Below are 72089 nucleotides of genomic sequence, written 5' to 3'. Positions count from 1 at the left end.
TTAAGTTTCAACTCGATCAAAAATTTCAAATGACTAATTTAAGAATTTTACATTACTTCTTAGGAATGCAAATATGGAAAACTCCTAAGGGTATTCTTCTTTCTCAAAGCAAGTATGCTTAAGATCTTTTGGATAGGTCTTAAATGAATGATTCTAACCATTTTTCTATTCCATGTGAATTAGAAACTAAGTTAATGGTTGACGCAAAGACTCCTTTGTTTGGTGCTACTTATTATAGACAACTTGTAGGAAGTTTAAATTATCTCACTCTTACTAGACCTGATATTGCATATAGTGTCAGTTTAGTTTCAAGATTATGTCCAGACCTCAACAAACACACTTTAAAGTAGCTAGAAGAATATTAAGATATATCAAAGGAACTCTTTATCTAGGTTTATTTTATGATGCAAGTTCTAATTTTACTTTACAAGGGTTTACTAATTTTGATTTAGGTGGAGATCCCAACGATGGGAAATCTACTTGTGGTTATTGTTTCTTTGTTGGTTCAAGTGCTATATCTTGGAAAAGTAAGAAATGCACCTTTATTTCTCTATGTTCTACTGAAGCTAACTATAAAAGTTGTACTAATGCATCTAAAGAAGCTTTATAGCTTAGAAGAATTCTTGAATATTTGAGTCTACCTCAACAAGAACCTGCACCTTTGTATTGTGACAATCAAAGTGCAATAGCCTTGGCGAAGAATCATATCTACCCTGCAAAGTCAAAGCATATTTCTTTGCACCACCACTTCATTAGAGAACACAATGAAGAAAAGAAAGTGTCCCTCATCTATTGCAAGGGTGAAGATCAAGTTGCTGATATTTTGACAAAGCCTCTTTCTAGAGAGAAATTTGAATTTCATTGTAAGAACTTGGGTTTGATAGTCTTTGATATAATATCCCCAAGTAAAGATTAAAGGGGGATGTTAGAAGTAGTAATCTTTCATTGGTTGTATTTATTTATTAAATGGAATAAACCAAGGTATCCCTTATGTATTTTATCCTTAAGTACACATGTGAAGGACATGTCATTTACTTGTTCTCTAGTCCACATGTGAGGACAACTCATTTTTTTTAATTCTTTTTATAAAGGAAATTAGTTTTTCATCCTTAAGAAGATATTGACACTTTACACACACTTATCATGAATGTTGGCATTCGTAGAAATGGGAGTTACACATGCAACTCCTTTCTCATCTCTATAAAAGAGATGCCTCTCTCATTCTTCCATACTTCTTCACATCTTCTTGATGTTATTGTAATGAGCTAATTTGCTCCACAATCTTAATATTACACAAGGGGTTTTCTTTTCTTTCCCCTTTTAAAATCTTTTGTCTCCATTCTTGTCGATCCATTAGAAAGCTCATTTGGTTTATGGTAGTATTCTTCAGATTAAGCTCTCTTGGATTGTTTTATTAGTTTTAATTTTGCTCGATTTCTTATAGTAATTAGTCTATGACATGGTTGGAAGGTTTAGTGCTTTTTAGAATCAACATAATATGGAGATTTAAAATTGAAAATTCACAAATTTGGAACTTCTTGAAGGACCCTTACTAAAAGGTGAATAGTAATGACAAAGAAATAAGTTTAAGAAGAGGGGACATAATCCAAGTAAACTTTGTTATTTCATTGATATCATCAATGATTTTTTAGAAAAGGTTTCATCAAAAGATTAGAGCTTATGGGAAGGAGCTCGAATGATATAGAATTAAGGGAGGTTGGATTGTGTGATGTTAATATAGAAACAAATAGTTTTGAAATGTTAGTTTGTGGTGACTGATCAGGTAAGTATTGTACATACTCCATAAATTCTTTGGGGTTTGGGGCATCACTCCGAAAAAAATGGGTTGTGACCAATGTATGGCCAACATATGGCCAACATGTTGTAACCCTAAAGCGGCATAAAATTACTTGTATAAAAGGGCTTAGGGTTAGGGATTGTTTTATTGTTATGATGCAAAATTGGTTCTTGTGGCGGTATTGAGCTGTAAGGGATTACAAATTGTAATCAGGTTGTAATCACTGGATCATAATAATATCAAACTTGTTGTTTAGTAGACATAGCCTAGGAATTAGGTGAACCACATTAAATCTCGGTGTCTTGTGTTCTTTTTTGTGTGATCTATTATTTTTTAATATTGTTTAGATTTGAATGTAATTGTTATTTATGTCCATGGTTTAATCCTAACAAGTGGTATTAGAGCCTAGTTGTTTTTCAGTTATCCTCTATAGGAAAGTCTCACGATTGAGTGGTAGTCTCACGATTGAGTGGGAGTCTCACGATTGAGTGGGAGTCTCATGGTTGAGTGGGAGAGATGGAAAACAAGGGTAAGCTAAGGGTTGACAGGTTTAATGGGTGGAACTTTCAATTATGGAAGATGCAAATGGAAGACTATCTTTATTAGAAGGATTTATGGAAGCTATTGGAAGGCAAAACCAAGAATCAGGGATCTATGTCAAATAACGACTAGGATCTTTTGGACAGAAAGGCACTTAGAAGCATTTGATTATGCATGGCACTATCAGTGGCATTTAATATTACAAAAGCAAAGACAAGAGAAGAGTTGATGCAAACCCTAGCGAAACTGTATGAAAAGCACTTCGCTTCAAACAAAGTATTTCTCATGAAGCATTTATTTAATATGAAAATGGTAATAGGTGGATCTATTTCAAATCACTTAAATGAGTTTAATACTATTACTAGTCAGTTATCTTCTGTGGGTATCAATTTTGATGAAAAAATTAGGGCTCTCTTGATTTTGTGTTCTTTGCCTGAAAGTTGGAATGGCTTGGTAATGGCTGTGAGTAATTTCGTTCCTGAATCTAGTACCCTAAAATATGATGATGTGACTGGTGTTACATTGAGTGAGGAAACTCGTAGGAAATCTTCAGGTGGATCTACATCTGGAAGTGCTTTGAATGCACAAAGTTGAGGCAGAACAACTGAGAGAGGAAGTAATTCCAGAAATCATGGGAAATCAAGAGGAAATTCAAAGGGGAGGAGGTCTCAATCAAGAGGATTGAACGACTACTAGTATCATAGGAAACCAGGGCATAAAAAGAAAGATTGTTGGACTCGAAAGAAAAATGAAGGAGATAAACCAAATGGAGACAAGGAGGTAAATGTGGTAAGTAACAAATCCAAAGAGGATGCTTTGTTTCTATCTTTAGAAAGTTTTGATGATTCATGGGTTTTCGATTTTGGTGCTTCATTTCATGCTACACCTCATAGAGGTTATTTCATTGATTACGTCCAAGGGGATTTTGGGCTTGTTTATTTGGGGGTTAATGAACCATGTCAGATTGTTGGAAAGGGAAAAGTTAAGTTGCAAAATGGGAATCATTGGCTACTACATGAGGTAAGACATGTTCCAAGGCTAAGTAGGAATTTAATTTTAGTAGGGCAACTCAATGATGACGGTTGTGTAGTTACTTTTAATGATGAAAATTGGAAGGTTTCAAAAGGTTCCCTTGTAGTAGCAAGAGGTGTGAAAGTAGGCACCTTATATCTTTGTATAGGTCATATTGTTCCTTCTACTTTAATTTTTTTAGAGAAAAATGAATGTTTAGGAATAGTTGCTACAGTTGAACAGGGAGAACAAATAGTTGTTGTAGATTCTACTACAGTGTTGTGGCACAACAGACTTGGGCACATGAGTGAGAAAGATATTAGAGTACTTCATTCAAAGAAAGTTTTACCGAGTCTAAAATGTGTTAATATGGATTTCTATGAAAGTTGTGTGTATGGAAAACAAAAGAGAGTGAGTTTTGTGAAGACTGGGAAGGAAAATAAAAAGGAGGAATTAGAACTTGTGCACACCAATGTATGGGGACCGGCTTAGGTATCTTCCCTTAGTGGTTCTCATTATTATGTATATTTATTGATGATGCAACTAGAAAAGTATGGGTTTATTTCCTTAGACAGAAATTTGATGTATTTCAAACTTTTAAGAAATGGAAATGCTTGGTTGAAAATGAGACTGGTAAGAAATTAAAATGTCTTAGATCTAATAGTGGTGGTGAGTATTGCAATCATGAATTTGAAGATTATTGCTCCACTAATGGTATTTTTACACAGAAAACTGTTCCAAGGACTCCACAAGAAAATGGAGTGGCTGAACGCATCAACAGGACTATAATGGAGCGTGCAAGGAGCACAAGGTTGCATGTTGGGTTGCCCTTACACATATGGGCGAAGACTATCAATACTACTATATATTTGATTAATAGAGATCCCTCTACTCCTTTGGGTTGTGGTATTCTAGAGGAAGCATGGACTGGTAAGAAGGTGAGTTATTGTTTTTTCAAAACCTTCAGTTGTGAAGCATTTGCTCACATACATTCTGAAAATAGAACCAAGTTGAAAGCTAAGTCAAAGAAATGTGTATTTGTTGGATATGGCATTAATGAATTTGGTTATAGGCTTTGGGATTTTGAAAATCATAAAATTGTAAAAAGCAGGGATGTCATATTCAATGAGAAAGTGTTGCACAAAGATCTGTTGCAGCAACATGAGAAGAAAGAAGATGATTATGTAGTGTTGGATGATATTCCAACTATTCCTCATGATGTGCAACAAATACCACACACACCAGTGAATGTTAGATGGTCAACAAGGCAAATTAGACCTCCAGAAAGATTTTCTCCCTCTTTTATTCTATTTTGTTAACAGATGGTGGTAAACCTGAATGTTATGATGAAGTTGTGCAGGTGGATACTACGATTCAGTGGGAGTCTGCAACGAAAGACGAAATGGACTCTTTGTTGAAGAATAAGACATGGGATTTATGCAAGTTGCCTATAGGTAAAAAAGCTTTATAGAATAAGTGGGTTTACAAGTTAAAAGAAGAGGATGGAGGTAAGAAAAGATTTAAAGCTAGGTTAGTTGTGAAAGGATTTGCACAGAAATAGGGCATTGATTTTGATGAGATATTCTCTCTTGTTGTTAAAATGACTTCTAACCATACTGTTTAAAGTATTGTGGCTACTGAAGATTTGCATTTAGAGTAGCTTGATTTTAAAACAACCTTCATTCATGGTGATTTGGATGAAGAGATATATATGGCTCAGCCACAGGGATTTTATGTCAAAGGTGAGGAGAACTTAGTGTGCAAATTGAAGAAAAGTTTATATGGCTTGAAGCAAGCACCTCGTCAATGATATCTAAAATTTGACAGTTTTATGCATGAGCATGGATATAGTAGATGTCATTCATATCATTGTGTTCATTTTAAGAGGTTGGATGGTGACAACTACATTATTTTATGTTTATATGTTGATGATATGCTTGTTGGATGATGACAACTACATTATTTTATGTTTATATGTTGATGATATGCTTGTAGTTGGGTCTAACATGTATCACATTAAGGGGCTGAAATGTCAGTTATCACATGCATTTTCTATAAAGGATTTGGGGGCAGAAAAACAAATTATTGGTATGAAGATTTGCAGAGATAGGAAGAACAGGAAATTGACGCTATCTCAGGCTGAATATGTTAAGAAGGTGTTGCAATGTTTCTCTATGGAGAATGTTAAAGCTGTCAGCACACCTTTACCTGGTCATTTGAAGTTGACTAAGGAAATGTGTCCCAAGACACGAGGAGGAGAAGATGTCCAAGGTACCCTATGCCTCAGTTGTAGGAAGTTTGATTTATGCTATGGTATGTACCAGGGCAAATATTGCACATGCAGTGGGAGTCATTAGCAGGTATATGAGTCATGTAGGAATTGAGCTTTGGAATGCAATTAAATGGATTCTCAGATATTTGAGAGGAACATCCAATAAGTATTTACACTTTGGGGGCTTTATTACTGATTTACAGGGCTATGTTGACTCAGATTTGGTAGGGGATATTGATATCAGGCGGAGTACTATAGGTTATGTCTTTATTGTTGGTGGGGTAGCCATGAGTTGGGTTTCTCGGTTATAGAAGGATAATGCTTTATCCACTATAGAGTTACGGTACCATTTCATTTGGTCAGTTTTGGAGGATGGACAATTAAAGCTAGACAAGATACATACAGATGACAATTTGGCATAGTGTTCTACCTCCCAATCATGTAGAAGACACATCACTTCTTCCACTACCTTGTACACTACCTAAAAATAGAACCTCTACCCTACTTCAATGCAATATCTCCAAGCACAAGTCAACTTATCCGATCATTAATTTCTAAGATAAAGAAAATGTGTTACAAATAGATAGGTCAAGACCCAAATCATAAGAATAATCCTAAATGAATAGATCATTTTGTGTGAACATACAAGAGGGTTGATGAAACATATTACAACATAGAAAAAAGTGTCATATTGCATTACATGTCGTGAATCTCCATCACAAGACAAAACTCTCCACTAGGAGTATTAGAATAGGAAAGCCACCATGGATTAGACCAATCTTAAGATAACCTCATCTAGAAACATTTAAACACCACAATAAACTATGCATAGGATCTTCTAAGATTCCTATACCATGCTATAAGGATCACATAAGAAATGAATCTGTTGGATTGATCAAAAACTATAACAATAGGAAAACTTCTCAAATGAACACTAAATAGATAAACAAGAAGGAACTATTTTTAAGTGATGCAAGATTGCCAATGAATCAAGGATGCTCTTGCATCATACATCCCAGGTGAATAGAAATGTTCCATAAAAGGAATTTTTGAAACATTTAACAAGATTCATAATGTAGATGTGATGCACATTCTTCACTTGATCGTTCTCTCCATCTGAGGAACAAATAATGATATGGTTCCACCCTCAATTGCTCCTACTATTGTTTTAAATTAAGGTAGAAATAGGTTTTGAAGGGACCTGAAACCTTTTAACAAAAGCAAAAGATCAGCATTAAGAACCAACCAGGTTTTATAAAGAACTGAAACTTAAGAGTAAAGCAAAAACACAAAAAACCAGGTTTTACAAGGACCCAGAACTACAAGTTTAAACCAAATAGCCCCAAGTTTTACAAGGACCTAGAACCTGAGAGTTTTTAAACAAAAAGCTGGATAAAATAAAAAACATAACCAACAACAACACCCAGACCAACAACCAACACACCAATAACCACAACCTACTATTGTTGATGCAAGTGTTCTCTTAATATACAGTAAAATGACCTCCTTCGTTAGGTATCCACCACTACTACCATTGCTATAAATTTTGCTCTAATCAAACTTATTGATCCATTTATCTCTGCATGTTCCATCACTACAACTCTTATTCAATATTTGCCTCATCTTCTACTATTTGATTCCTCCTTTGAAGTTATTGAACATATCATCTTTTAATCCAATCTCAGGATTTTGATGCTTTTTTGATACCACAATCACTTCTATAGTAACTTGCTATCAATTGTCACTAGTCTTCAAGTTCACCGGTGTATTTTTATCCATAAAATCCTTCAACAACTACTCAACCTTAGAAACAACATTCATTCAAAAATCATGAATAGCACCAACATCATATTTCCAAGGTCTACCCAGTAAAACATGGAAGAACTCATATTAACCACATCAAAAAGTAACTCATCCCAGTAAGGTCCAATGTTGAAATCAACCCAATGTTTTTCTTTCACATGTACCATGTTATCATCTTGAATCCCTCTTATCGCATATGGACAAGGATGATTGAGTCTTCTCAATCCCAACTTGTGTACCATTTCCTCATATACAAGGTTATCTATACTTCACCATCCATTATCACTTTGCAACATTTTCCATCAAACTTACATATAGTTTAGAACAATTCCCTTCTCTACAAAGGCTCTACTTCCTTCGTACTTAACATGAATCTTCTGAACATCATAGATTCTCTCCTCTCAGGTGCAACTTCTCTTTGAAAAGGTTCATCCTTCTCTACTTGTTCCTGATGTGCTACTAGGTAATGTTTTCCTTGCTAGAACCAACTGAACATTGGAATTGAATGCACCTATTTTTGTGTGATTTTGTCAATTGGAATGATATTGTGAATAATTGGTCATAAGTTTTATATTGTAATAGTGATTCATGTAAAATCAGTTTGAATGACCATGTGATAAATGTGGTGACATAGGAAATCTATAATGGATCCAATGTGAATATGATCTCTTGGCATGATGCTAATGGATTGCATGTCATGAACATTATCGAAAAGGGCAAGGTTTGAAAAATGGGATCAACATAGTATGAGAACTACATTCCAATGTCACTATACTTGTACACTTGCATCATGGACTAGGGTCAAGTGAAGATTTACATTGGCGAGAATCTCATTGGGATGTCATAGTGGTGATGGAGTTGGCAAGAAAGCCAATTAAGATGACTAATGTCTCGACTGGGATGTTGTAGTGCAAAAAGAGTTGTTGGGAAAGCCAATTGAGGAGTTGCCTAATGTCTCTATTGGGATGCCACAACATCAAGGTGTTGTTGGGAAAGCCAATTGCAAAGTTCCCTAATGCCTCAATTGGAATGCCACAACACAAATGGGTTGTCAAGAAAACCAATTGAGGATATGCTTAATATAAGTGATAATATACAAATTAATAAATGGATGAGGCTAAACACAATTAAGCATAAGATGCCACTTTTTGATTCTTCACTCATACCCTATTAGGTTTGAGCGATGACCCTATGGAATGCTAAAATTTGGTTATCCCTTGCAAGTGTTATGAGTTTAGTCGCAATGATGGCCATCCATTGTGAGTGGTTGCTTGGATGTTCCTTTAGTATTTAAGATGCTTTGTTGCATAGTAATTGCATTGTGTTTGGGTCATATTATTATCTCTATTTGCACAGTGAGGTGGGCCTAAGGGTACACCATGTAGTCAGGCGGTGTGACCAACCACCACTGGGAACTAGTGTGCAAGTATCGAGTAGTCCAAGGGTGTACATCATCTTCTTCATGCACTTATGTCTTTGTGTTGATTATTTATATACTATTGTAAGGAACATGTGTTGCAATGTATCGAGATGGATAATGTAGTTGTGTATATTGAGGTGATATAATGTGGATAGAGCCTTTTAGAAGAGTAATTTGAGGCGGTTTTAGTAGATTAGCATGTAGTCAAATTAAGCAAGTCATCAAAATTAGCAAGCCAATGTACCTTATATAGGCTAGATTCACAAATTGGCATATGTGACTACCCTTTGGCATCTATACTGATCATTTCCACACCTTTGGATTGAGATACTTTTATCTCAAGGCAAGACCATAGAACTTCTTCTACAATTAGGAACTAGCATTTGTGCCTAGATCGACGTCTTGTTTTGTCTTTCAATATCTCCACCTTGTTTAGTGGAAACATGGATTTAAGTTCACAAACAAATGCAGGGTTAAATTAAAATGTAGTGTTAGTCCTTTTAAGGGAGTTCTTGGTTGTATTCTTGATTGGAATTTGTAGATTTCATGATTGACCCTCTTAGGAGCCTTATTCTCTAGTGGTTTAAGTCTATCTATTGAGGAATGCCATGTAACTCTTGGAAGCAATTGACAACCTTTCACCTATGATCAATGCATAATGGCATATTGTTCTTTATCTTGTGTTGTCTTAATGTAATTTGTTTGTCTGTGTAGTTATGTGTTTAACAAAAAAAAATGATTGACAATGTTAGTATTTGTTTTCTAGTTTGTTCCATATTGCTTGGTAGGGTGTTACAAGTAGTACAACAAAAAGAGAATTTATAAGAATTTGTACAAGAAATTGTAGATGACGATAAATTAGATTGGCTTGCAGATTTGACTATTAGCAAAACTATGAATGTAATTGACCAAATTAATGCAACTATTCCTTAAGTCTTTCCACTTACTATTTCTTTATCCTAAATTGTATTAGCCTTAAAACTATGGACACAACTCAAATAGTTGCAGTTGCAAGAAGCCAATCGGACTGAAGATAATAAAACATGCAACTTCATTTTGACGAGGAACTCCAAGAGGAGTCTAAGACAAAGATTACAATGGACACAACTCAAATAGTTGCAGTTGCAAGAAGCCAATTGAACTAAGAAAATATAAAACATGCAACTTCATTTTGATGAAGAACTCCAAGAGGAGTCTAAGATAAAGAGGTTACAAGGAAAACGTAGATCAAATGACTAACCTAATTCCTCTTACTATGAATAATAGATCACCTAAATCGTCTTACTATGAATAATAGATCACCTGCTCAAGAGTACACCTTCTACCTTAGGGAACAACTTGAGTTTTTTATCTAAGCAAATGTACATCATCTTCCTTACTTTGTGGTTACACCTAGAGAGTACTTTGATATTTTCCGTCAGTCTACAACTACAATGCAAAATGCAAAATGGCTTGTGTGTATTCTATGTGCATGATTTAGTTGTAGCTTATAATGCAAAGTAAAACCCTTTGTTGTAAGTTGGGGGCCTCAAGGTACGATAATTATGTTCTCATGTATAAAATGAAGATAACTGAGGGATATAAATGCTGAAATATAAAGAGATGGAGAAGAGTCTGAGGATCTTGACTGGATCCTGAATAACTGGGTTATATTAATGAACACACCTAAAGTACAAATATATTAGTGTCCCATGCTCAGACTTTACTTGATCTACCCTAAAATTCCCTAGGGTTTGGATTACATTTGGAAATAGTAATTTATAACATTCCCCACTGAGAATGGTAATTCTCAATGATTAACACACATCACTTTTAAATTAACAATTAATCACCAATTCATAATGCATATGTAAGCCCCAATATCTTTCTTCTCTTCTACTCAAATATCTCGGAGGAAGATGATAGAATTACCATGCTAGAGCATAGAATTGGTCTGCAAGAGGCCTCCCTCAATGTTCTTGCCCATCTTGGGACCCTCCCATCATGTGACTGAGTTCTTTTGCCTCTTCCTCCACAAACTAACAGTAATTAGCAAATGAACAAGGAATAGAATAAATATTTCTCATCATCTAATACATTATAAATATATATACTAGTTTTGAAAAGATATATAGGACTATTAAAAAGTAAAATAGCAAGGCTGCAAATGCCCAATACTAAATAGTAAATACTTGAATATTGAAGTTCTGAATTTCAGAAATTAAAAACTCAATACTAAATAAAATTTTTAATTGTCAATACTAAATAGTAAATACTTGAACATTGAAGTTTTGAATTTCAGAAATTAAAAACTCAATACAAAATATGATTTTAATTTGTCATGCATTAGTAAATGGAAGATTTCTATTATATCAAAAGTATCATAAAGATTATTACAATGAATGGCGTGATATGAAAAGCATAAAATGTCAAAGTGAATGGAGGCCTCTAATCATCCCTGGGAAGTCAGGCCTTAGATCCCAGTTCAGTGGCACACCTGGGGACTGGGGAACGACTAACCCAACTCCTAGGGAGGTCCCTATTCCAGGAATGCTGATTTGTTTTCCCAGGGGGTCTGTAACACTATAAAAAATATGATTTCCCTTCTCATTATTGTCAATATTCACATGGTTCCTATGGTGTAATATGTGGTAATAACTGGTGCAATGATGGAGCAGACAGCTGCACAAACAAAATGCATTTTCTTGTAGGTTGGACATTCAACAATAAGCAAGCTGAATATATAAATAGTCATGGCATATAATTATATTCTTCTCTGCAAACTGTTATAAATAAATTATGCACAATAGATGAGTTCATCAAACTGAGAAGAAACGTTACTGTTTTCTCCTGACCTAACTATAAGAACTGGAAAGATGTATTTTCCTGTTAGTACCATTATCCACATGGTCCCTGTATGGCATTAAGAATTTGTACGATACAACTGAAGCAATGAGTGGCAGACAGCAATTGCACAAACAAAATGTCCTTCAGTGGTTTGGACATTCAACATCTTGCAAATTGAAAATATAAATTGCAAAGAATATACTCGTATCCTCCTCAATAAAGCAGCACAAACATTCCAGCAAATTTTTTTTGGAATAATAATGTGCAGCCATAATCATTAGTAAGCAAAGCTATTCTAGAATGGCCTAAAATACACAGGAGGCTGAAGTAAACATGAAGCACTGATATAAGATAGCAGGGTTCTAAATAGTCCAACATTTCTACTTGCAAACACTGGTCAGCAAAGCTCTTCGGGCTTATGCCAATTCTTTAATGAACTTGGCAGCATACATCGATATTCAAGAACTAGTTTACATCAAATTCAATGCTTGGCCAGACATTGAGTTCCCTTTCCCAAAAAAATTCAGTTCTCCCAATCTTTTTCCCAGCTCTGTCTTGAAAGCTCTTCAGTTCCGTTAGAACTTGACAACTCTTTCTCCAAGAAATGTTTTATTGCTCGCCAATAGCGCTCCCCACCCACATACCAAGTATCCATATGCATTCCTTCTGAAAATTCAATAAAAGTGCACCTTGGATTGCGCTTGGATTTTTCATATAGTCTATGCATGTGGGATGGAGGAACCATCTCATCCCGAGCACCAGATATGTATAAGATTGGTTGTTTAATCTGAAATGCAAACAAGAAGAAATAAGAAAATAAATTGAATGATGAGAAGGAAAAAGTATTTTTCCATACAAAACAAAATAACAAATCCTCATTATAAATCCAGCGCGGATATTTGTGAATGTCATCTTCCTAACAAAATCCTACATTAACATAGGGCTTAGAACATGCATTACTCATTATTTTTCTGGACAGCAGTTCAATAACAGGCTGCAAGCAGACTCTCACCCAGTTCAATAAAAGTATCATAAGCAATTTGCCAATAAAATTGAATTCAAGTAGCTAATGATTAGACTATTTATCAAGGCAAAGGAAAACAATCGTGCTATGACTTCTTACATGATAAATTGGGAGAAAATCAAAAATGCTGAAAATAAAAATCTAAAATCTGAAGTTACAATCTGTTGTTTCCCAAAAATCCCAAAAAGATCTGAAGCTGCCATGCTTCTTAAAACTTCAGTGCTGTGAATAAAGTTTCCACAATAATACATGGAGAGAAAACTAAATATAATAAATGCCTAATTATATATGTCACAAGATAATGTACTTTACATATGGGATTCCACTCATATTATCATCCTGTAACAAATACTAGAAAAATCAATCTTGCATTCCATTCCATCTGCTAGAAAAAATTAACAGGATACCAATGCAACAATAAAATAGCAGAGAGAATGTTCTATACTTATAAACAGCAAATGTTAAAATTCAGATGTATCCCCGGAAATAAATAAAAGAACATAAAAATATCACAATTACTATTAAGATCTACATAAAAATATTAGAAACCTCACCTGCCCAATAATATCAATAGTATTCCATGGAGAACGAACAAGACGATTTAAAATCCTTGGACCCTTGGAACCAGTGCCTCCAATAAACCACTTAAGAGGTGGCAGCAAAACTCCAGCCATGTCCAACACAGATGTAAATGTATTCTCCAGTATCAATCCTGAAACCTGTAGTAGTCCAAAAAAACAGAGGGTGACAATTATGAATTTATATCCTTGAATTTTTCCAAGACAAACATCTAAACCAGCACATGTCAATTGACTAATGTATAAGCCATGCATCGACAGCAATGACAAAAAACCTATCTTGTGCCTATTCCAGTACAGGGACAGGCACAGATGCAGGGTTCGCATATGTCAGTAAGGCAAAAGAAATGTATGGCTGTATAATATGTGTACGGTGTGCAAAACAATTTAAAATATAAAAAACATACATTTGATATACGATATAATAGTTATGGCATTTGAATATTAAATAATATGATATTAAACAATAGCTGTCATGGGAGCATCCAGGCTGCAGCCCTGCGACTCCACTGCAGGTGCACCCAATCCTATCATGCAAGTTGTTTTGTAGGAGACCAGGAACATGGCAAAAAACCACTGGATGAATTATAGCTTCAACACATTGTCAGCTTTAGACACTTTAAAATTTAAAGGGTACTAAGAAACAAACTTTACTTACCATCAAGATAAATTCAATAAAAGTAATTTATTTAAAAAGAATTGTGTATTTTGTTTTTTTGTTTATAATGAATAGTGACTCTAGATAGTTTGTGACTATAATATTCTAAAGCTTGAGAGTAAATTTTATGTTCTCTGGCACAATCTGGCTGGCTGGAGATGGTAAATTTATGTTCTTGGGCACACTGCCAAAGTGTTAAATGGTGCGCTATCACTCATCATGTTGATTGATTTGAACCCACAATCTCACTTGCAATTATTAGTCCACCACTTTATGTAGCCATGTTGCTAGGAAACCAAAGAAAGCTTTGATAACACATCAAGCAAACTTGAATTGTGATGTAAGATTAACCAGTTGGTCATATGAAAGACTCACTGACATTAAACGAAGATGCAGATAGGTTGGCTAACCTCAGCTTAAACGGGTTAAACCAAATTATAGCAACTTAACAGGTGGCATTATGATTATATCTTGAACCTAATTCTGGTCTCTTTTATCAGTCGAATATAGTTTGGCCCATTCCCATGTGGTTTTGGAATGTTTCCACAACTACAATGTTTTGGCTTGGTTTTATGAATGGAGCCAGGAATAGTAGTGCTATGTGGTTTTATGAATTTTTCATTTTTTCTTCTGCTAATTCAAATCAGCCAGCTGAAAGCCTGAAACTAACAATTTCCTGTCACCCACACAAAAGGGGCAAAACTGTTATGAGTTTTTACTTTTTAGTGAAAGAAGAGATTTATAACTTGCTGTTTTCATTTATACTTTAACTTGAAGTTGATATGCTTTTAACTCATGTTTTGGCCTGTGATTTGTATTGGACTTTTAATCTTGATCTATTTATGAAGGAAAACAATAATCAACTATCATGTTCCTAAATATCACAATATACATGTTTTCATATTTATATCTAAGTTACCGGTTCAGGTTTGGGAACGAGGGTACGAGTACCTGGTGCGTGAATACGTGAATTTTTTTAGGGGTTTGGGTACAAGTGTGTATATATACATGTATATATGCATTATATATACAAAAAAAGAGATATATATAGAATTCTAAAACTAAATCATTTCATTGTATGATACTTGATCACTGATCAATACAAAAGATAAATATTAAATGTCAATTGACAGATGAAAATAATCCGAATAAGCATTATGTACACAGCAGTTACCCTGTGCAAACCCAGCAGGTACCCACAGACGTACCCGAACCAGGTACAGGGCCTGTGGGTATGAACCCAGTAATAAGATTTATCATTTATATTTTTCTTAATGTACAGAAAATTTGCCATGTTTGAGATTTTAAACCCTCTATTATATAATAATTTAAAAAACTTATAAACATATATCATAAACTAGCATTTGCACCTAAAAGAGGTGCAATTTTAATGTCATTGGCAATATAAACCTTATTTAATATATTACGACATCCAGAAAGCAAAACTCAATCCTCCTTCCTCTCCTCATTTTTTCTTGCTTCTTTTTCTTCTTTCCCTTCTCTTCCTTCTTTTTATTTATCCTTTTTCTAGACCTTTTTTAATTCTTCTTCTTCGTTTTTTCTTTCTCCATCTTCTTCCTGTTCTTCTCCATCTCTCCTCCTTCCCCTTCTTTTTCTTCACTATAATTTAGATTACTTATAAACTTTTTAATAAACTGTCACTACTTTAATTGTAAAGATTTTTTTTAGATATAAAATTTCTATATTGACATATTCAATCTCCCCAAGTTATCTCTATTTTTTACTATTGACTCAAAATTGTACGATGTTCGCAGAAAGTTATCTAAAATTACTGGATATCTAAAAATTAATTTTCAAGACCAAGTATTGCATGTACATATTTATAAGAGAAATAATAAAACCCATAATAGATATGATTATAGAATTATATTTTTTAACTTGAAGTTTTTTAGTTATAAATTTTTTACAGTTAGATTTTGGGTAAGAGTTTGTTAAGATTAATGTTAATTTTTTTCACCTGTTATATATATTTTTGTGTGAGATTAAAACTTTCATATAAATATAATATATAGATTTTCGATTAGAATATACATTTTTTGTGATTACAAAATCTATAGTTTTGTAAATAATTTAATTTGTTAATTTTAAAAATAAAAATAAATAAAAATTTTTTTAGATAATTAGTAAACTTTTAAATCACTCAATTTTATATGTTTAAAATATAGTTATTATTAATATAAATAAGAATATTATTTTTAGACAATATCTATTATTATAATATTAAAAATCTAATTTTAAAAATTATTATATTTATTCTAAACTCGCTATCTATTTTATTTCTACAATATTTATTATAATTTCTATATATTATTTTTTCATATATTGTATAATAATTTCCATATAATTAGATAATAATTTTGATATAATGTATTTAGCAGAAAAATAATTTTCAAATAAAAATAAACTTATAATTATAGCTAATTCTTTTTATATAACTTATCTATAAAAAAAAATTATTAAATAACTTATAATTAATATATTATATTTGTTAACATTTTTTTTTAAATGTATAAATGTTATAGATTTAATTGAAATTAAAAATGCATTCAATTATTGGTGGCGGTATTTAGTTATTATTTAAGTTTTAAGAATAAAATACATAAATTTAATATGTATAAAAACCTTTAAAATATAGAAATTAAAATAGAGCATAAATATTAGTTTAAAAATAATAGATTAAAATACAGAAATTAAAATAGGACATTTTAAAAATATTAATAGAATATGTATTGCTTCTTGAAAATCTTTGTAAATAATGTTTTAATACCGCATGACATTTACTCATGGCAGTTTAGATTTGAACTAGTTTAGTTTTGAACTATTCTGAGAGTATGAAATTAATATTAGTCCACTTGTAGAGGCACAGGTGCTGTTGAGGAGGAGGGATAAGGGATCCAACGCTTCTTCCACTTGCCAACAGGAATGCTGAAAACAAAGGGGAAGGTGCACCCACAACACATAGTATGTGTTGAGACTTCTGCCCGTAGCTGCAGAGACTCTCCTTGCAGAGGACCAGGAAGTTTCAGTGCTATTCAAGGCATTAGAGCGCTAATCAATTTTTCTTATCCCGAAAAAGTTTCCACGGAGCTTTTGTTTGGGAGTGAGACATTACATTTTACGATCAAAGTTTCCTGTATAATAGCCTATTGGCTAATTAAAAAACTTATACACATCAAGTCTTTCTTACCTGATTCACACCCTAGACCCTCGAACCGAGTCTAGGTGCAAATCAGGTCCTGATTCATGGACCGATCCATGCTCAGTCTGCACAAGGTCTGAATATGGACCTTGTGCGGATTGAGCGCAAACCTTGGGGAATCTTGCAAGGACTTAAAAATGATTTTTTTTCTCCAAACCCTAAAATGATCATAATGTGGAGCCTCCAAACACGTTTCATTTCACATTTGCTCTCTCATTTTGCTTTCTCCATCTTGCAAGTTTAAAGTGAGGTGATCGTGTTTGAAGGAGATTGATTGATAGATTGTTGCAAGTATTTGAAAAGTTGTAAATATTTTTCAAGTATGTTTTTTTCCACTTTTGTTATATATTGCAACAATGAGTACTCAAAGCTCAGTGGGTGGGCAGGGGTCTCAAAAATTTAAAATTTATAAAGGTCTCCTACATGGAGATACACGACAGCAATTTCTCAATGTCTTGGAAGTGGGGGGTTTATTTGGAAATGTAACTTTCACAACATACAATATAGAAGCTCCTACTCCCAAGTCAAACTTCATTTTTTGGGCTTTGTGGCTTAAAGGGATTAACATGTGTGAGAGCCCATGCCAGATAATCAAGGGTTGTCAACTAGGCAAATAGTAGCATTCATAAAGGAACAAGAAGATGCTGACAAAATAGTTGTAAGAGGGAAACAAGGTGGTTATACCGGGAAACAAAAAACAATAAGACCACCCACTCAACCATCCTCTAGACCAAGGTATTTTTTAGTGGCTAATATTCATCAATTGGCTAATTTTAGAAATTTTTGGATAGTAATTTGGCTAATAATTTAAGATTTAACACAACCTAAATCGCCATATTTTTATAAATTTTAGCTCTAAAATATTTAAAATTGCTCAATAATTTATTTTATTAAAAATATATATTCAAGATTTGCCATAATATTCGATGTATGATTAGCTTTGATTCGCCTAAATATTATATATTATTGTAGAAATTAAAATTAATTTACCAATAATTATCAATTACATTAGGAATATATCACCAATATTTAGTTTTCACTATTGATTTAAAATATAATGTAATGATCTTCATAATATTCCATGAGTTAAAATTATTCAATTTTGTCAATGGGCCCTTGGTCTACTGGTGAAGTTGAATGGCTCACAAAGAGCCCACTAGGGATCAAGTCTTGCTGAATGCAAGGCTCCAACATCATAAGGGATGAGGCCAGGATCGTGCCCCCGGGTGATTTTGACGGTGTGGATGCCCCTCAGTCCTTGGCTCTTAGCCGAAGAGGTTTCAGGCAAGAGTGGGCCCGTATCGGGTCCCTAAAAAGTCTATGTGGTGGCCTTCGCTAGTTGGTAGCTCGCAGGCTTCGTGCCTCGTAGGTTTGAACCCTCCATCAAAAAAAAAAAAATCAATTTTCATTTGTAATATTCTATGGTGATTAATGAAATTTCTATTATTATTGAGATTCACCAATATTTTCTTTACAAAAATTATGATTCCAAAATAATCGCCAATATAAATAATATTTAAAATAAAAAATTTGAAAGATTCATGAATAGAATTTTTTTTTCCAAAATAATAGAAGATTCGCCAATATTTTATATCTTGTTTTGGAGGGGGGTTTGTAAAACATTACCCTGCTCTAGACATCCCTTCTTGCATATGCCTTATAGGCCTTCTAGGGAGGATGAAAAAGTAGAACCACAAATCACCACCCACAAGAGAGGCCTATTGATAAGGCATTTCAAAATGAGTTGAGAGATATTGTTGATGGAAAAAATTGGATATTGCCTCTATGTGAATGGTCTTCCATTCAACTTAGTGAGATCACCTTAGGGAGATAGTGCAAGCAATAAATAATGCACCTTTTGGTTACTAAGGCTATGGATATAAAAAGGTGTGCACTACCTTATTGCATAATGAGAGAAAAAATGTAGAGGCCTAACAAAAACCAATAAGAGATTCTTAGGTTCAAACAAGTGTGTCTATTGTTATTAATGGCTGGAAAGATTATGAAACCATCCAAAATCAATGTAATTGTCGTATCCCCAAGGAAGCAATGTTTTTAGGGTGATTGTCTGTGATGGGGAAGTAAAAGATACATAGTTCATTGCAAGGATTCTCATTGATTCCATAGAGTTGGAGGGTAATGACAATGCTGTCCAAGTAATTACACACAATGCAGAGTTTGCAAGGCTGTAGATGCTTTGGTAGAAGCTAGATATGGTTACATCTTTTGGAAACCATGCACCGTCCACTCCCTCAATTTGGTGACGCAAGCAATTGGCACCCAAGTAGAATGGGTGATAAAAATATGAGGGTGAGGAGATTCAGATGTTTGTAACAAACCACCATAAGTCACAAGTATTTTTTGGAATTTTCTCTAGATTGGAATTATTGAAGGTAAATTTTGAAATTGAAATTAGTTAGTTTCATTTATCATTCTATGGCATGTTTTACATGGTTGAATGAAATATTTTTTGTGGCATTTACATATTTCAAATGTGTTTTTCTTAACTTACTATTAACATGTTCTTAGATAGCTGAAACCCACTTTGCATCACACACAATCAATGTTAGACGACTTGTGAGGGTGAAATACACATTGTTACAAATGGTTATTAGCAACCAATGTGGCATCTAGAAGCAATCCAATATAGCAAGGGCCCAAAAGGTGAAGGAGAAAGCATCAAACAAACACAATGTTTGAATGGGTTTGAATACGTTCTTTGACAAGCGAATCTTTGACTAAACGTCCTGCAATCAAACCATTAGTATTGTTTGTTTGATGCTTTCTTACATTCTGTCTGTTTGATGCTTTCTCCTTCACCTTTTGGGCCCTATTGGAATTCACCGAGCCTATCATGTTTATGCTTTGATTTGCCAACACTGACAAACCATGCTTAGGGGACATCTATGATGCCATGGACACCATATTTGAAAAAGTAAAATTAATAAGTTATAATATAGTCCTCTATCCTTGTTTATTGAGAGATATCTGAATTTTTAATTAAGATAACTTACAAGAATATCATTTGATATCCCAAGCCATACAAAGGGGAGAGAATGATCCTAACTAAGGACACCTTATACAAAAAGGTGAAAGTAATTGTCCTTCATCGTTCAATCAAGATGCCAACACCTTTGCACCTCCTAGCACATGCTCTATCTCACAAATATTATAGTGCAGAGGTACTTCCTATTCCGGGTAGAGTGCCACCATATAGAGATGCCAAGGTTGCTAGTGAGTACAAGAGGGCATTTAGTAGATTCTTCGAAGATCCAAAGGTGGGGACAAATATTAAGGCAGAATTTAAATTATAAAGATTAGACCCTATTGATGTCAATGACCAATGCAAAATGGATGCTATTACACCATGGTAACTTCACGAGCAAGATTATGTGCAACTCCAACTTCTTGCAATTAAGATCCTATCACAAGTAATTTTTTAATTCTTTTTTCTTTTTTCTTTTTCTTTCGTGCACATGCATTGTAAAATTTAACACTTAAGACTCCTGAATTTATCTTGTATTTTTTTGTTTGGTTGTTGTTGGTTTTCTCTCTAGATTGTGATCTCTTTTGCCGCTAAGTGGAATTGGAGTACATACTCTTTTATCCACTCAATGAAGCATAACCAATTGGGTTCAAAAAAGAAAAAGACTTGGTGTTTGTTCACAACAACTTGTGCCTCGTGGCACATAAGGATCCAACATACAAGAAGGGAGCAGAGAAGCTTTGGGATGTAGCACTTGAGTTTGCTGACTTGGATATGATTATTTGGGAGCTTGTAAGAGCCACTTTGTTTGATGTGGATGTGGATGACACAACACCCTCTAGTGCTAGTGGAACCGGTTTGGGTTCCAATAATGATGTTGATCTACTACTTGCAGCTGCTAAAGACCCCATTGATCTGGATTTTTTGATACTTCATTTGATGATTGACGAGCATTTTCATGATTTAAGGAACATAGAATCATGTTTCAAACTTTAATAAACTGTATAATGAATTTTCAATTTATACTTCAGTAATTTAATGTGATGATTTTATTTAGTATTGTGAACATAGATCAATGATCAAGTATTTTATTTTTTTATGTTTATCTTAGACATTCGACATTGTCCAATGATCAAGCATCATAGAATTATACTATGAAATGATTTAGTTTTACAATAGTTTTTTCATTTTGAATATAATGCATACACACACACACAAATCTGTAAGAACCATAATAAAAAAATTCACAAACCAAGTTCTTGTACTCGAACCTGTCCCCAAACCCGAACCAATAATGTGGCATATAGTATATTTATGCTCACAATAGTGGAAACCATATATCATGCACATGCTAAACATAACTACCATACAAATTACAAATAATTTAATTAAGTATACAATATTAGATGATTACACACACTCATTGAATAATTTGATGATCAACTGACACCTATCAAATTACTACAAATGGAGCTCAGTAGTATCTGGTATCCTTTGCTGAAGTCTTATAAAGACCAAGCAAAGTCTCTCTCACTTAGCGTTGTCTCAGTTTAGAGTTCTAGTACTTCTAGGTGTCGATAGAAATTAATACAAAAAGGCCCAAAATAAAACACATCATAGCACCTCAAACCAAACTATCAAAAGTAACCTTATTAGCAAAACACAATGACCAATGCATTGTTTTGTGCATCATAAGCTAGCTAATAATATGATTTCAACTCAAATAATTTTGATTGCTACTAACTTATGAGAGTAATGTCCCCTTTTTGGGATTGCCCTAAATCTTACCCAAGCACAATGTAAATATCGAGTTTGCTGACTTTCTCTCTTTGCATGCTAGTCATTGCTCTTGAGTGTTATTGTTCAAGGGTCCGATCTTACTTGATTGATGTCTTGAGATGTGGGTGTGTAATGATTGATAAGTCCCATTCAATGCTTGGAATGAATCCTCCACTATTGGTATAAGGGCCACCACCTTTCATAAGGATTTTGTCAACATTTTTTGTTGGGGCCTTTGAGAATAATATATTATTCCCCCTATCAATCTCCCTTGCATGTCCTCCTTAAATGAAATCTTCTCCCCTTTATATCCTACAATGTGAGGGAGAGCCATAATGGTCACAACCTTTCATAATTACCACCCTTCAAATGGGTCATAACCATTCATCATTGCTGCCCCTTTGAAAGAGTCACTACCTTATCTTCTTCTAGTTCCTTTCTTCTTCCATTAATGCTGTTGGTGTAAATAAATATTTACTTATTACACTTACTTAAATTTACTTAGGTTAATGCATTATTTATTATTTTGCATTATTTTATTATTTTTATTTGTGAGACACTTAGGAGTTTGCGCACCTTTTTGAGTTGTCATGTTGACAACACAGGATTACGCAACTCTATTTATGCACATGGTGTCTACAACACTGTTTTGCGTGTCACACCCTTGTAGCCTTATCCTCTCATCACTGCACTTACTTCCGTGCTTAATGGAGGATAAACCATATCTGGTGGACATGTGCTTGGTTGTATGACTTATCATGATGTTGATTACGAGGCATTTTAGATGTATCTCAAAGGCCTTTATATACAGGCACTCCTAGTGTACTTTCACATTGCATGAATTATGGCATATTGAATACATTGTCATTCTGATCATACTCTCTCTCTTTGGTCTTCTGTGTGCTTTTGGTTGAGTTCTTAGTTCCTGGGTGAATTTTGCCCTTAGGCAAATTCTTACATGGTATCAGAGCAACTTGGAGACTTTCTCATCACATAGCCGTTTCGAGACCACACTTGCTTCATCACCTCAGCACGAATCCGGAGTGCTACAGAAATTGGGAGCGTCTAGAGCCAGATCTAACCTCGCCATTGCGTCCGGAACGCTGAACCGGTGAAAATCAACTATAAACACGCCTATCTTGGCCCAAAGTCGATCGTGAGGCAAAAAAAATTTGCAAATCGGAACCCGAAGGCCCCGATTTGCACAACGGATATGATCTTTTTGAGATTTGTAAATTAAGCATTCAGATCTATTTTCTCTGTTTTTCGGAATTCTTTTTTGGATTTATTTCCTTGCAAAGAATTTTTTTTTAGCCGAACTGGGCAGTGACACCCCAACTCAGCTCTCTCTGTATTTTCAGAGGAATTTTATTTAATTTGCAGGGTTATTAATCGTGGAGTATCTCTGAAATTTTGGGCATTTTCGCCAAGCCGTACACCCTGAAAATTTAGGCATCAGCATCCGGCACAACTTTCGGCCAGCACCTCCCATTTCCAAAATCCGGCGGGCTCTATTCATAAACCCTCGCGGCAGTTTCATTTTAAAAAGCGCTCTATGCGCTATCCCAACGAATGTGGGATAAATCCCACAAAACTCTGGCACGGGTTTTACATTTTTCAACGAAATCTCTGAACACCCCGGCAGCCTGCGAAATTGAAACTCCCTCCGACCACACAAGAAGGAACTCCGGCCACATGCCCTCTCACCATTAGCTCGCACAACATTTGGAATTCTACCACGCGGAACAGCTATTTCCTGCCACGTGACAACGAATCTTTGTGCCACGTCGGAACTGCCACATCATCCATGTGGTATCCGACCTCTTAACACGTCAGCTACCAGCTAGACACGCACATGTTAGCAACTGTACGTTCCATACAGTACGAATATACAGCCAGCAGACACGTCATCTGCCACGTCACCACAAGGCACTGATTTTTTGCTAGCGTCATCATAACACTAAGTTAAAATTGATGGTCGTTTGACCGTCATTTCCAGGCATCTTACAACTGCAACGACGATCGTTTGATCGTCAAATTTAGACTAGCAGTTTTTGATCCAGACCCCTCTCCAGATTGCTTTTCAATTTGGCAGCCTGACTTTGCGAGCCCATAACTTGGACATCCGAACTCTGATTTAGGTGCAATTTTTTTGAAATTGGGTAGAATTTTCTGAATTTTCTAGTAGTGGTGTTGTTTTCTGGTTTTGGTGCACAGATTTTGCAAAAATTGCGTTTTTTGGCGACTGTACCTACATAATTCTGCATTTTGCAACTTCAGAAGCTCCGTACGGGCACATCTGGTCACTTTTTCAAGTTCTGTTTTTTTTGAAAATGTGTATTTTTTCGTCTACTTTCCAGATCTAAAGTTAGATTCTAGGGTTGTGTGGACAAATTTGTCACTTTCAGAATTAGGCCTTTCTGGACATTGTAAAGCTTTGATTCTTTTTCAGAATTGTTGTAAAACTGAGCTACAGTGGTTAAGTGACAGATTTCAACCTTATAAGGCAGTTGTAAAAGCAAAATCAGAAAGTCCGCTTTGTTCATTTTGACAAGTGGCCCATTGTAAGCGCACTACTTATAAAGTGTCAAAGCATTTTTTTTTTAGGGGGACTTTTGATTGAGTGAACAGAGGGGGTGTGTACTATGTTTCTTGTGTCTCTATTTTGTGCTCTTTCATTTTTTGCATCGTGGGTTTTAAATGTCCTCCTCTAACTTCACGCAACTATTCTACATGGAAAGATATTGCATGTAGATTAATGGAAAAAGGATATAGTCTTTATGTTGATGGTACAATTACCGCACCTACTAATGCTAAAGAGCTCATTGATTGGCAAAAACAAGACCAACAGGCTTTAGGTGTTATCAAGAGTTGTATACATAGCGATCTTCTCTTCCATATTAAAAATTGTTCAGACTCTAAAGAAGCTTGGGATAAACTTGAACAGTTGCATGGTAAGGTGGATGAAGAAAAGGGATTTCAGATTGAGGATGATCTACTTCTCTTGGATCCTAAGAATTATGACACAATTCAAAATTATATCATCAAAGTCAATGAGTATAGGGCACTTCTTAAAGATTGTGGAAATCCCATGAAGGATGATAGGTTGATACATCACATCCTGAAGAGGCTAGCTTCTAAGTACGCCAACTTTGTTTTGAGTTTTAATACTCACAGGTTGACCATGGGATCTGCTTACCTAAAGCCTTCCTTTGATGCATTTGCAGACATGTTGATTGTTGAACAATCTCACTTGGTGGATTTTGGACTTCTCAAGTCATCAAAAACCAAAGCCTTGGTGGCTAGTGATGATCACAAATCTAGTCAAGGGGGGAAAAGCAACAACAACAAGAAGCAATGGAAGTAGAAAACACAATCTGAGACACAACAATCCTCCTCTCAACAAAGCAATTCTTCTTCAAATAAGAAGGGAAGTAATGAAAAGAAGGACAAACTCTTTTGTGCATATTGCAAAAAGCCAAATCATGACAAGCATCATTGCAAGACAAAAAGAATCGATGAGTTAGAAAATCTACTCAAGAAGAACAAGATTCAAGTGCCAGGTACTTCCAAGGATTCAACTCCAACCTCTTCGAAGGGTAAAGGTCAAGCAAGCACTTATGGCAAACTCAAGTTCGTCTTCAGAATGGATACTTGACTCAGGTGCCTCCTACCATATGGGTTCTTCAAAGGAAGACTTTTCTTCATTGAGGAAGTCGCAGGTGCCCCACATCCTCATGGGAGATGATACTAAAATGGAAGTTGAAGGGAAAGGACATGTGGAAATGGAAAATGAGGAATTTAAAGATGTTTTCTACGTTCCAAATTTAAGCTCCAATCTCCTATCAATTTACCAAATCACTCACCTTGGAGATGGTCATAAGGTTGAGTTCCTTCCAGATTCAATGATGGTGCGAAGTCTCAAAGATGATTCCTTGGTAGCAGTGGGGAAAGTCAATGATGGCAAGAGGCTTTATTCCTTCTCCCACTTTGTACCTAAGAGTCCTTCCCAAGCCTTGTTGACTCACTCTACTTCGAACATCAACTTATGGCATGAGCGGTTTGGTCACCTTGACTTCCGCTCTCTTCAGCAACTTTGCTCTAAACATATGGTCAAAGGTCTACCCAACATCACCTTTTCTAAGGGAGAGTGTTCATCTTGTTCAGTGGATATGAATCTCAATGAGAAGTATGATAAAGGGAAGTTTTCTTGACCTCCAGTGGTTCTTCAGCTAGTTCACATGGTATTAGCAGGACCCTTTGCAGTGACTTCAGTCAGCCAAGGCCGCTACATACTCATATTTGTTGATGACTTTTCGAGATTCACTTGGGTCTTCTTCCTTCATCATAAGAATGAAGTGGTTCATAAGCTTCAAGACTTCAAGACTCATGTTGAACACAAGTCAAGGAAAGCCATCAAGGTACTAAGAGTGGACAATGAGAACAGATATGTTGACAGAAGACTTAAGAACTTTTGCAGAATTGAGGGGATTGATCTTCAGAACCCACTAGCATTCAGTCCGCACAAGACATTCATCATAAGAATGAAGTGGTTCATAAGCTTCAAGACTTTAAGACTCATGTTGAACACAAGTCAAGGAAAGCCATCAAGGCACTAAGGGTGGACAATGAGAATAGATATGTTGACAAAAGACTTAAGAACTTTTGCAGAATTGAGGGGATTGATCTTCAAAACGCACTAGCATTCAGTCTGCACAAGACAGATGTTGCAGCTATGAGGATTAGGACTCTCAAGACCATGGCAAGTTGCATGATAAAGGCCATGTCTCTCAATCATACACTTGAAGTTGAAGCCATTAGCAGTGCTACTCACATACTTAACAGGTCTCCTCATCCAGCCTTAGATGGCAAGACTCCTTTTGAGGCATGGTGCAGCAGAAAACCAGTTGTGAGTCACCTTAGAGTCTTCGGTTGTCCAGCATGGGCAAACCTATCTTCCAAGAGTTGCAAGGAACCAACACCTAGGCCTTGTACCTTTATTGGCTATGAAGACAATGTGAAGGCTTACAGACTAATGGATACAGAGACACATGAGATCTTTGTGGAGAAGGATGTTCACTTTGAGGAAAGTTCACCGAGCTTATCCTCTACTCCTCTTCACACATCATACATAGTGGAAATTGATAGTGACACCAACGATAGTCCTTCAACAGGTTCAGACACATGGGGTTCTATCGACAGTTACAGTGAGAGGTCACATCAGTCCAGTCCACATGCTTATATTGCCACAGTGAAAGGTCCATCACAGCATGGTACATCTCGTCTTCCACTTCCAGCTTCAGTTGACTTGGGAGACAGACTTGAGGACTTACATCTTCTCATTGATGAAGGTGATCCTTCTACAGTTGTTGCGAGGGCTCACTCTAACCCTCATGTCCATTCTCTACATGATCAATCTGCACAGGTTGGCGTGATTGTGGATCCTTATGAACAGCAATTAGTGGAGGTCTCTTTGTCAGTTGAGGAGACAGATGATTCAGTGGAACAGGTTCAACAAACATCCTTGCCAAATCTGCATTCATTCTTTTCAGCACAGTTGGAAGGGGTGAACTTCAACATCAGCACAGGGATACTTGAGCAAGTTTCAGGGCCAACATACATCTTCAGGAGTGTACCTTTACCATTGTTTCTTCCTAAGGGGAGGAACACTATTCTACATTCTTGGACCAGCTTCTTCATTGGAGCAACTTTCACTTGTTGGCATTCTTCTTTTGGGGGGGGAGCCTATTCTGTCTCTCTTCCATCTCTTATTCTCTTATGTATATATTGGATGTATGTCGTAATGGGGGGGTCTTGATTACTCCATCCATCGATACATCCCTACTTATCTCTCTTTTTGGGGGAGGGTTTTTCCCATGAGGTTTTCCCTCTTTCCCCGCTATATGGGAGATTTGCATTTTTATCATGTACATGGGTACCTAACATGGCCTAGTAGCCAGGACCCATTATGCATCTTCATCCTAGTTCGTAAGCTTAAGGGCATTCCCCTAAGTTGCACTTAAAGGGGGGTGTTGGTGTAAATAAGTATTTACTTATTACACTTACTTAAGTTTACTTAGGTTAATGCATTATTTATTATTTTGCATTATTTTATTATTTTTATTTGTGAGACACTTAGGAGTTTGCGCACCTTTTTGAGTTGTCATGTTGACAACATAGGATTACGCAACTCTATTTAAGCACATGGTGTCCACAACACTGTTTTGCGTGTGACACCCTTGTAGGCTTATCCTCTTATCACTGCACTTACTTCCGTGCTTAATGGAGGATAACCCATATCTGGTGGACATGTGCTTAGTTGAATGACTTATCATGATGCTGATTACGAGGCATTCTAGATGTATCTCAGAGGCCTTTATATACAGGCACTCCTAGTGTACTTTCACATTGCATGAATTATGGCATATTGAATACATTGTCATTCTGATCATACTCTCTCTCTTTGGTCTTCTGCGTGCTTGTGTTTGAGTTCTTAGTTCGTGGGTGAATTTTGCCCTTAGGCAAATTCTTACAAATGCTTCCTTAATTCCTATTGTTCTCTTCTAGAATTTAGCATTGTTATTATTTATTATTGAATCTTATTTCAGAAAGGGATATTACAGTCCACCCACCCAAGATTTCTCGTCCTAGCGCAATGTTGGTTTTAATCTTGTCAATTCAATTCTTCGCCAATATGAAGGATATACAGAAGACACAAAGCATACTTGATAAAGGTACATATATAAAACACATAGGGAGTAAACATGCTTGAAACACATCAAATATGAACCAAGTGCATAAAAACTGAATATGTGCAAGCATGGAGCATACACATTAAAAACATTAATTATAAATAGGAATATATGCAGACATGGAGCATACACAGAAAAACATGAGGCATACATATGTATATATGCAGACGCAGAGAACAAAGGCCAACACACATGTAGTTGGAGCTTGAAAGAGGTTGTAACCCATCTTGCTACTAATAATCCATTTCAAATAAAAAGGCAGGCCTAAACCCCAATCTTGCTGCTCATAATCCATTTTGAGTCAGAAAGCGGGCCTAACCACAATCTTGCTACTCATACTCCATTTAAAGCCAAAAAGTGGGTCTACCTCATTTCAAGCCAGAAAATGAGCCTAACCCCTTTTTTGTTCATAATCATTTAGATACAGAAAGTGAGCCTAACCCCAATCTTGCCGCTCATAATTCATTTCAAGCCAGCAAGTGGGCCTAACCCCAATCTTGCTGCTCATACTCCATATAAAAAGAGTGCATGCCTGAATCTTATATTTTCTTATCAATAAGTTGAGGGTTCCTCTCAGACATTTAAGATATTAAAAGACTGAAGAGTAAAACAGCCAGATAAATCCAGACATCAAACATAACCCCCAACAGCCAACTATGGACCACACAAAAACCATTGTTCCAACAAAAGAAGGGCCTAATTACCAATACCCAACATCATTGAAGGACAAAATGGTCACTTAACCAAATTGTACCACCCTGGAACTGTCATGCAAAAGGATGCAACTAAACTATAAAAGCAGGGATCTTGCTGTGCCTACATTTGCAAACGGTCCCTAAACTTCACCAAAGGCCATAGGCTCCACAAAATTAATCGATATGTCTCACCACTGCTTCCATAGGATCAGCTGATCAGCATAAACAGAAAACTTAGTGTTTTTCAGCACTTAAAAAATTGTAACTTGAAATCAGAGTAGAGTAAACAAAGTAGAAAACCTTCAACCATCATGGCATACTACCAACAAACAATCCATATACATTGCAAGATCCTAGCTACAAAAAAATAATTCATATTTCAGAGAGTAAACTTATAGAATTTGTCTGCAAGAGCCACAATCCCCTTTCCATGCTTCTCCCTGTTCCTCTTCTACTTTAGCACAGACCTCATAACTTTGAAAAAGAAAAGTTTGCTTGCAGTGAGTAAAACCCTTGTTTAGGGCCCCTCCTTCAACAGCCAGATCTAGTATCCCTCTTATCCTTGAAATCAGACGCAATGGAGAACCTGCTTCTGAGAACACCCATATTCTCACTTCTGTTTTGATTTAGGATGAGTCTGATGAACTTCAGGATAGGCTAATCAGGAATGACAAAAGTGCTTTATGGTCGTTGGTCTGGAACAGTTCCACTTAGAGAAGACTACAGAAAAATAAGCCTCCTTTGCAGCAACTTTGAAAATGTATGTCCTCAGAGAACACTACAAACAATTTGAACAAAGAGCTTCTAACAAAGTCAGACACAGATTAAACTGTCCGTACTTTCGCCCATAGTTGGACTAATTGCTGATAAATCCCTGAGTCTCGATTTTTGCCGAGTCAGCTGGGCGAGTTTTTCAAAGAAAAAGGTGCCAGAAAAACTCACCAAGTTTTTCGGAAAAACTCACTAATTGATTAATCACTAAGTCCCAAATTTTTGCCGAGGTTTTCAGCTGGGCGAGTTTTACAGATAAAAAATCACCAGAAGCACTCGCCGAGATTTTTGGAAGAACTCACCAAGTTTTCGGAAAAACTCTCTGATTAGTTGGCGAGTTTTTTTAAAATAACTTGCCCATGCCTGTATACCTGTGTTAAAACACATAAAACAGCAGTTTTGTTATTATTTTATTGTTTGCAGCAATTTGGTTTGTAAGTGGAGGAAAGGAGGCTTCCAAGCCTTTCCTAAGTGATTGAAAAGTATTGGAGGTGAATACGAGTGGATTGAAGGCGAATTTCAACCAGTTTTTCAAGAAAAATTGCATTCCCATGTAGGTTTGCTGAGTTGATTTCAATATTTTTTCAAAACTTTTTATTCATTTTTTGTTGCATCTAAACAAATACAGAATCATTCCTAAGTATATAGAAATTATTTTGAATCATTAGAACAAGATTCAACACTATTTTTGACACGTTTTATTTAATATTTCACTACTTTTTTAGAAGAAAGTCTAGTTTTTTTAAATATCAAACCCTAGTAGTTTGTTTAGTTTTTTTTAACTTTAAAATGATGTCTAAATATATTGACACTAATTTAGATAGTTTGCTTACTCACAACATTATTTTGTCTTTTTAATTTCTATGTGTAGGCAGTAGTTAACAATAAATCATTAATTCAGCATGAGAGAAGAGTGACCACTAGAACCATGCCTTTGTAGATATATAGGCACTCATCCTAAAAAGATAGAGATAAGGCATGGACATATGCCTATGAAGCACCAAAGGAGCCTAGGAAGGTGATTTGCATAAAATGTGAGAAAATCATTTCTGGAAACAAGAAACTGCCTCAAATACCACCTTGCAGGCATTAACAAACATGATACAAAAAAATGGGACAATACTATAGAAGAGATTAAAAAAATGTTAATGCCCCACTTGCAGTTGGGGAAGAGAAAAAACTGCAAAGGGAGAAGGGAAGATTGGTTGTGAGGGCAACCATAGCTGAATCTCAAGGTGCTCCAATTGACATTGAAGAAGAAGAAGCAACACTTGAAAGTATAGGGGCCTCTCCATGGCCTGCCTATCGGCAAACAAAATGCCTCCTCTTTTACCGCTTCTACTTCCTCTGGTGGAGTGCCTACTTCTTCACCACCATCAGCATCAGGGATGGAACAAGGAGGTACATGAGAAATAGGCATTGCATGTGCTGATTTTTGGTATGTCAACAATATCCATTGTGATGTTGAGAGTCCCTATTGGCTAAATTTAGCGTCACAATGACAATTTCAGGAAAAGGGTACATGGCCCCTTCTCAAAAGGATTTGGGTGGGAGGTCAATAAATAATTGGAACCCACTTGATTTCATTTTTAAACTTTAATTGTTTTTTCTTGTTTATTAAATCAAAATTGTGTATTAAGACTTGATTTGACTTTGTTTTTGTAGACATTCTTTCTGATGGGTGGTTAGATGGAAAAAGATGGACCGATATTAATTTTTTAGTTGCTTGCAAGTACAATGTGAAATTCTGGAAATCCGTTGATGCCCCCAAAAAGGTGAAAAATGGGCAAACATTGGCATTACTATTGGAGAATGTTAACATGAAGATGGGAGTAGAGAATGTGAAGCAAATCATCACAGATAATACGGCAGCATATGTGACAGCAAGTAATTGTATGTTGCATATGATTAAATATTAACAAACGATATTTTCTTTAATTTTGAGGCAAAATATGGACAGTAATTATTTATTACTTTTACTAATATGTCGAGTAGAATCCTCCAAGAAAGGCACCCCACTCTTTTTTGGACACCTGGTGCAACACATGCCCTTGACATTCTTTTGGACATAGGAAAACTTGACTCTAATTGTGGAAGATGCAACGCAAATCACAAAATATATCTAGAATCACCCTTGGGTTCTACATTTGATGAGAGCACAATCATGGGAGAGATTCACAACGTTTGCAACAATTTTCTTGACGTTGTGAGGCAGTGACTCCAACTGTAGAAGATGCAAGGAACATCACACAATGTATCTACAATCACCCTCAGTTCTACATTTGATAACAAAGCACACTCGTGTGAGAGATTTGGTGAGACCTTCTCTCACACGTTTTGCAATGATTTTCTTGACATTGCAAAGCATTATTAGTACATTGTCTTCTTTGAAACAAATGTTTGTGTGTTAAGCATCACTTGACTCAACTTATTCAAAAAAAGTTGAAGCAATTGTCACGCGCATAGTTTTTGACAACAATTTTTACCAAAAGGCTTCTGAGATTGTGAAGTTGGCTTCAAAACTTGAATTTATAAATTTTCTTGATTCAAGTTTCTCATTACTAAAGACTTCATTAATTAATTTTTTTGCAAACTAATTTTATTTTTCAAATTTCAATTGTAGTTGTTTGAGCCCCTAGTTAGAGTTTTGTGTTTGGTAGATGGAGACCAAACCCGACTGGGGTATCTTTATGAGGCCATTGATGAGGCCAAACAATCTACAAATTTTTTTTTATTACTATAAGGGGGATATAGTCAAATATGATCCCATTTGGTAAACTATTTAGAGAAGGTGTTACAATCAGCTCCACTCTCACATTCATGCAGAAAGGTACTTCCTAAAACTTCGTTTCAAATTTGATGATTCTTTTTCAAATCGTAATGGAGAGGTCATGGAAGGGCCTCTCTATATGCATTGAGAGGATGATACCCAATGTTGCAGAGAGAGGCCTTGTGGAATCAAAGGACAAATTTTTCTCTTTAGAGCTAGCAAAGACAGCAAGAGGCACTCAAAACCCAGGTAAAACATTTGCAATTTTTCTATTTGATAAATTATGGTTTCACCTTTCTCTTTGCTTTCTAGCTTCTCAATATTTTATTTTGCAGATGCTTGGTGGCAAAGTTGGGGTGGAAATACTGCACATCTAAAAGAAATTGCCCTCAAAATCTTTTGCCAGCCTTGCAACTCATCCCATTGTGAGTGCAATTGGAGCTTATTTGAGTCCATACACAAAGACGAGAAACAAGGTAGCCCAATATAATCTTTGATTGTGCATAAGAAAGGCAAAGGAAGCACCAACTGGTCCAATTGATTTGGAGGATATAGATCCTTACAGTGATTGGATAGCATAGGAGCAACCTCCAATGTTTATTGAGGATGACATCACTGATTTGGAGAGGCAGGCTATAGAGGAGGAAGGGGTGGATTTGGTTTCACATTGGATGATAATGAGGAGGATGATGAGCAATTAGATGAGGTGTCATGCTAGTGCCAGGAGAAGCTACATCCAGGATGGATAGAGAGCCACACACATCAACAGGGACCACGCAAGGAGGCATGACACACCTAGCGCAAGGTTCTATTTGTAGGACTAGAACCTCTAGTTCCTCTCCCTTACTTGTTAGTGAGCTAGGAAGAAGAAGATGTAATTGAAATGATGTATTTATTTCTAGTTTTATTGAAACTATTTTTCTTCTATTCATCGACATTCTGCATGAGAATGCAATTTTGTACCCACTTTGCATTACATACATACATACATACATACATAGACATACATACATACATATATATATATATATATTGTTGGCAATTTGGCTAAGCAGATGTTTTAGGGTTGTCATTTATGGCAACATATATGCTATGTTAAGCAAGCAAAGTGTGAGGATATATTTTGATATTATGGACTTAGAAAGTTGTCTAAGTATCACTAAGGCAGACTATGTACAGTACCAATATTTTGGATAGGGAGCTTCACGGAGAGCATATTAGCAAATGCGCAGTTACTAGTAGCTAGAATGGATAGTGTACTACAAACCTACAAGTGCACTTGAGTTTTGGAGTCGTACAAAGTTATTAATGTTTTACCAATAATGGGTCTATATAGACAAAACAGGGCAGAGAGAAGAAAAGAGTAAATTGAGTTAAAGAATTATTTTGGTCAACCAAAATAATTACTTAACAATTATGAGACGACATCCTGAATGTTAACCCTAAGCAGGCAAAAGGCCATTTTGATGGCATGTGTGAAGACTTAAAGGTCGACTGGACAAAACAATTGGGCATAAAGGAAAAGAATTTTGCAAAAGTTGTGTGATGATTATGACATTGTAATATGATTATTCTATAATACAAATCTTATGTTACAACACAACAAAGGTAGTACATGTGAAGTTTTGTGAAGAAAGCTACAAAGGACAAATCAGATATTGAAGATATCAGCTTAGTGAGAAAGGTTTTTGCATCTATACCTTTTATTACATATTGTACTATTGTTTATGCAAGTTTGAGTAGTGGGCTCAGCTTGCTACTTTTGTAATTGTAATACCAACTCCTAACACAGTTGAGGCTTCTAACAAGGATACATACACTATACGGATGTAATAGACTCCTAACAGGGTCAATATCTTTCACAAGCTACTTTTGATTAGTGGATCATTTTGAGGGTACCATCCCCACCAAGGTTTTCCCTTGACTAGGGTTTCCCTAGTTAACAAATAATGGTGTTATTGTTATGTTTACTTTTCAGTTTAATCATATATGTCAGTTTTAAGATTGTTGATAATATCCATAGTTGGGCGAAAGTTTGTGGAACACTGATTCATCAACCCCCTCCTCAATATTCCCTATTTCTAACATATACATACATACACACACACACACACACACACACACGCACACGCACACAAATATATATATTACTCAGCTTATTTCTTTTGTGCTCTCATTAATTAACTCATTGGATACACCTTCTCATTGAATTTTGCAAAAAAATGCATTTCTAATTAAATCTCAGTGCCTGAGTTTTTTGCGGAGTTTTTCCCAAAAAAAATTCCAAGCTTTGGCAAGTTTTGTCGAGTCCAGATTTTCCAACTATGCAAGTTTCGCCACCATATCCACCAATTTGCACACATCCACTAGAAGGGCATACTACAAAAACTAGCACCATCTGTCAATCTTCACGATGCCATTGTTGGGTGATGCGACGCGCTCCCCTACCCACAGGTGGTTAATTATGTGGTGTTCCATGTTCACTAATAGTCATGGCTTTTGGTGCAACGGCAAATGGGCCCCACAATTGGTATCAGAGCCTGGTTTTGGCTTGGTCATGGGTTCAAATCTCCCCGGTGCCTTCTCGACCCGTGTAAGCCCCTGGTATGTGCGTCGAGGGGGAGATAATTGTGGGGCCCATTTGCCGTTGCACCAAAAGCCATGACTATTAGTGAACATGGAACACCACATTATTAACCACCTGTGGGTAGGGGAGCGCATCGCATCACCCAACAGCCATGTGTAAGGCAAACCATCCATGGTAATGATCACACCATTATTTACAAGATAGTCTCCCGAGCACAAGCAAAATGCTTCCACTCCTAACTGCCAATATTAAAAGCTAACACTCTCCCAAGGAAAACAAAAAATTGACCATACACTTTGCTCGATGGAACGAAGAATCGAGAAAAAAAAAGTAGAGAAGTTTTCTTGTTTCTCTAAATTATCACTAATCACTTATAGCCAGAATTTGCACTGTATTATTGTGCCACCTAATGCAATATTGAAGGATATATTCCTCAAAATGTTCACATACATGGCACGCATTCAAAAAGCAATTGCAAGTTTGCAAAATTAATTGTCCCATTGACTAAACCTGCAATTATTGCCTACAAATCACCCTCCGTAAAGAAATTTCCTATAGCCCATAAGATCAGAAGATTAACGCCTTTGTGCCTCAGAAAGACAAACCCCCCTCCTAAGAAGTGCCCAAAAGAGAATCTGACTAACTCCTGAGAACCACCCAACCCTCAGCCTTTCAACACCATAAAAACTAAGCCTTCGGAGGCAGTTCCTAAAAGGCTTCATCAATTACCCCATTAATAGGGGAATGCATGAATATTACATTTATAAACATAGCACCAAAAAGAAAAAGTACATAACAGATTAGCCAATCCCCATTGTATGTATTCAACTCCAAATATCCAAAGTCCAATATTAGGACCACAGCCTTAAAGTATTTAATCATTTTGTCGGCTGGATGATAAATATAAAGGACACAATATTAAACTGTGACATGATTCTGTCAAGGACTAGATTGTTTTGAAAAGAGCTATCCACGCTAGTAAAAAGTAAAGATGGTCATTTGAGTTCTACCTTAACACATAAAGGATAAAAATGTAAGAGAGTGTACTAAAAGCTTCCTGTGATTCAACTTAAGTCACAACTGCAGTAAACAAGCTTTGAAAATTTCATTTCATATTAGTTTCATGTTGACTATAAAGAAAGTTGCAAAATTAAATCAGAAAAAAATTACTTAGAAAAACACAAGCATGACCAGTCTTCAAACTTATCTTCCCTGGTTCTTTCCTTCATTCAAACATTAATCTTATTTTTCTTTGGTTCTAAATTGCATCTATCAACCCACCTTTTCAAGATTATTTTTAGTAAGTACTGCTCCAACAGCCCCGCCCAAAGATCTCCCAAATACAACTATTTTTGATGTATCAATATCAGTCCTCTGGAGTAGGTGTTCCAGTGCTGCCTGGTCAGCATACCACATCAGTATCATAGTCTGTTTGTTTTATTACCATTTTAGCATAATAGGTAAAATTAAACATTTTATGACATAGAGAAAATAATGTCTAGAAAGACTCACTTGTGCATCATGGCTAATGCCCTCTTGAGATGGGTAGCCATCACTTGCTCCATATCTGCTTGAAATATAATTAAACATACATTATATTTTTCTACCTTCAAGCTCTATATGCTCTAACTCCTCCTTGAGCATTCTCTAATTGGAGGGAAAAAAATAACCATATACATACCACCAACGGAAGATGCGTTCAATTTCTCAACACAGTGATAAACAGAAAGAGTCAAAATTTTAAATAGTCTAAAGATTGAGACGAACCCTCTGTAAGAGAGCATGAGAACGTTGCATTTCAATTTCTGTAACAAAATCCGAACAAACTCAAGCCGGTGGGCTATATCTGGAGATAAATTGTTAAGGAGATTCCCAAAGTTACTCTGATACGCAAAGACAAATTCACCTAAATCATTGTATTTCAATTTATTATTGACTGCTAAAGAGACCAATTAGTAAAACCTCAAAGGATACTCCCAGCATTTTCTTGGAAAAATAACAATGTTGGACCTGCAAGATATGACCACTCATTAAAAGTTGTCCACAGATACTGAAAAATTTAAAGTTCACGTAAGAATCTTGATTACTGCTGACATTTTCCAAATGCTATCCAGGCTACCCATCTAATGATTAATCTGTTTAGATCGAAAAATGTCCAAAACAATTACATACAGAAACATTAAAAGAAATTAGTTTACCAAAGATTACATTAATAACACCATATAATTAACATTGAAAACATATGAAATTCCTGGAACAAAAACAAATTTGGAAACAATCAACACATGCCCCTCAATTGACATTAAGTAGTGGCACACAAAACGGATGGGAATGTTTGCCTGACAAACTACATCAAAATACCTGTGAGGTGAATACTACAGAAAGGAGGAAACAAATAAATTGTGGATTTCGACACGTGTAGATTCCTGAAATGCTTCAAAAAACAGAACAATATGCAGTTAAGTAATTACCAATTCATAACTGCAGAAAAATAGCGTACTGTAGCACAAATTTACAAACCCAGAAAACATAAGCTGCAGGGTGTTTTCAAATATCAATGGTACATAAATAGCTGATTGACCCACTGAAAACACTGTGACATTAGTACAGATATAGGTTTACACAATAAAAACAAGGTTAGTGAGAACAACCATATGTTGTATAAAGATATCCTTAAAATAACAATTACAGCAAGTACCTCACAGCCAATTTGAATAAAATTAAATTGTTTCACCAGCCCCATTAATAGGATGTCTTGCCCACAAATTACACTACAGATAACAGATATGTAGCTTGTATTTCAGATATCCTTATCACTGACTCATTCTTCCAAATGGAATAAGTCTGCCCAGTTTTTGTGCCACAACTTATGTATAATCATTGAAGTAATAAGATAACAGAGGAAAAAAATTGAATTTATACGATAACAAACAACAGATGTTCTAGACGCAGAGTTGTAACCTGTTTGCCAAATCTGCAAAATATTAAAATCCTGATACTTGAGCCACAAACACCACCACATCAACTATGCAAACTTACTCTCTACATGTGAGAATGGGTTTGCATTGTTCATGGGTTGCAGTCTGCTGTTCAAACACCCTGCTCCCACCAACTCTATCGTATTTAAAATTTCACCAAGTTAGAACATTCAATAAAAGAACACTAGGTCACAAGCAACAACTGTTAACATCATGTACTGTTCTAATCATGTAAACCTTCGAATTGCACACAAACTCTATTACATCATTCATTACCACATGTAAGAAGCAAGCTGCCCAGTGATGGGAGCAGTTTGTAGGCCAAAGTCCTGCTCTCACCACCTTCTGTCAAAATATAGTTTCTTTTGATTACAATACTCTATTAATTTAAGCCTGCAAGCCTAAATCGTAGACCACCATTTTATTATAAAGAGTTCAGTAACTTTGAATGCTAAAGTTCCAAATCTGACCAATAAACGGGATTATAAGATCTATAATATATTACATTGTGTATAAAGCATGCCAGTAGCAGTGATAGGGATGCAATTTACCAACCAGATATCCTTACCCGTCCCTCTATATACATTTCTAAAGAATTCCCCAACTCTACTTATCAAAGAAGATTTCAGGGCATGGCAAAAATTTGGAAGCACAGATTGTTCAGAGAAACAGTTTGACTAGATAAATAAAAAATGCATGTTATAATATAATAATTCTGACAAGAATATCCAATTTAAACTCAATGCCTGTATATTTGGAAAATCCAATATCTTGATTGGCTTTTTAATAAAGCATTGCAAATGTTTTGTTACTAGAAGTTTTCCTATAAAGGATCTAATTTCTGAATATTTTATCAAAATCAAACAATTGGTGAATAATATAGAACATGAAAAAACCAACTACCCGATAACAAACTGAGTGCACCAGTGCAAGAACCCTTAAACTTGTACAGCTGAGAAATGGTTGTAACTAGCAAATTATATACTGTTTTCAAGTTTATTCATGTTCGGATAAGCAACAGAATATAATCATGTAACCCACAGAGCAAAACCATATGCTTTACTGGACAGTTATCAATGACGAAAACAGTGGAACACATGAACACCAACAATTTAACATGCAATCAGAAATTGCCAGTAAATATACAATCTGATATTGCCAGCTAAGTTTTCAACTAGGTTTTATGATTAGATCAAGGTTGCAAAATATGTGAAATAATTGGTCAAAGTTAGCGAGTTGGAGAAAATAGCCCCTACGTGAGTATCAATTGATGCAAGAACTCTAAAACTTGCATACAATGAAAGCCGAGCTACCAGAATCATCTGCCGAGCTCAAAAAAAATAAAAACATCCACTGTGGATATCCAAAAAAAATGAAAATAGAACCCACGAACACTACAATTATAATTTGACCGGCATCATTGTCTTTAACGCTAAATTGGGTTCTCAATGAGAGCTTAGAACTAAATAAAACCTTCAAGATCATCCATATTGTTTCCCACATCATAAAAAAATACAGTCTGAATTGAGTCTGTCTCGATGACGAAAGCAATCAAAATGACACACACAAAAATACTTAAACCTAAAATGGTATATTGCCAGCTAGGTCTTACAATTACGATTTAAGATTATATCAAGGTTGTAGAGTACGTCAGTTTTTGTTTCCAAAATACATTTCACATATCCGTGAAATTATGACTTGAATCGGGTCACAGCAGATAGTGAAACCAATATGGTTCCCAAATTTAATCTAGATTGACCTGTTGCCAAAACCCGCGATTAGGGTTTGGAACAAGACAAATACTACAAGGTCATACAATAAGGTCCACGCAGACTAAAACCGGAAAGCTGAATTTGGTCGTTGCAAGAGAAAATAAATTAAATACGTACACACCAGAGCTTTAACCTAATTTGGGATATTGCAAAATCCCACATTTAGTTTTGCATTAAGCCAATATTGCAAGGTAATTTCTTTCTCCATATTTTTACCCAACACAACGAACAAATGAATTTCAGATTTCATACCTGCGCAGTCTGGATGGTATTTGATAAACCAAGCATGTAGGCGGATTCCATCAACGGAAGTGAGCCAAACATCTTCATAGTTGAGATGAAGCCTGGCAGGGGTAATTGGGTAGCCCTTGGTCATGCCAGGGATGACAGGAACATACACCAATTTCTCCTGGAGAGTGACCAGCAGCACCATACAGGTGCACACAAGGCCTCCAACTCCATAAAGGAGGGCATTCAGATAGTTTACCATCTCGGAGCCCTGCAATGCAATTTTGTTAATCTAACAAAAGTGGGTGTATTGCGTAGGAGGCTTTGCCCATCCGATAATGAATTGGGTGCCACTGACTTTGATGTTGCTTGGAAGGGTGAGTATCATCACATCAGATCTGAGGTGGCACTTTTTAAGTTGTATGGAGAAATGATTTGCAGGTCAGAGTTCGAAAGGGTGCGAAGCAGTTAGGAGGACTGGACTACACTTTCCAAGGTCTGTTTGAGTGAAATTTAATCAAATTACGCCTAGTGTCAACGACCAATCCATGGCTCGTGTTTTACTTTGGGACTCCCGAGCGCCGTGGAGCTACTGAATGCAAATGGGGCCTTTAATTTATTATTCAATGTATATTATATGATAATTTACATAAAAATATAAAAGGATGGAATACAACGGAAATAGGAAGAGAAAATTAGAATATGTTTTATATTCTCTATTTATTTGGTACTCCAAATCAGAATTGAGAATTGGAAGACATATTCTAATTTTGTCCCAAAAATGAGCATAAGTCTACGTCAAAAAATATATGTTATTAGAATAGGCCATTCATATTCCTTATCTTATTTTTTCAAATTATATAATATTTCGGGTCCGTGGTGGTCACATGCATAAGGGTTTAATCATATTGGAATCCACTAATATTTTGGTTGTTAACAATTTGCAACGAGGTTTCTGCTGAATTTGTTGATCTTGGCTTCTTCTGGTTGTTGAGTGCATGGGAGATCATTTCCCTTGGCTTCTTCTACTTGCTAAGTGCATGGCTTCTTTGGAACATTTGTATCTCAGGCTTTTTTGCAACTGTTGCATTTTTTAAACCATTATATAGATTGCAGCATTATTTGTTGTCATGTGTGTTTTCCAACAAAAAATCGTGTGTTGCAGTCTAATCCAAGGTTTTCAAGGGTTTATTTGTGATGTTGAGCCCTATAATCACTACCTTATTTGTTTCTTTTTCCATAGTTGTGCCTTAAAAACATGTCAAATTTTTTGCAATCACTAAAATAAACTCGTGATTGCAAAAACATTGACACATTTATAAGGCACGATGACTCCCCACTTTGTGTTGACCTTCATATTTATACAGTTTGTCATCTAATGGAAGAATAGGGCATGGATATAACTGTGTTTTTTAAAAAGAAAAATGTGTGTGGCTCCTTAACTGACATGGGTATCGACATCTGCATTATGTGAGTGGGGGAGTTGGACGAGAGCTTGTCCCTATTTTTTACATGCTGACTTATGTGGGTTTCCCTTTATTTACCCACTCATAGATTTGGGTTTCCCTTTACAAACTGCATAAACTTGGTTGAAATAGACTCTCCACATTGTGAGGAGTTTTCCTGTAAGGCTTGTAAATAAACTCCAAAAATTGGAGAATGAAATGGGTATCGAGAGCAAGCATCCAAGACAACAGTTCCTAGTGTATGGAATACGCCTATGATAGAAGGCCTTGATTGGACCATAGAAGGACTTTATGTGCTCAACAAACACATTTAGCATCTGAGGTCGAGTCCTTGGGTTTGTTTGCGTATGTAGCATATGGTGCAGTGTAGATTAAGGTTTTCTTTAAAGAAGGCAATGATGTTAAAATTACCTATTTTATGAGGGAGATGAGATAAATGGTCCCTTTGAATGTGAAAACCAATGGATCCTGTTGAGCCTATTGTTGAAATCCATTGAGGTGGTGATTTTCTCTCTCTGAAAATCACCGGGTATTTCAAAAAATTCAAACTACAATTATTTGATCAATGGTTAAGGGAAATTTTCATCAATTTTTTGTTTTATTTTTCATTTTATACCTTTTTTGTATTTCATATATCTTTTGTTACGATTTAAGCTTGTCAGTGGTCAGTTTAAGCTATTAATTTGTGATTTTGAAGATTTAGTTGTCGACGTAAAATTAGTCCAAATTCTGAAGCTGGATGGAGTAAGCTTGGATGATTAGATTCTAAAAGTCCACGCCCTTGTACTGAGATTTTTTGAAATTGAAAGTTTATTTGGACTTATTATAGCATCATCATAGGTCCCTTGTTTTGGGATTTTGTGGAAGTGAAACCTTTTCCTGGACTTGCTATGAATTATCATATGTTCGAAAGCTAGCTTCTACACCTAAGGTTTTGGGCATTTTATTATCTATTATGCCCTCTTGAACTCATATGTGATACTAGTTATATTATAATAAATGATCTCGTATAATCAGGAGTTCTCTAACTAAGGGTACCTTATAATTTTAGTGTGATTTTCCTAACGTTGAATTGATTAGAAACAAGTCTTCGAATCACTTTACATAATAAGGATTGTAATGGCTAGTGATGAATCAAAAAATTAGACCATCTTTTGGAGCTTATTGGCCCTTTGGCCATGCTAACTTGTCTCTACAAATATGAGGTATAACATATTTCCAACACCTCACCTTTAAGGTAAATAATAATCTAAATTTAATAAAAATTAAAACATCAAAACATGCTTATGACTTGAGAACTAGGGAAACATGTTGATAAACAAAATTCAACCCTTCAATATTGAAGAAGGAATCAGGCCAATACTATTGAGCTTATCATAAGGATTTTTTGTTTTTGTTTTTGACGTCACAATAAAAAAAAACCCAATAAGTGTGGTAGGACGTGCCATGTATCAAAAGTTTATCTCAAGCAAACAATAGTGAGAAATTAGAGACATCAAAGACTAAAATATCACATCATTACAATCCCATCAAATATCAGAAGTGGGACATTAGTACTTGGATGAACCCTATACTAAATCTATAAAATGTGGTCTCGGGTCTGCAGTTGAAGGTAATAGATTATCCTTGTCTTTTTCTTCTAGTTGGGTCTGAGTAGTGACGAGGTCAATGATTTGGATCTCCTCACCTTGTATCTCATCACTGTCATTTTCATCTTCATCAAACTGTTCACCAGGAGCCATGTCTGCCATCCACTTGTCAAATAATGTGTCATTTGGCCAATTGAACTGCAAAATATCCCTCTGTCTTTTCAGCACATATTCAGCTTCATTATTAATGGCAACGAATTCTTGTTTTAAAGAATCAAAGAATATTTGGGCCTTCACCATTTCTTCTGTCGTGGTAACCCATCATGCATGCCCTGTTTCATTTATGACTTGATTCATCCTTAAACAAAATAAATCGTCAAGTTTTTTTGCCCATTCCTCTTTTCTTTTCAAATTATTTCTTTTGTCTAGGGCATGAGGAAACAAACTGAATTTCTAGCTTTTGTACTTGTTCAAGTAGCCTACTATTACTTTTTGTAAATGAATTCTTTTATTCTCGAAATCAGCAAGATCAGAAATAATATCAAATGTTTTTTCAATTTGATCAAAAGAATGATCTATAACAGAGAAACACAAAAATGTTATTGCTTTCTCCCTTCTTACCCATTTATTCACAATAGGATTTAGAGCCTCATCATTGGTTTTCAAATCCTCCCAGATACTGATCACCCTAGCCAATTGATCATAAATTAGTGGTCATTCAACTTTATCCCCCAAATATGTGAGAACTTTTCTTGGTTTATCTTCATATTTGGATTCCAATTCTACATGTAAGGCCCACAATTTACCTTTTTCTTCTTCAAAATCCTTGGCATTGTAATACTATGGCCTTTGGGGTGTATCTGGTATTTCTATGAGGGGGGTGGATTTGAAGGGTTCAACTGGGGGGTGAGGGTATGTTATTCTAGGCCTAATGGATTTTCCCAATAGCTTGTTTTCAAGCTCAATTCTCTTTTTCACCTCTTTATTATAAGCATCCACCACTGTCTCATACTTGCTCTGTAATTCAAACATGGCTTTTTCCTCCTTCTTAGCAGTGGCCAAAAGAAACTTGGAAGAATCCACATTCCAGTATGCTTCTTGTACATGGGAGGTGTCACCAACCCTTCTCACAAGTATATTCCCCATTAATCCAGACTCATCTAGTTGCGATGATGTGGCTCTAGATCCTCTTTTCAATGACCAACTAACCAATGTAGCTTGATCTTCAATAAATGCGGTGCCTTGGAAGTCCTTTTTATTTAGGTCTTGTAACTCCAATCTATTTGAAATAGAATTGAAAATTAATGCATCCGCAATATCCCAATTAGGCAACAATAGTATGTTAGAAGTCTTTACCATTTGCCTTCCCTCTTCAAGGGTAATGTTATGGAATTCTTGCATCATTTGTTCCATTATTTGTTTTTCGATGGAGGCTTCATCCATTTCTAAATTCTCTTTTTTCAATTTTTTGCACTTTTCCTCAAACACATTCATGTTTGCTCTCCAGGCAAACTGCTGAAAAGCCCTAGATTTCACAAAACTATCATCAGCCAATAATTGATGACTTGCCTGTTCTAATACTGGGTCCAATTCCCTTCCTCTATAATCAGTTATTGTTAGGTCCAGACTCGGTAGAGGAGGCTCTAGAGGGTTACCTTCATCCAATTCTGCTTGAGTAATAAAAATACCTCCCTATGATCCCATCTCCTCAGCTTGCTCACCTGTGAGCTGTTGTTCTCCAATCCTCAAAGGAGATTGAGTGGGTGAATGTTCCTCGACTTGAGGCCTCTCTTCTCTTATTACCTTCTGCCTCTTGGGACTAGGCTCATCAGGTATCTCCTCTAGGGTTGTACTGGTGGATCCCATTATTTGTTTTCCCTTATCTACAGGAGCCCTTTTATTTTGAATTATAGTGTAACCAGGCTTCCTTTGTACAATTATTTGACCAGCTCCTATATTAGGAGTGAAAACCAACCTCCTCATGACGTCTCTAGCCTTATTAGGATGAGAATCAAATAACAATTGTTTCTTCTCATTCATGGCTTCCATTATTGTAGGGAAGTTACTCATGAGTTTATTTATTCTGTCAGCCTCTGTATTAGCACTATCTAAAGGACTATAATTCTGATCAAAATAATGAATGAATTCTAGGACCCGGGAGTAAACTCTCCATTTTTCTTTTTAAGTTTCTTGTTCCTGTAATGAGAATTCATTTCTCATAATGTCCTTTGGATAATATGAATCATGTTTGACCGGTCCTAGCTTAATCCTATGCCTCAAAGTCTGATTGAAAAACCCCTCAGAATCACAAAAATGGGGATGGGAGATAGCCATCATATACTAATCCAAAAATTTATACAAAAAGAGCCAACCCCCTTTTGTAATTACGAACTGATGGGCCACTGTGCAGGTAGGGAAAATTGACCCTAGTTGCCTTTTCGACAAAAACATTTCTTCTATTCCTCCTAGTTGTCACTAAACTTCTGCCCTTCCCACCTTTAGAGGTACTTGGTAAGGCAAGACATGAGGACTCCCTTTAAAACCATAGATTCTGAAAACAATATAAACAAGGTACAGAATAACATCTCCCCAATTATGTGAGACTTTCAAATTATGGGGGCTATCCATAGGCCTGATGAGACTCATCAGTACCTTAGGGATTCTGGGATTGTCACTCAATATGAGACATCTCAATTTAGAAGCAAAATATCTATCAAATCTGACAAAACTGGCATTATTTGCATCCCTGGTCATATCTGTGCTCCACAACTGGACTGGCAGTGTTTCCCCATTTTCCTCTCTGTTCAATTCCATCTCATTATTGAAAAATGTTGCCTCCTTAAACAAGAACATATGCATCAATAGAGAGTAGTGGCCAAAAGTTTTCTCCACTTTACCTCTCACAATTCCAACCAAACCAATGTGAATTTCTTCAACTAAAAAGGAGGCAAAATCAAAGATAACATCTACACCGAAAGAAGCAATTTGAACCATCATATACATAAGGCCAAAGGGCATGAAATCCTGCTCATCCTCACCAAAAACACGGTACAGGGTCCTGTATATCTCTACAGCCCGAGAAGTGAAAAGACTCTTCTTAAAAGCTTCTCAAGAGGCTGTAGTAATTACTGGCAGAGTTCCTATAGTACCAATGTGTGCCTTCAATGCACCTCCCCTAATTACATCTCTCTTTGCTTTGTATTCTTTTTCTAATTCTAGCAAATTGATTGGCACATGGTAATCTGATAATGGTTCTAAGTGAAAAACTTCTCTAATTTCTTCAAGGCTAATTGAGACTAGAGGCACACCATCATTTCTTCTCACAACCCTAATGGCTTGATCATAATTTTTGGCAATGTCTTCTAGCAAATCATAATCCATGAAAACACTTGGAACTACTAGCTTTCCCAAATCAAAATTCTTGATATTAGCGTGAGGGGCAAACAACTTCCTTTCTAAAAACCACTTCTTAAACAAAACAAGGCTAGTTTGAGTAGTTACTGCATCCCTAACCCAGTTCCCCTTATCATATAAGCCATCAACAACTTTAAGCCTAGGGTTTAATGAAATTAACCTTTTAACCTATGCAGGCTCTATAGTGGATCCTGGGAGTAATTCTAACAAATCATCATGGACATTCCTATCCATATAGTTAACTTGCCCAGAAAATGTTTTCTTAGGAGGCGTCTTGATTGTAATAATGGGAACTGGAATGTCATAGAGGTTATGTGTGAGTACTTACTTGATTCACTAGAATTATCCTTCTTTGAACTTCTGTAGTTGCTCTCAAATAGATGTTGGATTTCTTCGCGTCTTTACCAAGCTTAGCACAATGTGATCGACATGTTCTTATGTTCAGAAAACATGAAATCTATGTTGGCGTGGGACTGGAATGAATGAAAATTGTCTGTATTATACTCTATTTTTTCACACGCGAAGCTTTCATTCATCATAAATGTGCATAATAGGAAAACAAAGTAGCATCACACTTCTTTTTTAAATTTGTGTTGTTGATTGTTAAAAAATCCTACGATCCAAGAATGAAAACTAGGCTGACTCAATGTTCCTTTTAGCACGCTGGCAGTCAAACCAATAAACTGCCTCCATCTGTATCTTTCCTTCAAAGCTGGCATTTCAAGTTGGGCCCATGGATGACCAAGGACACGTGTCATCGAATCGCTAACTCGCTATACTTATCTTTCGAGCACTTTTCCATAGCGAGCTAACAATAACCACTGATCTTGCTTTGATCGTACAGTAGATATTTGAAGCAACTTTTAAGAACACAATGATGGGTCCCTCACTTGTTAACTCACTATACTTATTCATCGCACATCTCTTCATAGCGAGTTAACGAGCACCATTGATCAATACGTGGTCTTGTGGACAGCAATGTATTGCAACAGTGGTGGGCCATTGCTCGCTAACTCGCTATGCCTAACTTTCAAACAATTTTCCATAGTGAATTAACAATGGCCTTTGATCTTGGTTTGATCTAATGATCAAAATTCTTTGTGTGCTTCGTACATGGGGAGTGGGTCCATACACTTTTGTTGCCGAGATGGCTGAACACGCTGGCACACACATGTACTCTTTTCTTATCTATTAATGACATCACATGTTCTTGGCCTTGTCGCGTTTGTGACTTTCAGGTAGGTCGCCACATCGCTACTGGCAAAAATACTAAATATTCGGCTAGTGACCTCCTGGTAGATAGACGTCGGGAAATAAAGCTCCACTTGCACAGAAGTAAAAGCAAAATCTGCACAAGATTTTCTTCGGGATCCTCAAGAAAATTTGTAGTTTTAATAGAAACGTCATGTTTTGCAATGATCGGGCCCTCGTTATGTTGCTACTAGGAAAGTGGTGTTCTATTTCAACTAGCGATATAGCGACCTTTGATGGATTCTGAATTCTAGCGACAAAAAATAAAACACATACTAATTGAAAACCCTTCCAATTAATGTTGGTGTCAGAGAAGGTGGCCATGCACATTTGTAATACTGCGTGGGAACTTTCGTGGTCATATCAGCCTTTTAAGAGAACACTGCCCTTTTGCCAAAATCTGGGCATTCGCTATGTTGCTACCGGCGAGTCGCATGGATTTTTTCGACAGCGACTTAGCAAATGCCAGAAAAACTTGGATGCCGGTGACACCATTCACAGTTTTCTTCACGTACATTTATTCTTGAAACTGACAAGCCTGGGACACATCACGTGCCAAAATTTACCTCATGTTAACAAAATTCTCGGCATCGAATTTCACTTTTCAGTATCATAGACACATGCCATCAATCTCATTAACTCGCTATACTTAACAATTGAGCATTTTTTCATAGCGAGTTAACAATGACCACAAATTCAAAAGGATCCAACTATGGGTAAAACAATGAACTCACACGGGCAGGAAAAGAATATTCGCTTATCCTCCTACTTTTAAAATTTCGCGCTAGGGAAAAAATTAAAAGGAATGGGACACAGGGTTTTAACAAAAAATTTAGAGGCTAACAAAAATATGACTTATATAGGAACCCTAATCACCATTAATGAAGACAATCTGAATTTTCTATTCCATGACAGAGGAATTTTATCATTCAAAAATTCAGACCAACAGTAAGCAATCACTATCAATTATCCATCTATCACCTTTACTCGCATATGAAATAAGTGCAGTTTTCTCATCTTCATCAGAATCATCTTTCATAGCAACATAAACAACTTCTTCATCATGACTATCAAAATCGTCATCAATCTCTTCTTCAACAACCTAACAAGAGTTCTTACTTTTCCCCTTGTAGTCTTTATATCCTTTGTTGTCATTTCCATCTCTTCTTCCTTTGAACTTGTTGTCTTTACTTTCATCCTTGTCATCTCTATCAAGACATCTTGCAGCAATATGACCAACTTTATTGCATGAAAAATAGATTATAGGAAGTTTACCTTTGAATTTTCCTTTGCCTCTTGGTAGTCTACTAGCTATTAATGCTTCAAGATATTCAAGATCATCATCATAGAATTCACTTTCACTAACCTCATACTTTCCTTTCTTCTTCTTAGATTTATGTAAAACCAATTGTGACTTAAAAGCATTTTTAATAGCATGGGTGGTAAAATTATCAAAATTTGAGAATTCAAAAGCAGTAATTCTACCAACTAGACAATCCAAGGTTAAATCATTACTAGGAGTACATCTCAGTTCTTGTATTGAAGAAACTCTAATAGCATAAATATGAAGTAGAGTTCTAAGTACCTTATTGATCACAATCTCATCACTAATCTTTCCTTCAGCTCCTCTGATAGCATTGACCACTTCTTTGATTCTTCCAACATGTTGAGCAATGTTCTCACCTTGTACCATCTTTGTGTAATAAAACTTTCCTCTCAAGCTTTTTGATTTGGCTCTTAGTACATTCTTGTCTCCTCCATGGATCTTTCCCAATTTGTCCCACATTTTCTTTGTAGTAGTACATTCCTTTATATTATCAAACTCAAAGTAACTTAGGGCAGATGCAATCTCCAAAATTGCATGATTGTGTTCTTGTTTCTCCTTTATTTGTTGGGATATCATAGGTTATGATACTCTTGTGTAGTTATGCTCCAATAAGTATATTGTTGAATCTCCAATTTCAGCAATGTGCAACTTCATCAAACTTTTCCATACAAGAAAGTTCTCCTTGTTCAACTTGGGTACCCCCATTCTGTACAACTTGATCTTTAGCTTAAAGTCCCTCTAAAAATTTCCTTACAAGCACCACAAGCTCTGATACCAATTGTTAGAACGATTTAGAATAACTGAGAGGGGGGCAAGGTGAATTAATTATCCTTAAGTCTAGATGTAAAAATTAAATTTTTGAATACTTTAAACAACTTAGATCTATTCTTTAGTCCACTTTGTCTCTATAGCAGCTTATTAGTAACATAAAATTGTATTCCACTGTCCCAATAATAACATACTTGCAGAATGTAAAACATTAAACAATAAAACATCTCAAACATCATTCACACAAGTATAACACCAAGAGTTAACATAGAAACCCAATTTGGGAAAAAAAACACTAGTGACCTGCTACCAAATTTTCACTCTTCTAAAGTGAGCTATGTTAGGAGCCAACCTTGTTAAAGGTTACGATACATGTTGTTAGGTGTGACCCTGTTAAAGGATTTAATCACCCTCTTAAGAGTGTCCTTGTTAAAGGACTTAAGAATATTCCATTAGAATGTCACCTTGATTAAAGGATTTACATATGACTGTTAGGTCAACCTTGATTAAAGGATTTCAACTGATATAATGGCTAGAAAGTAAAAATAGATTGATATGATAAATACAACTCATCGTGAAAATACAAATCATAATGTAGCTCATATGTTAAATCATTGATTGGACTCCATTAATGTCTTCATTGTTGTCTTTGATCTTCTTAGAATATCCTTCAAGCAATCACTCTTCACCTCATCTCTACTCCTTCACAACCTTCTACTCAATTTTGCTAGCAAAAAAAATTAGCAACTGCTAACCCTTCTTTAGGTTAATCCTTTTGCCTCCTTAAATAGGTAGCTTTGATCTTTTGTCGCTTAAACATCATCATTGATCTTAGGTTTAGGGAAGATTCATTGAATCCTTCCATCATTTCGTTTCTTCCTTCTCCTTTTAGATACTTCTCAAAACTTCTCTTTGAATCCATGCCTAGAAATGCTCAAACATGGTTTCTTAAACATTAAATGCTCCAGCTTATCAATACTTATTCTTCACATGCTTTGACTAGTCTAAAAATTTAACTGTGGCAGTTGGGAATCTCAATTCCTTCACAAACTGTCAAATGTTGACAATCATCAATATTGTGTTCCTCAACCTTGGTCATCACTAGATAACTCGATCATCATTAAATATCTTTCTTGACTTATACTATATTCACTCAATCTAAATTTTCTAATACATGATCTTTACTTGTTCTCGATCGATACTATATTTGTTTGACTTCTACTGTTCACTTGGTCGACACTAACACAACTCAACTTCAACTATAAGTTCCTTAATCTTTTTCTCTATAGCTTGGTGTAGCTGATGCATTTGGTCCTTCATTAATCATCTCTAATAGGCTTCAACTCAACCATCTTCTTCACTTGGTGTTATGATTAAACAATACATTATCTTTTCAAGGTCCAATTGATCAAGTGCCCATTGTAATTCCACATAACTCAACCTTTCCAATAGGTCTTCTTGTTATCTCTTCTCCTCAAATCTTCTTCATCAATCATCTTGATATGAAACTTTACTCAGGTGGCAACTATCTCACTAGTAAGATTTGACATTAGTGACAACATAACGATTGTTCCAATTGGAGTTTCCAACATGAACAATGTGAAATGTATGTTTAGAACTATATAGTGTGAACAATGTACTAAAGCAGTAGAAAAAATAGTATTACTATAGATTATACTAAAATAGCTTCCAAAGAAGTGCAAAGAAATCAGTGAGTGAGGAAATATCCAAGGGAATATGACATTAGAGTAAGGGATATTATGTTTGATTATTTAGCTAAACATAAGTAGCAGAGGTCAACTAACATCATGTCAACATAAAAATTTAAATTAAAACATTTATACATCATTCTAATACATTATAAAGGCCATATAAAAGAAATCCCCCAATTTGATGTAATGTTATCGCTAGCAATTTCTATGCATTTGTGGAACTTGTAAGGAAAATCAGAGGTTACAAATACCAAAGCGTGAAGTTTTGATCCTAAAAATAAAGTCTTATTGCAATGGACCTTGTACCCAAAAGATAAGATGCCTACACTCATAGACACTGATAAAGTCTTGAACTTCATTATGATACAAAGGGTTGGGGAAACATGTTTTTTTGGATACTGCAAATTTCAATATTAATATTGTAAAGTTTAACTAGGCACGTGTAAAAATATATTGCTAAGATGAAATATATTGCTAAAGGGAAAGAGTCTTGATACAAACCGTAAAACAAGTCAATTGACAATGCTAGAAAAGTTCAAAATAAGAATTTATCAAGTTGAAGGGTAATCAAAATTTTCCAATTTTTCTCACAATAGAATAGATTCCTAACAAAATTTTGGAGTCTTCAATCATCCATGGTCCTTTGACATGAAGGATGACAACTAAAATAATGAGGGACTAAAAAAAAGTAGTAGAAGTCGATTAATGCCATGTCAACATGGGATTTTGAATTAAAGCATTTATACATCATTTTGATACATTCTAAAGGCCATACAAATTAAACCTCCAAATCTCCAAATTAAAGGCTAAACAAATACCAAAGCATGAAAAATTATAGCCAAATCATTGTGATAGGCTTAGAATTGTTCACAGGAATCCAAGTATTCTAACTAGTTTTCCATTGATAAATAGAAAAGATTATTTTTCTTTCTTCAAGATAGAGGGAACATCAAAGAAATCTAGGTCTTAAAAATAAAATAATAAAATAAAATAGGTAGAAACTATAGAATAATTTTGCTCAACAAAACTACTAGAGGCTAGAGAACTCTGAGACAACATATTGATAAAGTTTTTGAGGTGACTGGTAATGCTGAAGAGGTTAAGAATTTAATGAAACATGTTCCACCCCTCGAAGCCAAAAATAGAGCTTTGGATCAGCTGATAAAATATTTCCAGAAAAAGATAGATGGTTTGGATATCATAGTGGTTAATATGGAGAAGACGATCAAGAAACTGGCAAATCAGAATTGCTCTATTCTGAAGACAGTGGTTGATAACATTAACACTCTCTTGAATAAATTTGAACAAGAGAAAGTTCAAGGTTCCAAGGAAGTAAAAGATGATCAAGGACCTAGCAAGTGCACCAGGGCCAACTCGAATTAGACAGAACATGTCGAAGCTAAAGAAATGGATGATCTAAAGGCCTTTATAGAAAACATGAATATCCTTGCATATCACGAAGTGGATCTATTGAAGACCCTGTAGCTGCGTTTGTGTTGTCTTTTTTCTATTTTTCCAGCTCATTGTTTTTAGCAACTTGTTTTAGCTTGTACTGCTCTTGGTGTTGATTCATAGTTCTTCTAGGTTCCTTAGTTTTTATTCCTTTGCTACTCTGTAAAAGATTTCGGGTCCTTTAAAACCTATTTTTACTTAATCAAAACTATAGAATAATTTTGAATCTAAAATAGATGATTAAAATATTTTACAATATGAGCCTAGTAAGATCTTTTATCCAGATGGCTTTATTGCCTAGGTAAAGAAAAGATAGAAATTACACTCATATGAGCATCTATCACTTGAACATGATGACATTGTAAGAACTCTTGATGAGCATAGACCTTGGAGAAGTTGGAAGCATATGATAAGGTTAAAAAGGTAGGAGAATGGAGGAGAAATCATAACAGGATAAGGTCTCAACTTCCAAGTTGTAACTCCTTTTATGCATTTGTCTCCATAGGCCACCCCAAAATTGGAAAGTGTTAGTAAATAGATGTCTATATGAGAAGAGGGTTATACACATTTTGATTATGATTTAAAGCAAGTTGTGATCCTTGTCACGATAGAGTAATGATGGTAGAACCACCCCTAATTAATGAGAAGGATGATGTGAGGCAGTTGGCCTATAAAGAGTTTCTTTTAGATATTGAATTTATTCATACTTCTGAGTTTAGAATATTTCTATATAAATAAAAAAGTAGATTATTGAGACAAATTTGAATGAAATCACCTCAACATTTCTGTATCTTCCCAAGGTTGAATATGAACTATGTAGTTATTTTTTATAGCTTTGTAAAGAATCAGAACACAAATAAGAAAATATTGCATGTAGATGTGGACAAGATATATACCATCTCAAGTTTTGATCCTAAAAATAAAGTCTTATTGCAATGGACCTTCTACCTAAAAGATAAGATGCCTACAGTCATAGACACTAATTAAGTCTTCAACCACATTATGATACAAAGGGTTAGGGAAACAGGTCTCTTGGACATTGCAAATTTCAATATTAATATTGTAAAGTTTAACTAGGATGAAATATATTACTAAAGGGGAAGAGTCCTTGTATAAACAATAAAACAAGTCAATAGACAATATTGGAAAAGCTCAAAGTAAGAATTTATGAAGTTGAAGGGCAACTAAAAATTTCCAATTTTTCTCACAATAGAATAGCTTCCTAAAAAAAATTTAGAGTCTTCACACATACTTTAAGTATTTAGCAAGACAAAGAGTTCTGATTTAGATATAAAAAATGTCAGAATGAAGTACTTGTTCATGTTTAATATAAAAGATACTTAATGTTCATGTTTTGTGGTACAACTTAGTGCAAGAGTTGTATTCTTCCCATATCCTTTGGGTTATTTCATCTCTAAAATTCTCCTAGTCATCTCTATCTTGTTGATTCATCCCATAGGTCTCAAGAATTGACACATTTATTAGTGCACGATCATCGTCCTCTTCAAATTCCACTTCATATGGAACACCATGCTCCACTATAATGAAATTGTGTAGTATGACGCATGCTAAAACAATCTTTTTTTGGGTCATGACATTATAGGATGTGAGATGCTTTAGGATAGGAAATCATTGCTTCAAAATACCAAATGTTCACTCTATCACATTTTCAAGGAGCGTCGATGGTTAAATAACTCTTAGGGAGTGTTGAATGGGTTTGCTCTACAAAACTCTTTAAGATGGTCACATGTACAATGATACAGAGCAATAAACCCTAGTACGTTTGGATATCCAACATCAACTAAATATAATTTTCCTATGCAAATAAAAATAAAGTTATAGTCAAAATATAGCATAATTTTTTTGATTAAATATAAATCACAATATAATCATATAAAATATGTCATAATATACCAATGGGAACCACAAGTGGATATGCTCTAGACAGAGCCAAAGCAAGCACTCAACTATCTACAATAGACCCTTTCCAACCAACAAGAATGTACTAAAACTTATAGTCAAACAAACAAATACCCATAACATTATGTGATAAGTTGCCATTTCTATCACAATATTTTGCTTGGATGTCCACATCAATATTAACTAGCATGCAGGTTCCAGTAATTGCACCAACACAATCCTATAATAAGAAATATTATTATCAAATACATATTAATATAATTAAATCTATACCAACAAAATACATGATAATAGGACATTTACCTTTAAGAAATGATCAAAACGATCCTTCCCACTAATTTCTAGAGGAGTAATTAGAGTAGGGGATAAAAAATAATCTTTATGAAGCACTAATATAACCTTCAAGATCTTGTGGAAGTGTCAACTCACTATCTCTCCCGCTGAGTGACCAAAGTTATGACCAATTTTATGATCCCTTAGATTGTGTCCAAGGGTATGCAGGAACATTACAAGTTGATCTTATAATGTTATGTTTACCATATCTTGAATGCTTCCCTTTTGCCTTATAATTTCATCCAAGCGAAAGAAAACTACTTTGCTCATGCATATTTGGTCATGGAAATTTGTGTTACTAGATAGGATAATACACTTATAAAGAGGACATGCAACTCTTCTTCTCTTATGTCAATGTCTTCTAACTTCTTGGGAAGATGCTACTATGAATACTACAAGGGAGGCAAGAAAAACAACAAGCATTCCCATGATCATGACCTTCCTAACTATGGCTCCTTGAACTTAAATATCATCAATTTTATCCATCGAATAACCTACAACCACAATATGAAGTTAATGTACTAGCAAACATTTCTTAGCGCAATACAAACTAGAGAGGGCCAACAACAAAGAAAACATAAGCTCAAAGTTGGTGACAATGTGTGGTATTTAAATAAGGAGAGGCTTCAAGGGAAAGCTAGCAATATCAACATTCTGTGGCATGGGTCATTCACCAATTACATTCTGAGATCAATACTTGCATGTATGTTTTCTCTTTGTTTGAAAAAAAATTTCAATTAATTTGATCTTGCCATTCTAAGGATATTCTTGATTTTATTGATTGAATTATGAGGTCATTGATTTGTAATACACACTCTTAATTTTATAAATTAAATTATGAGGCCATTGATATGTGATACACATATCATATGTTTATGAATGTGTGTGTGTCTATATATATCCATTGTACACATCAATATAATATTTAGGAAATAATTGATTTGCTGGAATATCAGACACTTAATCATTGAGAAATAAGGTGAACCTAAATGACTTCACAATAGATCAAACTCAAATTAGTAGTCAAATACTATTAAAGATCAATACAATATCAACCAAGATAACATTTATGTCAAACTCGTATGCATTTTAATATCGACATTGTAAAAGACTTGGCTCATCAATTTCAAATAAAAAATTACACCATAATTCTTGCTTGGAAATGTAATCCCAACAATTTAAGTAAACTTAATTTGCGTCCATATAAATATATTTGGAAATTATATTGTTTAATTTATTTGTCCTCTTACAAGCCATTGTCATATCAAAAATCTAGACAGATCTATATAAGAAGAATAGGTTTATTACAGTATTTATCATAAGAAATAAAAAAAAACCCTAAGTATTTGTATAATGCGAGTCCATCAATGAAGAGCTTAAGTAGAAAGGTTTGGAAATCTTGGAATATTGCATTTTATTTATTACCAGAGTAATAAGAAGCAACAATTTCTCTTGCGATAGCTACATTGTTGTTTTGGTGCTGTTGTATTTTCTTTCTCACTAGGGTAATAAGACATTGGACAAAAAGTGTACATTGAATTGGAAGAAGGTTATATTCAAAATGCATTCTATGATCCTAGTTTCTTTGTTGAAAAACAAAAATTGCAATACTCCTTAAAAATGGCTTGTGCAGCTACACAAATTCTCTATTGGCCATAAATTTTGAAACCATTGTTTGTCTATATTCCTAAGGAATGGAACAAAATTTCTAGTATAATAGGCTTCATATTATGGACTAGGGAGAGTTTAATCTAGACATTGATGTCGATACAACTAAAGAAGGGGAAAAGGTAGAAGTTACTCCTACAATACAGGATAAAGATGGTGAAAGCCCACAGGTGGAGGTTGACGTGCCATCATCAGAACAAACTTCATCGTTGGTTAATTTGGCTGTTGCATACAAGGAAGGATTAGAATAGCAGCCAACTCAGTGACATTAAAGCATGTGACAGAAGTCGACCCACCAAAAGGAATGTTTTGATTTGGACATCTTCTGTTACCAACATTTTTGTCATTTTGTGATAGGTGTATATAATTTTTTCCTTGTAAAAGACACCTGTCAGTCACATTTTCCCTGTGCTTGTTGCAACTCACACCTATATAAGTGAGTTTTCAAGGCAACGTGAGGGTCTAAATTCTATTTTCTAAGTGATACCTAGTATTTTTTTGGTCCATTGTTTTGAGCAAATTGGTGGTGTATTTTCTCTGTTAGATCTTGAGAATACATGAATATAGAATGATATGTGTTTCTTTCTAATGGTCATTTTGAGTTTACTATAAATTGTATACAATTTTCAAGGAAAATGAATACAAATTATGAACTGTCCCTATATCAGTTCTTTCTGAACTTTGTCTCCTTTCGATTACTTGGTTATCTTGATGTTGTATAGGTAAAGGCTTGTGCAATTGAATGCAATCTAGTTAGGTTGTATTTTTGTTTATCACTGCTATTAATTCAATGGATTAAGTAAAAGCTCTGATGAATATGATAAGATTGCTGGAGTAGGGGAAAGGATTTTGAATGATGAGTTCTGATAAGAATTGCTGATGAAATTTGTTGTAAGGCAACAAATTAGATCTAGAAATTTGTAGTAGACTCTGAGCCCCAATGGATTAGGCACTGATCAAATTTGATCCAGCTGAAAGAGAAATATATCACAAATGGTTGTCAAAACTGTAGAATTAAATCAATTTTACTTTTATTTCCTATAGATCTTAAAAGTGGGCTAGTGCTTGTTTGCATGGAATGTTTTAGCTTTAGTTAGCCATTATTACTGAGAACTCCTGCAGATCTATAGAAGAATTTTTGGCCATATCTGTTATATGGGATGTGTTTATCAAGTTATCAAGAATTGTGTATGTATTTGAGGATTTTAAATGAGAATCAAAATGAAACTAAAATAATCCTCACACAGTGTTTCCCAGTTTTGAATTATCCCTAGGTATACCCACCTTGGTTTTGCAGAGCCTGAAGAGTAGAAAACCACCCATGGTTTTGTTGAAGTTGGGCCCAAATGCTTTGCACATACAATTGTTAATAAGAATTGGCTGGTCTTTAGATTGTGTGAGTAATGTCATCTTGGTATTAAGCATTTTGTTTCTTAGTAGTTTTAAAACTCCAACACTTACATCGCATGACTAGTGATAAAAGTAATTTTGAAACCTTAGAATATTATAAAGGAAGTTGTGTTAAGTTTGATAATGATGCACCATTTCTTGTGAAAGGTAAAGGATCAATTAGATTGATAGATACAATCAGATGTGATAATGCTTATTGGGTTGAAGGACTTAACTACAATTTGTTGAGTGTGGCATAGTTGAATAGTTTAGGTTACAAAGTAAAATTTCAACATAAGAAGGATAAGATCTACAATGGTTTTGGTGAATTTATTAGAAGTTGAGACCAAACAAGAGGTAACTTTTTCTATCTATACCTATATGATGATACATGCTTGTTTTCATAATGTGATGATATATGGTTATGGAACAAGAGGCTATGCCATGTGAACTTTGACAATTTGGTAAGCATTAGTATGATGAAGAGAGTAAGAGGATTACCAAGATTGAAGAAACCCGATAATGTAATGTGTAAATAATGTCAATTGGGAAAAGTGATAGAGTCTAGTTTCAAGAGCAAGACCTATAGAGTTGGTTCATACTAAGCTTTGTGGACCTATTGGTGTGTAATTCTACTGCGGTGACAAATATTTTATTCTATTTGTTGATGACTACTCTACAATTATGTTTGTGATTTTTCTTAAAGAAAGATATGATGCATTTCAAATGTTTAAGTGCCAAAGTTGAAAAGGAAATAGGTAAAAGCTTAAAGTTCCTAAGATATGGTAAAGGAGGTGAATTCATGTCTGAGGAATTTAACACATTCTATAATGATAGAGGAATCAAGAGACAATTTTTTGCACCAAGGACCCCTCCACATAATGGTATAGCTAAAAGGAGGAACATATCAATCATGGATTGTGCTAGGACATTGATGATAGAGAAGAATGTTGCACCAAAGTATTGGAGAGAAGTTGTAAGTATTGCAGTTTATACCTTGAACAGAGTACAAGTCAATAAAGGTACACATATCACACCCTTTGAGTTATGGTATGGATATGCACCTAATTTGAAATATTTCAAAGTTTTTGGAAGCAAATGTTATATATTGAAGAATAATAGACATGGAAAACTTGATGCAAAGAGTGATGAAGGCGTATTCCTAGGATATTCCACTAAAATCAAAGCATATATGTGTTTGAATTCTAACACTAACAAAGTTGTGGAAAGTGAAAATGTGAAAGTTGATGAATATGCAGAGAAGAATGAAATTGAATGTAAGAAGGAACTTGAAGATTATAGAAATTTCATATACAATAATGAAGGAGAGCCCAATACTTTACCTAAACCTCAGAAGAAAGTTGTTGAGCAATAAAAACCAATGAATGCCTAGTTACAACTACAACATGTCAGGCATCAAGTAGTTGGTGCTGAGTGTCAGGAAAAGCATGTTGAGTATCATCAAGTGATTGTCAAACGACCAAAAGAACAAACTGAGATTCAAGAAGTGCTACCTGAAGCTAATCTACAAGATGAAACTTTAAAAAGAAGTGAGAAGACCTAAGCCTACACTAGAAAAATGTGTGAGAAGGCATCATACACCTGATCAAATCATTGGAGACAAAGATTTAGGAGTTATGATAAGAAAAAGATAGAGGAGTGATACATGCCTACTATGTGAATTTGAACCTAAATCAATAAGGATGATTTGGTTAATGAACACTAGATTCAAGCAATGAATAAAGAGATTGAAAAGATAGAGAAGAACAAAACCTAGTCACTAGTACGTAGACAAAAGGACAATAATATTATTGGAACAAAGTGACTATTTAGAAACAAGCTGAATGAAAAAAGTGAAGTCACTAGAAACAAATCAATTTTAGTTTGTAAGGGATATGCACAAGAAGAAATATTTGACTATGGGGAGACATTTTCCCCTGCTGCAAGATTAGAAGGAGTGAGAACTCAACTTGCATGTGTTGCTTACAAAGGATTCAAAGTGTACCAAATAGATGTCAAGTTTGTGTTTCTAAATGGAATGATGGAAGAGGAAGTTTATGTTGAATAACCTAAAGGATTTGTTGACCCAAACAAAAAAGATATGGAATATAAGCTACACAAATCATTGTATGGATTGAAACAAGCCCCTACACCATGGTATGAAAGGTTGCACAAATATTTGGTAAAGATTGTTTTTGCAAGGACTAATGATTATGGAAATCTATATTTGAAGACTGAAGTTGAAAAGGGGATACTATTAGCTAAGATATTTGTGGATGATATCATATTTGGAGGAAAAGATGCATTGTGTAAATCATTTGCAGATGAAATGAGGCAAGAGTTTGAGATTTCTATGTTTGGAGAGATAAAATTCTTTGTTGGTTTGCAAGTGTATCAAATGAAGAAAGGTATGTATATTACACAATCAAAGTATATCTAGGAGATATTCAAAAAATTTGGAATCGAAGAATCAAGACTAGTTGGAACACCTGTGATTCTATCAAATGATGTCTTGTTGGGATAGTTGCTAGATTTTTTGCAAATTCTAAGGAAAATCACATGATGATTGTGAAAATAATACTGAGATATTTGAAAGGAATAGAGGCTTACAGATTGTATTACAAAAAGAATGAAAAGTTTGAATTGAGAGTATATACTAATGCAGATTGAGCTGGAAATGTTGATGATAGAAATAGTACAAGTGGTGGAGTTATCTTTCTAGGAAAGAGACTAGTTTCATGGACAAGCAAGAAGCAAAATTGTATCTCCCAATCTACAACAGAAGCTAAATATGTAACATAAGTAATTAATTGTTCTAACATAGTGTGGATCAAACAATTATGAAAGGAATGAAGAAAGAGATGACTGAACCAACTGTTATATTTTGTGATAACGCAAGTGTTATAATTATATTAAAAAAACTCCTATGATGCACACCAAGACCAAGCACATTGCTACCAAGTATCATTACTTGAGAGAGTTGGTACAAGACAAACAAGTCAAATTGGACTCTGTGAATACAAAGGAACAGATAGTTGATATATTCACAAAAGCTTTACCTAAGGATGCTCATGAATATCTAAGAGGCAAATTGGAGGTGATTCCCCTAACTGAGGCTACTTATGTAGGGCTCATTTGTCATTACACCAAAAGCCATGACTGTTAGTGAACATGGAACACCACATAATTAACCACCTGTGGGCAGGGGAGTGCGTTGCATCACCCAAAAATCTCCCCCTTGACGCGCATACCAGGCGCTTACGCGGGTCGGGAAGGCACCAGGTAGATTTAAACCCATGATTAGGCCAAAACTAGGCTCTGATACCAATTGTGGGGCCCATTTTTCGTTGCACCAAAAGCCATAACTGTTAGTGAACATGGAACACCACATAATTAACCACCCGTGGGCAGGGGAGCACGTCGCATCACCCAACAACTTAAGCTAAGATGGAGCTCTACATCAAATGTTTTGATCAAAACATCTTTCAAATTGATGTAGAAGGTCACACTTTACGACTAGCCTAAAGTTGTATAAGCACAAGATGTCGAATCAGTCATAAGCAATATGATAGAAGGATGATCTAGTTTAGAAAACCAATGTAGATATATCTATATGTTGAATATGTATAAGATAGAGTTCGCTGAAGATGTTGAGGTGTCTTTGGCATTGTTGTCAAAGAGGGAGAGACTGGCAGTTACCTGTGTAGTAATGAAAAGAGGGAGAGTATGGGAGAGTATGTACAGTTACCATACAACACGAGAGAGATTATGAAGTAGTTACCATATAAGAAGATATATCAAAGAGAGAATTCATGTTCTGATATGATAGAAGAAGTTGTGAGATATTACAACTGATGTCTAGAGGTGTTACATATTAGAGATGAATGAATGAGAATTAGAATGAAACTAAATGATGAAGATCAAGGACATTATTGGACACTAAGATGAAAATCAAAATGAAACTAAAGATATTACTAAAGATTTGTTACTGAACACAAAGGGAGTTGATTGAAACAAATCAAGTGTTCTGGATTACATGGTAACTAGAGGTGTTTCCATCAATGCCAAAGAGGAAGATTGTTGGAAACTACAATTGGAACAATTGTTATGTTGCCATTGATGTCAAACCTTACTAGTGAGATAGTTTCTATCTGAGTAGAGTGTCACATCAAGATGATTGATGAAGAGGATTTGAGAAGAAGAGATAACAAGAAGACCTAGTGGAAAGGTTGAGTTATGTGGAATTACAATGGGCACTTGATCAATTGGACCTTGACAAGATAATGTGTTGTTTAATCATAACACTAAGTGGAGAAGAGGGTTGAGTTGAAGCCTATTAGAGATGATCAATGAAGGATCAAATGCATAGGCTACACCAAGCTATAGAGAAGTAGATTAAGGAACTTATAGTTGAATCTGAGTCATGCTAGTGTTGATCGAGTGAATAGTAGAAGTTAAAAAAAAACATAGTATCAACCAAGAACTAGCAAAGACCATGTATTAGAAAAATTAGGCTAAGTGAAGACAATATAAGTTGAGAAAGATAATTAGTGATGACCGAGTTATATAGTGATCATCGATGCCAATGAATACAATATTGATTGAGTGTCAGCATTTGATAGTTTGTGAAGGAATTGAGATTGCCAGCTGACACAGTTGAATTTTTAGATTGGTCAAAGCACGTAAAAAATAAGTATTGACGAGCTAGAGAATTTAATGTTTGCAAAACTATGTTTAAGCATTTCTAGGTGTGGATTCAAAGAGAAGTTTTGAGAAGTACCTAGAAGGAGAAGGAAGAAAAAAAATGAAGGATTTAATGAATTTTACCTAAACCTAAGATCAATCGTGATTTTTAAGTGGAAAAAGATTAAAGCTACCTATTTAAGGAGGCATAAGGATTAACCTAAAGAAGGGTTAGTAGTTGCTAATTTTGTTGACTACAGAGCAAAAGGTCATGACGAAGGAGTAGAGCTAGGGTGAAGAGTGATTTCTTGAAGGATATTCTATGTAGATCAAAGATAGCGATGGAGACATGAATGGAGTCCAGTCAATGATTTAGTAGATGAGCTACATTGTGATATGTATTTGCAAAGTGAGTTGCATTTATCAGATCAACTTGTTGTTGATTTCTAACCATTGTATTAGTTGAAATCCTTTAATTAATTAAGGTTGGTTCTAGTGTGATCAGGACTAGTGTGATGGCTTCTAAATCTAGTAAGGGCACTGGTTTTGAAAGTAGTAACAATGATACTAGGGCTTCTAGCAATGGTGTAGTGGTAGCTAGTTCTAGTGGTGTAATCAAGACTACTATGATGGCTTTCAAATCTGGAAAGGGTTGTGAAAGCAATAATAATGGTGCTAGGGTTTCTGGCAATGGTGCAGTGGTAACTAGTTCTGGTGGTGTGATCAAGACTAGTGTGATGGCTTCTGAATCTGGCAAGAGTGTTGGTACTAGTGCTAGGGTTTCTTGAAATAGTGTGTTGGGCATTGGCTTTGGTACTATGGCTTTTGTATCTAGTAAGGGTGTTGGTATTGGGGCCAAAGTTTTTGGTAATGGTGAGGTGGTTTCCAACTCTAGTTCTAGTGTGGTGGTTATCGATTATGGTTTTGAATTTGGTAAGGGTGCTTGTGCTGGTGCCAGGTTTTCTGGCATTGATGTGGTAGTTACTAGTTCTGGTGGTGTGATCAAGACTAGTGTGATGGATTCTAAATATGGGTAGGGTGTTGTCTTTGGTGCCAAGGTTTCTAGTAATGGTGTGTTGGGCTTTGACTTTGGTTCTATGGCTTCTAAATCTGGTAAGGGCACTAGTGTTGGTGCTAAGGTTTATGGTAATAATGCAGTGGCTACCAGTGTAGTAGATGTTAAGAAAGGGTTCTCATATGCCTAGTCCTTGTTTAAGGGCAGGAATTTGGAAAAGGCCAAAAAAACCTTTTGTCTCTCTTCTAATTCCCATTGGCAAGCCAATATCGCCCAATCTATAGGATAAGTTGCTTGTAGAAATTGCGGAATGTACTAGGGATCTCTCTAAGGATTCTATTATTTTTCACTTTAAAGGTTTTTGGCCCACTCTCTTAAAGCTCCATGCATGGATTTCAAAGCATTGGGATCCATATATTAAGGCTACTGTTGAGATCTTCCCTTTGATAAAAGGTTTCTTCATTGTTTCTTTCATCAATTCTAAGGATAGGAAGGCCATTCTTTGTGATCAATATTTTCTTGGGAGAACCACTTTCCTTTAATTGCTAAACCATGGCATGCAAATTTTGACCCTCAAACCAAGACTTTCCTCAAAATCCCAGCTTGGGTAAGGCTTCCTAATCTTCCTCTTCATTTTTGGGTGGATTCTATTTTTATGGAAATTGGCAAGGCTTTAAGGGATTTTTGTTTGGTTGACTCCCAATATTTTGAGCATTTCTTTTCCATTTATGCTAGGATTTTGGTGGACATTGATGTTTCAAAGGGTCTTCCAGCTAAGATTACTTTATGTTATTCAAAGGGTTCTTGGACTCAGTTGCTAGATTATGAGGGCCTCCCTTTTAGGTGTAAAAAATGTTTCAATACTAGACATGCGAGATTGAAAAATATAGCAATAAATGATCCTCCTCTTGGTGGAAGGATGCATTGGACCAAAATTATTTAGTAGTCAAAATATCTACTCTGGTGGATGAGGGTTTTGGATCTGTAGAGTCGGGGGCTCCATCCTCTATATTGGAAGTTATTTCTTCTAGTCCTTCTCAGATGGTGAATGCTTCTAATTCCAAGATGGATGCTCAAGTTTCTTATGGGGTTGGTCCTTTGTCTACTATTAGTCTTGGATCCTTTTAGAAGGAGGATGAGACTTTTGTTTCTGGTCAAGGTGTTAAACATGGTGTTCTTGGTGTAGACTCTAGTCAAGGTAAATCTAGTGGTTTTGGTGTTGAGACCCCTAATTCTGGAAAAGATAAGATGTCTTGTGCTACGATTGTTGGATCTGGTCATTATATATCTACTTACATTGGCAATGTTTCTTCATTAAATATCTACTGGCATTGGCAATGTGTCTTCTTATGGTTCTGGTAATCAGATTGTTGATATTAGCTCCAGTCTAATGATGAAGTGATGATAGTTGGTCCTTGTCAAAAGTTGGATGAGTTTCCCTCTATTTTGGATTCTCAAGTTTGGTAGTCTAAGGATATGATGGTGGAGGAGGGGTGGATGCCTATTACTAGGAAGGGATCTAAAAAGGCCCTTCCTCAATTTGATATGAATTTGTGCTCCCACAAAAAGAGAGTGAAAGGGAATTCTTAGTCCCCTTGCTGGTTGGTTTCTTTTCTAGTTTTTTTTGTTGGTGTTACTATACATATAATGTTTTTTTGTTGCAGCTTGCTTCTGGTTTTAAGATCTTACTTGGGGCATATGGTCCCTTGTAACCTTTGTTTGGATCCCTTTGGGCTTTCTTTGAATATCTTTTGTGTCTATGATATAAAGGGGTTTTAGGTCCCCTCAAAACCTATTTATACCTTAATCTAAAACAATCATTTGTAAATTATTTAATCAAGGTGACATTCTAATAGAATGTTCTCAATTCCTCTAACAAGGACATTCCTAATAGGGTGATTAAATCCTTTAATAGGGTTACACCTAATAGTGTGTATTGTAACCTTTAAAAGGGTTAGTTCCTAACATAACTCACTTCAAAAGAGTGAAAATTTGGTAGCATGTTATTGGTGTTTTTTTTTCCAAATTGCATCTCCACGTTAAATCCTGGTGTTATACTTGTGTGAATGATGTTTGAGATGTTTTACTGTTTAATGTTTTACATTTTGCAAGTATGTTATTATTAGGACAATGGACTACAAGTTTATGTTACTGATAAGTTTCTATAGAGACCGAGTGAACTAAAGAATAGGTCTAAGTTGTTTGAAGTATTCAAAACTTTAATTGGTACATCTAGTCCTGAGGATAGCTGATTCAACCCCTCCCTCCAATTATTCTAAATCATTCTATTTGTTCATATATTTTCAGTACCCCCTATTGAAGAATTTCTAGACAACCTGTGTGTAGTTAGGATTGATGACTATAACACACTACTTTATTTTTGGATTATGGTAGAAATAGGTTTTGAGGGGACCCGAAACCTCATACAAAAACAAAAAAACTAGATAATTAAGCTAAAAGTCCCACTAGGTTTTACAAGAACCTAAAACTTACAAGTACATAAACAAGAAAAAAAAGGCTTTACAAGGACTTGAAACCTAAATATAGTCAAATATACATAATTAAGGATGGAAAATACAAGTTGCTAAACATTTAGTAGTAAGAGCCAAGACCAGAAACCCCAACCAACAACCATAACCTATAAAAATTAGAGAAAAATTACACCAACTACTCCATTGCCTTAGTCAATTCTTTAATAATATTAAAAACTTTCCAAAGGAGGTCTTCAATAGTCAAACCAGGAGCAACTTCAATAGCCATTTTTGTGCTTTGCCTTGTCCTCTTGCTTGGGCCACCAATCAACTAGGAAACCAGAGGGGAAATAATTTCCTCATTGCTTCTCCTTCCAATACATGTCACCACCACACACAGATCACAGGTAACCATGTCCATTTGTTGTCTGATGTCCTTAACCAGTTGCGTCAACCTTGCTTCATAGGCCATGAGTTTCTTTGAGATGTTCCCAACTTTACTTTCCAACTTAATTCTTTTGGTTTTCTCATTTTCCAAGTTGTCCTACAAATCCCTAACATTTTTCTTTATGGAGATGATCTCATTTTAAAGCCAAGAATCAACCTAAAGAGAGGCATCCACCTTCAAATTGGCTTTGTGGAGGAGAAAAATTCTCCCACTAGTCTTCATCTCCCCATTATCCCCATCAAAATTGTTGTTCTTAGGATAATCAATGTGCTCTTGGGCATCTTCAGGCACTAAATTTCTCTCCCCAACTGAGGCCTCTTTCTAATCTTCAACCTTTTGATCTGCATCATCAATTTTTGTCTCATGAGTAATAGGAGAAGTTGTCATATCTTTTTTGTCAGTTATGGTGTCCACAGGATGCCTCTTCTCATGACCAACTTCAAGGGTTAGCAGGTTCTCATTAACAATCATGTCTTTGTCTACAAAGAGGTTCAAAGACTCATTCTGTTCCTTTGTCCTCAAAATTGGGGAATCCACATTGCTTTCTGTGCCACCAAGATTAACCGAGGAATCACCTTGATTACTAGAATACCCTTCATTGTTTGAACTATAATCCCCACTCCTTGTCTCCCTCTTCCTCAACATTCTCCTTCTTCCAAGTAACCTTGTCATCCTATGAGACTTCTTTAGGTTTGACATCTATCTTACTTATCTTAACTCTACCTTCCTTCTTACTCTTCTTATTTTTCTCCTTCTTCATAGATTCCTCATCACCTTCTAAGTTGCTATTTGATTATGTTTTGATTCCTTCTCCACTTACCTCCTGCAACACTCCACTTGTTCTCATTGACATGTTGATATATTATGAAGGTGAAATTGACATGTGTAAATTAATATATTGTGAATGTGAAGTTGACATGTTGATAGTTTCTTGGAAGTTTTGCAACTACTAATTGATTGCATAAAATGTAATTCACCAATCCATTGATGAGCATTGATGAGGAGGTTCATGTTAGTGTTGTTGCTTCTTCACCTAGATATGTGAAAGTTATTTGAACATGAGATATGGGGCAAGAACTACTTGATATACTCCTTGAGAAAGTCATGTTAGGAAGAAAAATTGAAGGGCAATTTCAAAAAGAATCTTGGACCATCATCAAAAAGAGGTTTAATGAAGAAATGAAGATGAATCCAGTAAGAGATAACTTGAATAACAAGTTAAAAACATGGAAGCAAGGTTATCAAATGATAAAAGACTTGCAAAATATGAGTGGTTTCACATGGAATGAGAGCACTCAATGCGTTGATGTTGATGATAGTGTATGGGATGATTTGTTGAAGGTAATGTATTTTAGAAAATGTCTTTATGTAAGTAAAATATCTCTTAATCAATAGTAAGGAAAGACACATATCTAATTCCTAAAATTTTCCTTTATGCAGAGAAAGGATTTCAAAAAGTCTAGAGAGTACAAAAGGAAACCATTCTTCTATTTCAAAGACTTAGAAATAATTGTTGGGAATGACATGGCTAATGAAACTATAGTTGGAATGCCCCAAGAGACCAAATATGGGCACCTTTTTGATGAGACAATTGATCTTGAGGATGACGAGGTCTTCCATATGCCTATGGATGGCACTCCTAAATTTCATGAAGAATTTCTTCATTCAAATAATTCTACTTCATTTGTTAGAGAGAATCCTTCCACACTATCATCAAGGAGGACAAATAGGAGGAAGGCAAGCATGGCTACTTCTTTGGATGTCATATGTGAAAGTATCAAAGATATACATACTTGTGCATGAGGGAGGCTCACATTGTCAAAGTTGATAAAGGGGAAATTAAGCAAGATATAGAAGCTACATATGCAACCCTCAAAGCCATACCCAAATGAGTGGGGAGACATTGATTATGGAATATGACTCATTTACTTCTGAACCTACAAAAGCATGGGGGTTCTTAAAGGTGAGTGTAGAGGAGAACAAAGAGTATGTTACATTTAAGTTTGGAGGATTTCACTAATTTTCCAATGCTTTACTTTAAGAAGGTTATGTTTATTGTAAAAACAATCACATCTATGCAGTGGTTCATATTTGATATGGGACCTCCAATTTTTTGAGACTACGAACTTACAATATTTTTGAAGCAATTGAAATGAATCAAATTTTATAGCATTCATGTTGCTTCTTGGTTCCTTTCATCATTTTCTCACAACATTGCAACAATAGAAGCTTTAATAGTTTTGAATAGATACCTTTACTTGATGTTCCTTTCTTTATGATTATATAAAATTTATGGTTATGTCATGTCTTGTATTACACTCTAAAAGTCTCGTTATATGTTACTATCATCTCATTTCCATGGTGATGTAGAAAGGAAACCTCTGCCATGATTTCTCTTCCACAATTCTATAGTTCACCTTTTACTATCATTTAAAATAATTCTTGAATGATTGAATGGATGCTTGTTATATGATCTTCTTCCTTGACGATAGCCAAGTTTATACCCTTGCATGATGACAACTAAAATTATCTTCCTTTAACAAGGCATTCAAAGTACCATGGGAAAGTTAAACATATTGGAATGCAATGTCATTTTATTTGTAACAAATTAAAAATTTTACTATTTTTGTTCGTATTTTCTTATCCTCTAAAATTCAGACTAAGAATCTTTTGTAGGGATCCAAGTCCTTTATGTTGTTAACTACCTAGTATATCATACAATGACACATGTTTTTATTTGCTTTTAATCAAGTTCATGCGAAACTGTTATGTAAGAGCTTCTTTTATTTTAGGGTTCTTCTATGGATGGCTATGGTTATAATATTTGGAAGCCAAATGCTTGTTGTCAAAGTATTCCTTGGTACTAGTTTGATTTTTTTCATATACCTACTTAGCCACCGAATTTCATGTTGCATCAACATATATACATTATGATGTTTTATATCATTGGTGCTATGAGGGGCACTTGTGTTTTAGTGTATTCAAATGGGTAACTAGGCTTACTATAAATTGAAAAAGGGTTTGGAGAGGTGATTGTATATTTTATATGTCATTACTTTGGTTGATGTATAAGAGGACCCCTTGTGTGCATCATCTTCATATCTTTGGTACATGTGCAGAGTGTTGCAGTCATCAATCCTAAGGGGACATTAAATCATATATTTGGTACATGTGTAGAGTGTTTTAGTTATTAATCCTAACCTTTGTTGCAGATTTTAATTCATTTAAATCATCAATAAGGGACATGTGTAAAATCTATGACTCACCTATTGATGATGTTGTGAATTATGTAGATAATGAAGATTTTATGATGTTGTGAATTATTTATGTAGTAAAGGCTTTACAAATGCACACATGCACATGACCTTCTCAATTGATGTTGCATTATATGTGTTTATGAGAAATAGTTTTCCTGTGGTCGATTGTAGGTACCCCTATGGATACAAGTACATGATAGATTAATGAGTTTGAGAATACTTTGACTCAATTGTACCCAAAATTTTCTATCAATGCACATTATTCATTTTTATGTTGGAAACAAATTAAGGGAAAAATCTCATTCATTACTTAAAGGAAACTAACATGAAGCAAATAGGACTATTTAATGTTCCATACAGACAAACATATCTTTGTATAAGTGAGAGTACATGTATATACCATGCATACATGATTTATTCATATATGTTACACTCTTCTAAAGCACATGTTACACTATTGGTTTTGATATTTTATTATTTAATGTGACAATATTTTTCATATTTGTTCATTATTTATATAGGGTTGATGGCTTTGGCAACATTGCCAATGTGTGATTGTGGTGTTGGCCATGTATAAATGAAGACATCACACATATATTTGATCTACTATGAAATTGAAATGTTATCAATGAGCCCACCAGTGATCAAGTCTTGTTCAATGTAAGGCTCCATGATAGGGAGTTCCCAAACACACCTTATTCATTAAGGTTTCCCAATTCTAGACCTTATTCTTCAAGCCTACTTCTAGGACTACTTTCCTAGTCCTTGGGGTTCACTCTAGACACCCTACAACTTAGGAGACTCCAAACTATCTCCTAGCCCCAAGAAACTTCCCCACCAAGTTCAATTCTTTAGCTCTTCCTCTTGAATTACCAAGTTTGATTCCACAGTAAGTCCTCTAAGCTACAACCTTCACTTTCTCATGGATGGATGAGTGTTAGACAACTTCATTTCAATAATCTTGTAAAGTTTTTTTTCCCTCTAACATTGGGTTTCTACTCAATCTCTGGAAATCCTAAAAATAAGGGCTGCAAAACCTAGTCCTAATTAGGCCTTTGAAACTAGGTTTTTGACAATTTATTCAAAAGTTTCTTATTAAACCCTAAAAATGATCACCATCTTAGATACCCTTTTGGACCTTAGGATTTTCTAGGTCTAGGGTTTCTAACTTGTCTGTACAACCGTAACCCCAATTATCACAAAATAACAAAGGAAATCAACCACTTTTAGGAATGGATCCTAATCTTGTTTATTGGACTCTGATCTCCTTACTCACACAACCACTAGTGTCTAACACTAACCATGAGCACATCCAACTTCAATATTCATACCCACCAATCCATCCAATCTCTTAAAATCAATTGTGACAGATCTTGCTCTTTGTCGGGACCTTGTTGTCTCGCCTAGGGCAAGAGTTTATAAATAAAAAACTTATTTCCCAACCTCCAAAATAGATAT

The 72089-nt window shown here is 35.3% G+C and overlaps 1 protein-coding gene and 2 non-coding genes across 3 annotated transcripts; 2 read left to right on the top strand and 1 right to left on the bottom strand.

Annotated features, from left to right (window-relative positions):
• Window positions 1–11793: 11793 nt before the first annotated feature.
• LOC149557117 (alpha/beta hydrolase domain-containing protein WAV2-like) lies at window positions 11794–40777 on the bottom strand. The gene is made up of 7 exons (XM_089831829.1): window positions 40493–40777; window positions 37465–37500; window positions 37258–37336; window positions 37003–37057; window positions 36772–36888; window positions 13249–13413; window positions 11794–12457 (listed from the first exon to the last, which is right to left on the bottom strand). Exons 1-7 carry the CDS (start codon window positions 40728–40730, stop codon window positions 12194–12196), a joined length of 954 nt encoding a protein of 317 aa, XP_089687955.1. The 5' UTR covers window positions 40731–40777; the 3' UTR covers window positions 11794–12193.
• Window positions 40778–42320: 1543 nt separating this feature from the next.
• Window positions 42321–42417, top strand: LOC149557116 (small nucleolar RNA R41). The gene has a single exon (XR_016352510.1). It is a non-coding gene; the product is annotated as a small nucleolar RNA R41 (small nucleolar RNA).
• An 8-nt stretch (window positions 42418–42425) lies between these two features.
• Window positions 42426–42502, top strand: LOC149557115 (small nucleolar RNA Z155). The gene has a single exon (XR_016352516.1). It is a non-coding gene; the product is annotated as a small nucleolar RNA Z155 (small nucleolar RNA).
• The last annotated feature ends 29587 nt before the right edge of the window (window positions 42503–72089 follow it).

Source organism: Cupressus sempervirens, chromosome 5, assembly GCF_028749045.1.
Source record: "Cupressus sempervirens isolate cs-2001-9-10 chromosome 5, ASM2874904v1, whole genome shotgun sequence".
NCBI classification, from domain to species: Eukaryota; Viridiplantae; Streptophyta; class Pinopsida; order Cupressales; family Cupressaceae; genus Cupressus; species Cupressus sempervirens.
Note: the sequence above shows the minus strand (reverse complement) of the source record. Positions and strands in the feature narration are given on the sequence as shown.

What these genes read in the sequence shown, in the direction of transcription:
- LOC149557117 (XM_089831829.1), bottom strand. Translation starts at nt 40,730, where the DNA reads ATGGTAAACTATCTGAATGCCCTCCTTTATGGAGTTGGAGGCCTTGTG. An exon ending in CTAAAAATAATCTTGAAAAG is followed by an intron (nt 13,414 to 36,771) that starts GTGGGTTGATAG and finishes GGACTACTACAG; the next exon opens with GTTTCAGGATTGATACTGGA. An exon ending in CTATTGATATTATTGGGCAG is followed by an intron (nt 12,458 to 13,248) that starts GTGAGGTTTCTA and finishes TTTGCATTTCAG; the next exon opens with ATTAAACAACCAATCTTATA.